At 33.0% G+C, this 72089-nt stretch overlaps 7 protein-coding genes across 8 annotated transcripts in view; 5 read left to right on the plus strand and 2 right to left on the minus strand.

Annotated features, from left to right (window-relative positions):
• The first annotated feature begins 1034 nt into the window (after positions 1-1034).
• On the plus strand, positions 1035-1843 carry LOC130614260 (methyltransferase-like protein 27). Its single transcript, XM_057435677.1, has one exon. The coding sequence runs from the start codon at positions 1158-1160 to the stop codon at positions 1818-1820; it is 663 nt and encodes a 220-aa protein (XP_057291660.1). The 5' UTR covers positions 1035-1157; the 3' UTR covers positions 1821-1843.
• A 3957-nt stretch (positions 1844-5800) lies between these two features.
• Positions 5801-9505, plus strand: LOC130614209 (zinc metalloproteinase nas-4-like). The gene is made up of 6 exons (XM_057435632.1): positions 5801-5937; positions 6836-6976; positions 7324-7438; positions 8239-8344; positions 8488-8578; positions 9247-9505. Exons 1-6 carry the CDS (start codon positions 5859-5861, stop codon positions 9456-9458), a joined length of 744 nt encoding a protein of 247 aa, XP_057291615.1. The 5' UTR covers positions 5801-5858; the 3' UTR covers positions 9459-9505.
• Positions 9506-10990: 1485 nt separating this feature from the next.
• On the minus strand, positions 10991-13315 carry LOC130614459 (lactoperoxidase-like). The gene is made up of 5 exons (XM_057435887.1): positions 13175-13315; positions 12894-13064; positions 12565-12784; positions 12251-12471; positions 10991-12165 (listed from the first exon to the last, which is right to left on the minus strand). The coding sequence occupies exons 1-5, from the start codon at positions 13233-13235 to the stop codon at positions 11072-11074; spliced, it is 1767 nt and encodes a 588-aa protein (XP_057291870.1). The 5' UTR covers positions 13236-13315; the 3' UTR covers positions 10991-11071.
• Positions 13316-19988: 6673 nt separating this feature from the next.
• Positions 19989-24701, plus strand: LOC130614303 (lactoperoxidase-like). Its single transcript, XM_057435729.1, has 2 exons — positions 19989-21666; positions 21887-24701. Exon 2 carries the CDS (start codon positions 22165-22167, stop codon positions 23284-23286), a length of 1122 nt encoding a protein of 373 aa, XP_057291712.1. The 5' UTR covers positions 19989-21666; positions 21887-22164; the 3' UTR covers positions 23287-24701.
• Positions 24702-31265: 6564 nt separating this feature from the next.
• LOC130614556 (uncharacterized) lies at positions 31266-32530 on the minus strand. The gene is made up of 2 exons (XM_057435980.1): positions 31812-32530; positions 31266-31659 (listed from the first exon to the last, which is right to left on the minus strand). Exons 1-2 carry the CDS (start codon positions 32339-32341, stop codon positions 31266-31268), a joined length of 924 nt encoding a protein of 307 aa, XP_057291963.1. The 5' UTR covers positions 32342-32530.
• A 7543-nt stretch (positions 32531-40073) lies between these two features.
• Positions 40074-43268, plus strand: LOC130613540 (thyroid peroxidase-like). Its single transcript, XM_057434870.1, has 8 exons — positions 40074-40080; positions 40190-40212; positions 40409-40434; positions 40524-40612; positions 40720-40890; positions 41013-41232; positions 41869-42089; positions 42175-43268. The coding sequence occupies exons 1-8, from the start codon at positions 40074-40076 to the stop codon at positions 43266-43268; spliced, it is 1851 nt and encodes a 616-aa protein (XP_057290853.1).
• Positions 43269-59476: 16208 nt separating this feature from the next.
• The window catches only part of LOC130614072 (bone morphogenetic protein 1-like), a 14679-nt gene continuing 2066 nt past the window's right edge, over positions 59477-72089 (plus strand). The window contains exons 1-13 of one of the 2 annotated variants that reach the window (XM_057435469.1): positions 59477-61174; positions 61931-61998; positions 63317-63464; positions 66118-66255; positions 66674-66788; positions 67320-67551; positions 67907-68129; positions 68647-69048; positions 69286-69642; positions 69986-70120; positions 70480-70599; positions 71115-71237; positions 71928-72089. The exon at positions 71928-72089 is cut by the window's right edge and continues 146 nt beyond it. In XM_057435469.1, the coding sequence (XP_057291452.1) occupies positions 63344-63464; positions 66118-66255; positions 66674-66788; positions 67320-67551; positions 67907-68129; positions 68647-69048; positions 69286-69642; positions 69986-70120; positions 70480-70599; positions 71115-71237; positions 71928-72089 (2128 nt within the window). In that variant the 5' untranslated portion in view covers positions 59477-61174; positions 61931-61998; positions 63317-63343. Of the gene's footprint in view, positions 61999-63316; positions 63465-66117; positions 66256-66673; positions 66789-67319; positions 67552-67906; positions 68130-68646; positions 69049-69285; positions 69643-69985; positions 70121-70479; positions 70600-71114; positions 71238-71927 lie in introns of both variants that reach the window. The other variant, XM_057435470.1, reaches the window with a different exon arrangement.

The raw sequence follows: 72089 nt of genomic DNA on the forward strand, positions 1-72089 counted from the left end.
AGACTCCCCTTATTTTTCAAAGAGAAGTTCTGAGGTAATCGGGAGTTAAAATAAACTAGTTTTTGAAAACTCCCTTTTAAAATATTTTAATGTCATTGCAGTGATTCTAATATATTCGAATATTTTGTTTTGTTTTGATTCACATGAGTGGTTCGGTAATTGTGAGCAAAGTAGTCACACATGTTTTCCTGTTGAAAATGGCTACCAAACAACATGCGCCACTTAGTGAAACTTAAATTTTATTTAGAAACCACAATAAACAGATGGATTCTCAGGTTAGTTTGTCTTTTTTGCCCATTTCATGACAACTCTTGTTTTAAGTTCTGATTTATTATTAAAAAAGGTGAAGATGTGAGTTGCTATTTTGAAGGGGGTATTTTTATAGTTTTGTATTAATGATTTGAAACCTTATAAAAAGTGGAATGAACTATCCATAGCTAATCATTCTTTAAGTTTTACTGCAATAATGTACAGACAACATTATTATTTGATCATACTAGTCGTTAGCCCGTGAAAAAATTCACGGGTTCGCCCGTCCTTTTTATACCGCATTGCGTGCGTCTCGCTACCTGCGCAGATAGCTACTATTTTGCGTGACAGACAGACGGACGGACGGACTTACGGACGGACGGACGGACGGATGGACGGACGGACGGACGGACGGACGGACGGACGGACGGACGGACGGACGGACGGACGGACGGACGGACGGACGGACGGACGGACGGACGCACGGACGGACAGACAGACGTATACGGGTATTATAATACAGATTACATTAGGAGTTAATAAAAACTAAAAAAATTATTTTTATCTACTCTTTCATTTCTTTTTGGCCCATCAAAAGAGTTAGTGACCAGCCTGGTTTGAATTTTGGTCTTCTCATGAAAAAAGCGTGTTCTCAAACACACACGTTTTTATTGCAAACAATTTACGATGCGATTAAAAAATTAATGCAATGGAAGAAATAGAACACGAAACGTTGTTTTAGCTTCATTCTGTTGCAAAGATAGTTTCCATGACAACTCTATGTCAATAACTTGCTCAGAAATAATGATAAATGTTTTTAAATGACGCTATATAAACACCTTAACTAAACAATTTGATACTGCAACGCGAATTTGTTGATATATTGAAGTTGTCAGAAGCAGTAGTTAATGAGAATAAAAAAAATGGATGACTTGGCCTCAATGTCGCATAATTTTGATGCAGACTTAGAAAAATACCGTGCGGCTGATAACATGGAAGAATTTTACGATAAATGGGCAAACGAATATGACAACATACTTCTGCCAAGTCGCCTAATGGCGATAAACGATTTCGCTGCACAATTACTGGAAAGCAAAGTAAAAGACAAGGAAGTCAAAATACTTGATGTTGCATGTGGTACGGGGTTAACTGGTGTTGCGTTGCAAAATGTGGGTTACAAGACTATCGATGGTATAGATTTATCGAACGAAATGCTTGGAAAAGCGAAGAAAAAAAATATTTATCGCAACCTAACACAGGGATGTATAAATGAGAAGGATACGTTGCCGCATGATAATGATTCCTATGACATTGTCACTTGTATGGGAGCAATTTCGAAGAATTCGATTGCCATTGAGCATGCACTGCGTGATTTTATTCGGGTTACAAAGCCAGGGGGATACTGCGCTTATACAGTGAATGATATTCACAACGAGAGAAGTTGTTTCGAATCACACGGGAGAGTTATAACCGCACTGAAATGCGAATTGGTATTAATGGAGCAAAGGTTTTACTACTTAAAGGACAACAAGGAAACCAATTGTTATTTTTGTTTGATTAAAGTTTTGTAAAAAGAAAACAATGTGTCAGGTTATGTGTTCATTTTCTTTTCGCAAATAATCCGCTAAAACCATGTCCATTCGAAATATCCGCGAGTTAATCGTTACTTTTTTTATGTGGCGAATATATTGCTAATATGTCGACTTCGAAATAATGTGATTTTTTTTTTGCGAAAAGACTTAAGAGAAAATATATTTCGAATGTTAAGACCTCATCTATTTATTTCCTATAGTACCAAAAAACTGTATGTAGCAGATGATCGGGTAAGCTAGTGCTCTTTTTTGAAAAAGATATAAGAGGGTCATTTATTTAGCACACAAGATGACATTTTCAATACTTTTTCGTAAGTTCAGAGGCAAGAACCGAATTCAAGATGTAGATCATGCACTAAAATAACTAAAAATATCCGTAATACATAAAAATTTTCTGCTATATAAAAATAGCTCCACCCCCTCCTCTTCATCTAAATTTTCGTAGCAGTTCGTAAAAAAAGTGATCATAAATGGCCCCAAAGGACTAATTCCATGGCACTTCTGCTCCTAAAAATTTCAAAACCTGCGCATTGGTTATTAAAAATTTTCCTTTCGAAATGTTTTCTTTCTGTGTCTTTTCGAGAGTAATTGGATTTAAGTCATTTCCTTCTCGAAATTAAAAAAGCCGAAATACCTTTATCCAATTTGAATCCAATTTGAATAATACGAAAATAAATCTTAAAAGATGGCGATCCTCTGCTGCGACGTGTCTACTACAAAAATTAAAAATATTATAATTTGAAAATAGAATTAACCTTTTTCTACGTTTCGATTGGATCATATTTAAACCAAATTCGTTCCGGGTGTGTGTGTGTGTGGGTGTGTGTGGGGCTGGGGGGGGAGGGGGGGGAGGGGGAGAGAGGAGGAATCTTTTGCTAACCTCTTAGATTTGATACTTAAACGTGCAACTTATAATAAAATTGTCTACTTTGCTTTTATTTGTTAAAACGTAACATTGAAACCGCGCTTTTGAAGAAATTAAACTAGGCTGCACAAACATGAAGCTAAAACGTTATTTGATTCAATTATGGAGGTTAACTGGAAGCAAATAACATGGCCTCTTTATATAGTTTCATACGTTTTGTTACAAGAAACCAAGCAGGAGACCAACCAGTAATTTTTTTTAATACCGAGGTCAGTTTACTAGAAAAAATTTCTTAAAAGTTTCTTAATTTATATACAAGAAAAAATGAAATAATGCTATCGCCTTTTATTTTAATAAAGACGATGTCTGGAAATCGTTAATTTTTAGTAGTGCTCCGATTTGTTAATGTTCGCTCAATTTCCTGGTGATAATACCTGAATGCTACTCAAGGGAGAGGCATGTGTGGAAAAATTTGTTTAATTAAAGTTTTTTCATTTTTACAACTACTAGTAGATAAAAATAATTTTATTGGAAGGCCACAAGTCAGCTTCTTATGCATTTGAATAATATGGCAAAGTTAGTCCACAGCACATAAGTAAGTCCACAGTACTACAAACAATATTGGACACGTGGCATATATAGAAGTTCTTGCATGCCTACTTCATCTAGCAATATTTATCGCTAATAATAATTTATTTCTTCTGTTGATTTCTTCTTTGAAAAAATTGACAACTTTTAATATTAATAGAAAACTGCTTTTGTTTCTTGGAGTAAAAGCTTAAAACATTCCCTTGACCTTTTTACGACGGATTCCAGAAATAATGCGCGTCAAATTTAGCAACGTGAAATATTTTTTGATCCAAAAAAATATCGCTTCAAACTTAGGAAAAGAGCTGTAAGAATTAATAAGTGAAATAACAGATCTACTTCAATGATAAAAACAAATTTTGTAACACCATTTTAGCATTGCAGATGGCTTTTAAGGGAAAAGTTTTAGCAAATAAAATATCAGTTTTGGAATAAATAAATATTGTATTTGTGGGTATACAGTAAAATCTGGCTAAAGCGGACCCCGTATAATGTTTCTTTTTATTTGAATTTAGTTTATAAAAACGTAGAGGTTGAGATTTTTGAGTAAGAAAGAATTGTAAGGACAAAATAATTAAAATCTTACAATTCTTAAGAAACAATTATTCCCGAACAGTTTACTGTTTTTTTTGCTAATACACATGTATTTACAAGAACAGCACTTCAACAATGTCTATTTCTTCCAGTTCTAAAAGTATTCATCACTATGTATGACTATATATTTTCAAAATTATTTGAAAGATTAATTATCAAAACATTTTAGGTTAAGGAAGTATAAGAGAAGTAACACATCCAGTATTAGCTGACATATTGACGCTCTTAAGCTCCCACATATAACAGACACTAAAGCTTGATATACACTTAGAAATACAACGTATTATTTTGGTTTAAATAATGGGTTTAAAAAAACCTTTTAATTCTTAACAAGCGTACTACGAAAAAAAAAATGAAAATCACACTCGAATCGGGTTGATTTATCAAGGAGGATTTCTCTTTAAGCCTTCTCGGATTAATCTATTGCGGATGTCATTTTAAAGTGTGAATTTACCCCACCTTCTACAACTGATCTCAGGTACGTCCGGAATTGGGCCATATAAAACAATTTCTGTAAGAAGTTCGGCTGTCTCTTGAGACTATGTTTATTATGTTTAAATTCAAAGTATATACAACGGGATGGGTTTAAAAAAGTCCACTTCCAGTTGTTTTGCACCAAGATATTAAAAAAATGTTGGTATATAATCACTTTATTGTCACGGTGATTCGTCCATCAGAACCTGTGGTCAAAGAAAAAAATAGGGTTAACTTTTTTTTCAAATATTTTTACAGTTCTAGACTTATATTTTAGCATGTAATTGGTTTTGCAAACTAATTTCACACATTTAAAATGTTTGCAACTATAATTATTCCAAAGTTTATATTTCGAATAAATATTTTTCGCAATATACCTATCCAGGAAAAATTCGTCGGGAAAATTTTTTTGGAAGTGACAAAAATTTTCTGTGACGAAATTTACGTCTATAAGGTATTTTTGGGGATCTTTTTTCTTCCAAATTTCATCTCTTAGAGACGAAACATATATTTCGAGAAAGATTTCGCTATATACCCTAAAACCCCAAGCAGGTTTCAATCCAAATCAAATTGGGAAAACCTTAATATAGCGGACACCTAGATAGCAGTCACTTTTTTGAAGTCTTAGCGGTAACCGCTAAAGAAATTTTTCAATATATTCGAGAAAAGCGTGCAATGAATTTTGCTTTTGGTATAATTTTTTGCGTCGCTAAAATTTGTTTATTTCTAAAGACGCAGTATTTAATTTTAGCGCATAGAAAGTCTAAACAGTATTACAGTGAGTATTCAAGAGGTTACTTTTCCTAAGCCTGTTAAAAAACTCTCGCTGATTTTTTGAATGTTCTACACATTTCGTGTTTCGCTATTCAGGTATTTTTAACACAGAATGACTTTCATTATTTTATCGGTTTAGCATTTCTAAAAAAATGCAAGCAGCATCAGCAAAACATTAAAAAATTAAATTTTAAGAACCTGCGTCTCTATAGTTGACAATAAAGGGGACGCTGAACAGACTGAATAATTGTTAAGTTAATTGTTAACAAAATTAAAATTAAATTTAAAGTTGAATTATAAAAATTCTGTGAAAACAACAACATAAACAAAGCAAATGGTGAAATATTCTTCAGTCATTTTAACTTTCTGTTGCAACCATGCATGTATTTTTGGTTGTAATTAGCTAACTGGCTTTGTACAGATGGTTGAAAAACGACAGAATTGAATTAGCGTGTTTGTTTTTTATTAAATTTTAACTTTCTGTTGCAACCATGCTTGTATTTTTGGTTGTAATTAGCTAACTGGCTTTGTGCAGATGGTTGAAAACGACAGATTTGAAGTAGCGTGTTTGTTTTTTATTAAATTTTTTACAAAAATTAATAAAAAATAGAGCAAGAAGAAAAGCAACGTCTACTGTTCTTTAAATATTTACATAGAGAACAATTTATATATGATGAAAGCCAACAAAATTTTATCACACTTTCTTCTGTATCAGTTCCAAGATGAAGTCAATCGGTGCTGTATTACTTTTGCTTGCATCATGCATTTCAATTCATTGTGCTTGGGTCGATGAGATGGAGAGTAAGAAACCTTTTTTTTCAGATATATATATTATGTAAATCAGAAGAAAAAGCAGTTGATTGAATAAAACGTTTAATAGCTATGTTATTATTATATGACAGTGTTTATAATAGCCCGGTTAGACAGGCTATACACATGACGTTTCTTCAGTCCGGACTGAAAAATAGGTGCAGGAAAAGTGTGTACTTTCCAATTAAGTTTTTATATATATTTATTTATTGTTCCGAAAGCATAAATTAGTTGTCATCAAAAACTTAATTATTATAAGCGAAAAAATAAAATAAATTTGTTAATAGTGTACAGAAAACATGTGCTTTAATCATTCACACACACAAAAAAAATCAGCCTGCTTTACCGGAATTTGGTTGGAAAAGGGACATTCGGGTTTAGCTGGGCTGGATGGCTTCCCATATGACAGGTTGCCGATTTTTCCTAAGAATCTGCTAAGAAAGCCGAAATCACAAGCCGCCTGATTTCAGTCTGGTCAACCGAACCAGCTGGACTAACCAGGCTCATATAAACAGGGCATAAGACTTGTTTATTCAGTTGATACGACAAGTTTAAAGTGCCCGTTGGTAGCATAATCTTTAGCAATTTTAATGGTTGTTAAAGATGTAAACAATTACTTTTAAAGAAATCTTAAAAATTTGTTTTGAAAATTAGACTTACTTGAGAAAACATTAAGCTAATTGGTTTCTCCTCTTGCATAGATATTGCACTTTTTCAGCAAATTTAATTTTTTCAACAGTCGCAAGCAACTTCAAAAGCAAGATGTTGTTAATGTGACCTTTAAAATATTGAATTCCTCAATCCAGTATTACCGGAAGTGTATTTCAAAAAATAAACTACATTATCGGATTGTGCAAACAGTAAAGTTAAACTTTCATTATTTCTTTAGACCCGGGCATGTTTGAAGGAGATATCCAATTGGATCCGGACGAGAAAGAAGGAATTTTAAAAACTGGCAATGCGTTTGCAAGTATTAAAGGTGGAAGATGGCCAGGTGGAAGAATTACATATCAAATAGACAGTTCAATTGGTAGGGATGAAATAAGATTTGTCAATAAGATAAAACACTGAACATATGGGCTCATATTGACAAGTATGTAAGGCTATTTTCTCTTTAACAAAAATGTTTGGAAGAAAAGAACTAATTATATTCGGTTCATAATAATTTTTGCGCAACAATTAATGAGATTGTTTTTTAAAATTTAACTGGAAAAATCCTGCACCTCTAGTAAGTATGTTTATCCAATGGTCAGGTATTTCTTACTTAAAAAGCACATACAGATCAAACAAAACTTTTTTGTTAGTCGTTCGGACTTTTCTGTATGAAGTATGATTTTAGTGACAGTTGTTGTACATTGTAATTACAATTTCGTTTAGGTTCTCGGGGGGTGTCAGCTATCAATAACGCTATTGCAAATTATCATCGCTATACATGTTTGAAATTTACCAAAGTATCACGAGGAGCGGGTATTGAATTCTACAGAGGATCTGGGTAGGTTGGCATTCTTCTTCTTCTTCTTCTTCTTCTTCTTCTTCTTCTTCTTCTTCTTCTTCTTCTTCTTCTTCTTCTTCTTCTTCTTCTTCTTCTTCTTCTTCTTCTTCTTCTTCTTCTTCTTCTTCTTCTTCTTCTTCTTCTTCTTCTTCTTCTTCTTCTTCTCCTTCTTCTTCTTCTTTCTTCTTCTTCTCCTTCTTCTTCTTCTTCTTCTTCTTCTTCTTCTTCTTCTTCTTCTTCTTCTTCTTCTTCTTCTTCTCTTCTTCTTCTTCTTCTTCTTCTTCTTCCTTCTTCTTCTTCTTCTTCTTCTTCTTCTTCTTCTTCTTCTTCTTCTTCTTCTTCTTCTTCTTCTTCTTCTTCTTCTTCTTCTTCTTCTTCTTCTTCTTCTTCTTCTTCTTCTTCTTCTTCTTCTTCTTCTTCTTCTTCTTCTTTCTTCTTCTTCTTCTTCTTCTATTCTTCTTCTTCTTCTTCTTCTTCTTCTTCTTCTTCTTCTTCTTCTTCTTCTTCTTCTTCTTCTTCTTCTTCTTCTTCTTCTTCTTCTTCTTCTTCTTCTTCTTCTTCTTCTTCTTCCTTCTTCTTCTTCTTCTTCTTCTTCTTCTTCTTCTTCTTCTTCTTCTTCTTCTTCTTCTTCTTCTTCTCTTCTTTCTTCTCTTCTTCTTCTTCTTCTTCTTCTTCTTCTTCTTCTTCTTCTTCTTCTTCTTCTTCTTCTTCTCTCTTCTTCTTCTTCTTCTTCTTCTTTCTTCTTCTTCTTCTTCTTCTTCTTCTTCTTCTTCTTCTTTATATTATTATTTGCTTTGTAGTTGTTCCTCACCAGTGGGGTACAGATCTGGCAGACAAAATAGAATCTCACTTGCGAGTGGATGTTGGTATAAAGGTACTGTCATGCATGAGATTGGACACAGCATGGTAAGAGCTAAGTTTTACGTCATCGTACATAAAATTGACGGAAAAAGATACGACATTTTCAAGAATAACCTTAGGTTCATGGAAAAAACATTGTCCTTTTTTTAAATATTGTATCTGAATGTACCATATGCGATTATACTAAGCGGGAACATTTCTTCCTAGGAATTTACCATGAGCAAAGCAGACCAGACAGAGACAACTATGTGCAAATCATATGGAGCAACATTCCACAAAGTAAAATTTTATTTTTTTCTATCCTTTTTCTCATGAAATTTCCGGATTCTTTGTTAATATAATGATTTGAATAACACTCTCCTTCTACCAGACACACTCCCTTTGAATAAGCACTTCCCCTTTTTGCATGATTTTTTTTTCAACAGAAGCCACCACTTTAATAAATGCTCCCTTCCCATTCAAAGATACTTTTATTCAAAACATGATGGAAATGTTGAATTTCACTGATAAGCACCTTGATGAGAACTCATTTTAAAAGAAGATACGACTGATGCTGCACAAGTTTTTAATAATATATTGATAAAAAAATGTGCATTTCATTACCAACAAAAGAGAAAAAATATTGACAAAATCCTTAAACTATAAAAAATCGAAAAATTCAAATAAAACAACAGTGCTTCTTCGAAGCTTTACGGTTACCCAATTCAAAACATAGCCATCGTCCTATATGCTTGTTAGAATTAATAGGAGCGTGCATATACATTTGCGATCCAACTACTCACTAAATGTATTAACTAGTATGCACCACGATAGATGATATTCAACGATTGGAAATATTTTAGGCAGACATCGTATTTTACTTCTGTCTATATCGTAGCAGTCCCGTTTAATATTTTTAAAAGCAATTTTACTCTTTGACATACATTTCTTTTATTTTCGCTTTTTAGATCGACAGTTCAACTTCAGGAAGCAATCCTACAACATCATTGATCGTAATATTAGAACTCCATATGATTACGGATCAATGATGCACTACGGCGCAAAGGCTTTTGGCAATGGTAAAACCACCATTAGAACCCTAAATTCTGCAAGCATTGGACAAAGAAATGGATTCAGTCAAATTGATATCAAGCAAATTAACCTAATGTATTGTTCTTAGATTGGATAAAGCTAACAGAAATGGGACTAAATATCTATCTATGTTTACACTCTTGTAATGTTTTTTTTCTCACATTAAGCCAACAACTCTTTATTTGTCCCATAACTTCCGTGTTCTAATTATATGTTTGCATCACTGGTCAGGCAAAAAGGAAACAAAATCTAACCTAAATTAGGTGGTTTAACAAGACACAAACGCGCATTTTTAACGGCCTTTCGTAGAAAAATATTTTTCACTTAAGGATGTTAGTATCCAACGGCTTCAATTATGTTTCATAAAAAACTCAAGAAAATCCATATGTGTTGATGTTTCTTTTCTGTTTCGGTTTTGTTTGCAAAGTAGCAAGTAAACATGCCTGGATTATACTGTCGAGGTCAGCTGGTTGTTTTAAAAAACATGTACATTTACTTTTAATTAGGAGAACCACAACAGGGTTTTTTTTAGTGCGTGTCTTACACGAAAGACGAAGCTTTTGGCGGGAAAGATTTTATAAGCAAATAAGACAAAAAAACCCAGCTTTAATCATCTTAGAATTCACATTGACACTCAAATATAACTGAAAACGACAGAAGCGTACCTTAAAAAAATTCCATATGAATAATTATGCACAAGCACCTTGCTTTTAAATCAAGTTTTTTTGTTAAAAGAAACTCTAAAATAGCTAGCTCTGCATAAAAGGATAAACTGTTATGAATACAATTGACTCTTCTTGTGAATTACAAAACTCAGTTGAGCATAAATAAATTGATTTGTAGCCCTGTTAATTAAAGAAAACACTCCCGAAAAGAATGTTGAAAATCCAAAAATCAGATTATTCACGTGTTCAAAATTTGAAGAAGAATTCTTCTTGATTAAAATAAGTTGGATTATGAGTTTAAAGGTCTTAGAATAAACAACGAGAGAGCCAGTTTCAAGTAATGGCCAGTATCTAAAACTCTAAGAAGTATGGGACCTAAAATTATTGCATGCAGGATGATACCAAATTAATATAGAAAATAAAAATCAACAGGAATAGTCTCATAAATCTACAGAAATTAACCTGCTCCTGTTAACAGCTACTTCCTCGGCTCATAGACAGACAGAAATACGGGTATTATAATATAGACTAGTTGGTAACCCATGGAAAAATCCACGGGGTCGCCCGTCCTTTTATATATTGCATTTTGTGTACGTCTTTTTTCCATTAATTTAGTGAATAGGACACTTTACAAGACAAAAAATAACAAAAGAAATAAGTATAAAATCTAAAAATTAAAAGTTTGGTAGGTACGAAAACTCAAAATAAAACCTCAAAAACATGTTATGCGACAACAATTCAAATTTATAATACCCAGTACAGGTTCCATACTTAACCATTTCTAAAAAAAATTGAATCAACGTAGATTTCACACTGTTTTCTATGTAACTTCAGAAGCATTACAATGTGAGTTGGTTTAAGTTTTATTTTGGACTACTGAATTTTTCCCGAATGTTTAAGAATATCAGAACGGAAAAAACGTTAAGGGGACGGGAAAACATAAAAACAAAGAATGTGGGACAAAGAGAGTTTTTCTTAATAATCCAGCACCTTGGTGTTCACAAATAACTTATTAAATAGCACAGAAAAAGATCGCCTAATTTAACCAATTGTTGAAATCAAGCCCAGGTATGCTATCGCATGATTTTCGAATTGTTGTTGATGTAGCAGCTTGTAGAGCGTTTTCTTGAATTGACACAATTCCATTCAATGTGTTGCACAAAACTTTTGATAGTGTCATCTTCCTTATTTCGGCTTTTTGAGCAGTTGTAAAGACACCTTCCCGTTCGTAGAAAAATCGATCACCATCTCTCAATCGTTCGAACTGAATTCTTTGAATACACTGAAATGTTGGACCCAGCATTTTTCCATTGGTGCGTCTCTCTGCCATACCAGCTGCAAATATATCAATATCGTTTGGATTGCGGTACACGTTTTTAAGATTTGTAATTGTGCGATTCGGCATTATTCCTACCAAATCGTCAAAGGTGTTGACAGCTGGCAGATTACATATATTTCTCCAAGCTCCGTAAGTTGGCAATCCATGGTCTCTTCCTCTCTGAATATTTAGTGCAGTCAGATCTTCACGTCTAGTTTCCCCAACAGGAACAAATAATCGTCGAATAATACCAAAAGCAAAGGTTGCATCAACCCTTTGTGATTGATTTGCTAGTAACCCAAATGCTGTTGGCTCTATTCCACGTTCACGAATTGATCGCGTATCAGAGAATGATGCTTGAAGAGAGATGTCATCAAATGCCTTTTCATAGGCATTGTTAAGTTGAGCCCATGCGTTCGGGATCAAACTGTGACCAAATCTAAATGCTGCAGTTGAAAAGACGTTTAATATACTAGGATCAACTGATGTATTGTATCCTTGATAAGGACTCAAATCAACAATATTAGGCAGAAACTCATCGTAAACCATTCGTTGCCAAATAGCGATATTAATTTTTCTAGCCGTTTCAAACAGTAACTTTTCATCCCATACTCTTGCAAGCTTTTTCAATTCCTTTGCCAGATAGTTGTGATTTCTGACAAAGATGGTATGCATGGTATGTAAAGCAATATTTTCATCTCCTCTTTCATCACCAACCAATGCACAGCCGCCAGGGTTGTTACATTCAGGGTCTGTTGCTGGGATTTTTACTGGAAGCAAATTGTCTGATGTTACTCTCATTAAACCAGTTCCTAAAATTGATATAAATACTTGTCTCATTGACAAAGACTATTAAACGTATTTATAACTAATGCACTACAGGCAATTCTGACTTACCATCCAACTGTCGCAAACTGTTATGAATGTCTAAATCGTTACTGTAAACTTGTCCAAGATCAAGGTAAGAGGAAAGGACATTAATTTGTTGTCTTGTTGTTTGTGGTTGACCAGAGGGTTGACAGACAGGAAATGAACGAGGAAATGATGTGCAAAGTTTTCCGGTATTTGATCTCAGGATTGGAAAACATGGATATGTAAAAGCCTCAATGGATCCACATCTGAATCAAAACAAAACCATATAGTTTAGTCTAAGGTTTACTTATAAGCATATTGAACTGAAATTTCATATATGATTTAAAATGGACTCTTACCCTGCCGAAACATCGCAAGATGGATGCGTAGTTAGTCCGATATCGTGATCAAGTAACTGTCCGAATGCCATAAACATTGCCGATAAACCTCTCCTTGCTCTTTGTATGTTGACATTTTGGACACGAAATACTGCATCTGAGACTTGTCTGGCAGTGGGTACTATTGGAATCGTTTGAGGAAAACCTCGCGGTGTGTCGATACCGTCAACGTAATCTGCAGCTAAATAAACAAATGTGCTGATCTTTTAAAAGTTTTGTAATTCAAAATGTTGGCATTTAAACTTTTCATATCTAAGACTTATTGTTGTTATCATGTGAATATTGCTTACCCACTAGTCTTGCTAATGGTGTGTTGGCAGCTCCTAGTGTTACATCCTCAAGGTTATTACAGGTACCATCAACTGTTCGAAATCCTTTTAGCAATCTGAAGAAATCACACTTTGGCTCCGCAACAACAGAAATACAGTTCGCCAGTGTATCACCAGGGTTGAATGGAGTTTCTAAAAAATAAAATTCAAATAAAAAGTAAGAGAAAAAAAATGCGCAGGGTGCGAACAGTCATTCTCAAATGTAAATATTTGAAATAAGGTGATAAATATGAAGAACTAACGTTGACCAAATACAGTGTAGCAAATGAGCAACATCAGCGCTGGTGAAAGTAAAGATGTCATCTTCGTATTTTTAGTTTCTTCACTAAACCTATTAATTTGTAATTATTCCTTTGTTAGTGCTTTCAGTTTGTTCTTCTTGTTAGAAGTCTGAAAGCTGTGTGAAGAAAACTAGTTCTGCTAGCAGTATTTATACTTTTACCCTTACGACAACAATTAAAGTGTGTTCCGTTCTTGCTGACGTATGGCACAATGAATCTGGTGATTGAAATGCGTTGTCATTGTTTTTAATGATAAAAATAAATCCCATCCTACGGGAAGCGTTTGGTTTCTAAAACTTGGCATGGGCGACAGATTTTAGAAACTTGCAACGCAAATGTAATTCATTAAAACAATTAATTATTGTAAAAAAAATGTTACTCAGTAAAAAAGGCTTGTTTAAATAGTCGCAATTACATATATCTCGAATTGCATGTTTTTTAAAATTTTAGAATTTTGATGTGTTGGCATTATAATCATATTCAGCATCATGGAATTGGTGTGTATAAATTAATCCAATATGTGAAAGTGCTGCTTTGGTGGTGCTAATGTTACGGTCAAAGTATTTAATCTTCTTTTTCAAGCAGATGTCAATTAGTATAAAATTACAAAAAAGGGTTTTCATAGGTTGTTTGTTTGCCGTATGAATCCAAAAATGTTATATTTTATCAAGTTTTATGTAAGGACTTTGAAAAATCACATTCATTTTGTTCAACAAAGTTGAGAAATAGCAGCAGTACATCAGAGAAAACAAATTCGGGAAAGGTGTATCACGTGCTTATTCATAGGCAAGTGAAAATTCAATATCAGTTTGTTGCCTTACAGAATAAGATGAAATAGTCCTGTTTTTAATTTAAAGTAAATCGAAAGGCAAGTTTAGACAAAGTAGTGGTGTTAATTGTAAATTGTCGTGTAAATAAATTAAAAAAAGTCTATGTCAAGTTAAAATAGCCACAGCAAAAGAAAAAAGAACACATCAAAGGATTCTCCAAGGCGGGGAAATATTTAACACTTACTTAAAAATTTGAGCATGCGTATGTTTACAAGCGTTATGCTTATATTATATTTATTATTTTATTATTTAAAACATGTACATATGCTTTACGAAAGACGTCATTAAGATTTTGGAGAAGTCAAAATCTAAGTCGTTTGTTGATGCAACGTGCTTTTGGAAAAAATCGCCGTTTTTCAGTATCGTGAGAATATATGTTAGTCAATATATGCGCTGTGAATAAGACGGAATGTTTTGTTTTTTAACCAAATCTGACATATTAAACAAAAATAATGTGTCAGAATTACCAGAATTAGACCAAGAAATACCGCAAGAAAATGTTTTTCTCATCTATATTGTCTTGCGGTTAAAGTTAAAACGATTTATTTTAGCTCACCAAACAAAAAATGCTGATCAACCTGTCTGTACATTGAATTTTCTTATAAGTCGTTAGACCGTGGAAAAATCCACGGGTTCGCCCGTCCTTTTTATACCGCATTGCGTGCGTCTCGCTACTTGCGCAGCTAAGCTACCATTTTGCGTGATAGACAGACAGACGTATACGGGTATTATAATATAGATAACACAGAGAGTTTACCTTCATTGTGGCAATTAAGAGTTGAGTATCTTTGCAAAAGGTTTTAAAAGATATTAACTTTAAAATAGCAGTAATTATTATTTACACAAACCGCATCTTTTAAATTAGTCATATATTATCTATCTATACCCCCACCACATCTCAAAAGAAAACAAACAAAAAACAACAGCAATAAATTTACAATTTTGTGGAAGCAGATTATATTGAAACTCTAGCAGTATGTACAGAAAAATCTGCGATAGATGTTTCTACATGACGATACAATTAAAAAAGTTGAGTAGAAGTCGATATGATTTAAAATACACGAGTATGATATTTTCTAGCCATAAAAAATCTTGTTTAAGGGGAAATATGTTGTATAAAACTAGCCAGGTGGCAATGAAAAACGACTTCCCCCTTTTTTTGTTACAACTCTATTTATAACTACCTATGCGCGACCATAAGAACGGACACAGACGCTGAAGGAAAACTGCACTAATTTTAATAAGTTGTTGTGTGTTTTTATGCTTCAGGAAATGGAACTAATTTCAACTCAGAATGGATTAATATCGTTCCCACCAAGAGGCGAAACTTTTTTATGTTGATAAGGACAACTGCGTAGACGTACTTCCTTGATTAATTACATTGCGATGAAAATGAATTTTATTCCTACGCGTAGATGCAAACAGACAAAACCCATTATTCCTACGCACTTAATTTATATTTTAATTGTTTCACAGGAACAAAAGTTAAATGGAATAAACGCTGACATAGCGTTGTGTCTTTAAAGTATAACCTTTGTCAAGAATATCAAAACGCATTGTTTTGTGTTTGTTATTCACATGGGTTTAATTAGTATTACTAATTTTTTGTTTGGACTCATTTTTGTGGTTCGTTACCAATGTGTTATTCATTTCAATAGCCATCAACTCGTAATAAAAAGTCTAACTTAAAAACATGCTCCATAATATTAGCCGTATTTCATGTGTTCAAAATGGCGGCGCGCAGCTTTATTCCGAGTCCCCTGCAGAATAAATAATTTACTGACGGAGGTGAACCCGTTGATTTTTTAATGGGTTAACGGTTAGGTTCTTTTAAAAGTCATCTTCCTTCAAAGAGCTGCAAAAACGTTGGTCGTAAAAGAATAAAATATTTTCGTGGGGGATGGAAGAGTTATACTGTGTGTGTATTTTTTAATGTAAAGGAGAAGCACGATCTTAAAATCTAAGGCCTAATCGACATTGGAAAATTGAGAATTGGCCCAACTTGTTCTTTACTACATGCAGATCGTAAAAATTGTGCTAAGAAAACTATTATTTTCAGTTAGCCAGACGTGCATTGACTTAAAAAACGCAAAGCTGTATATTTACGCCGTCATGAATCAATCTGTGACGTAAAACTTGAGATTTCCAAGCTATTTTTAATTCATATGCCATGCAATTATCTTAAGATCCAAGCTGCTGTCGTCCTTGGTTGTACGTAGTATGTTGATAAAGAAGAGAAGTACACGTCCAGTTTAAAAACATAAATCAACAATTATTAAAAATTGTTGAAATAAGGAAAAATGCAAACGTGCCTTCCGTATATTCTCTAAACATGTGAAGTATAAAAACAATTTAAAATGGACATGAACATTTTGTAAACTTATGGTTTCCTAATTACTTTCCGAATAATGCATTCCACAAACACATTCTGAGTAATCACAATTTAGGTAGGAAAGAACTTTTTTTCGAAACTTCCTCGTTACAAAGATAAGATTTCTATCAAGCAGAACTTTCATAGTTACTAAACGCCGTAAACCGAAAGTTTTAATTGCTCTTAAACAAAAATCACATTGTTTTGCGGTGGATTACTTAAATACCTATCGATAAGAACGATCAAAACATATTTAAATTCGGTGATTTTGTTTATTGTCACCGATGAAACCCAATAACGTGTCTTAGAATCGTAGTAAAAGTTGAAACGCTCTTATAGAAAATGTAGGCCAAAGAGAGTTATTTAGAAAATGTAGGCCAAAGAGAGTTATTAAGAAAATGTAGGCCAAAGAGAGTTATTTAGATGCTGAAAAACGTATAAGAAATTGAAGTGCTTAAGATGCGTGGCTGCTTAACCTTGACTGTGATTCTCTTGAAATATTCTAATGCATATTGGTGAACAAAGTCTGATTGTCTTTTACTTTCTAAAGTGTTTTTTGATTCATAAGATAATGAGTAAAAAAGGAAAATTTATTTTTGTTGTGATCACGTTAACTCTAGTTATAGACTTTAATTGGATGTATGCGTCAACAGGATTTGCGACCAATTTAATTTAGTCAAAACTAATTAAGTGGCACCCTATGAAACCCTCTACATTCGGTGTTAATTATTTTTTGAAAAACACACTTATATAATTATAGTATGAGCGAAAGTGAAACTTTGAAAACAATAACATTTTAGTTGTACAAAGTTTACGAAATGTTGCTATCTCCTTTTTGTAAAAGTATCTATCAAAAATCCTGATGGTCTGAATTAATTGACATGAAACTAGTAGCTATCGTTAGCTTAATTATATACCCTTTCTTGAATTCAAAAGATGTGGTAAAATTACCATTCCCCTCCTTAAAATGAGACCTAAAATATCCCCTAAAATAGGGTTTAGGTTGGTGATGTAATAAACTGTCAATGGTGAAGGCAAAGCTTCACGAAACGAAAGACCATCCTTAACATTTCTGGGGGCAATAGAGAGAACTGTATGTTTTGTCACAAATATGTTAAATAAGTTTTTATATTCTTATATATAATCGTATTAAAAAATTCACTTTTGCATGTTGTAGACTATTCGTTTGTCATGGGAATAACAAAGCCGAAGTGGACGTATTTTTTAAATTGCAATTATTTTTAAATTAGACATTGATTGCTAAAATGACAAGTCAACATTTTCAACGTGACATTACCGCAAACGGTTTATTCTTTTTATTTTATAACAATATACCCTATAAGAATATTTAAGATGATATTAGACGAAAAGTTAACAATACCCTAAGAAATACCCTATTAATTAATAAAATTCCCTTTTCAGGTTTCATTTGAAATATTTTCTAGTTTTATTTTTGTCATTTGAATTAGGCTGCTTAAACGACAGCAACTTAGGACGAACTTCTACATCAGTTTGCATTCTCAGATTTTCAGCCTTAAGCTAAGAATATCCGGATGATTTTTGACTAAAGGTTAATTGTTGAAACGAAAAAACCCTTCTTACAAAAAGAGTGTTCATTAAATTTCATCATGATGATTTTAATCACAGCAGAATAGTTGTAAATTATATTCTGGTAAACCTTTATCGACTTCTAATCAATTTTAATAACATATAAGTAGAATAAAGTAGATTGACAAGGGATTAAAAAAATCGAGTTAAAGTTTAACAAAAAAACCCGACAATTAGAAAAAACAAAAAAATTGTTATGAAAAATGGAAACTGTGGTAAACTTCTAAAAACGTATATAGAGCGCTTGTTGTCTCACTTCAGGCATCAGTCAACATAACTTCTAAAATGTTTGTTAAATTCAGCGTCAAATAAGTCCCAATAGAGGTCCTTTCGCAAGATTTTGGAATCATTGTTTTTTTTATAGTTTTACTTATGTTTTTTGTTTATGTCTTTTGTTGCTAATGTCTAATTTAAAAATAAGTGCAATATAAAAAATACGACAAGTGAATAATCTACAACATGCAAAAGTGACTTTTGTGGAGTATGATTGCAACAGGAGGAATATGGAAATTTAATTAACATCTTTGTAAAATAACGTTCAGTTCCAGGCTCAATTTTCTCTCTACTTAACCACAAGATGCTGGGAATGGTTTTTCGTTTCGTGAAGCTTTGCCTCTACCAATGGCAGGTCATTACGTCACCAACCTAAACCCTACTTTAGGGGTTATTTTAGGTCTTCTGATTTATAAGCTTCTTTGGGTTATATTGTTGATCTACCAAGATTTTTATTTAAAAATTTGAAAAGATAATTTAAAATTTCAGTGACCTTTAAAAAATACCCTAATTTCGACACTTGTTAATCAATGCTTCTTTAAACTTGCTAATATTACTAAGGATATTAACCAGATTTGACAAGGCATTATTGACAATGTTATAAAAACAATTTTCACAAAAGCCGTTTCAGGAGTTTGTTTCCTCTTTTTTTAATTTCATAAGAAATATTTTTTCAGGAAAGACTGTGTTAAGTTCAACTTAAGATGATCAATAGGATATCTCCTTTGTACTTTAATTGCCTTTCACCTAATCATTTGTGCACGTTTGCAGGAGCACATCGGGGGTTGCGAAAGTATTATTATTGAAACATTCAAACTGATGTTATAACGTTTAACTTAATGATCGAATTAAGTACACTATTTTTTATTTAAGCTAATTGGAAAACTTAAAAGATATAAAAGTTTAAAATTAAATAGCAATTCGAGGTACAATGGGTTCTTAACTTTGTTACGTAAATTCAAATCACTTTTAGACTATTTTAGATATGTAGGTATATTGTATCACAAAATTGCAAATAATCTTTTCGTACTTTTACAGCATTAGTAAAATTTTTATATCGAGTTTGCCCCGCATTTTTTCACACCTAATTTCCATTTTTAAAGATGTTTTAGCGTGGAATTAAAAATCTTTCTTTGGCAAGGCGATTGTACTTTCTTGGCTTAGATTTATGGCTCAAGTACACATTTCTTACTCGCCAGGTACTGAAATTGATTTTTAGTGTAGTGGTAGAAAAAATAGAAAAAAGAACTAAAATAATATAGGTTCTCTTTAATACATTCGAACCAGTAGATACACGCACAGTACAAATAAGTTATGAGCATGTTTTTTTTATCAATGTAGATGCTTTCTGTGACAACAGGACAGCGGAGCATGGCTAGTTATTATTATTTTTATATTATTACATTATATTCAGGCTCGTTCTTGATACTTAGCAGGTAGCTAAGAATCAAGCTTTTTTTGTTCTAATTATACGCTGCAAAAATCTTTCCTGTAATCTTTTATGATGCTGTTATGAGTAGCCTTTAATAAACACAGACCCCAATAATAATGGTAAAAATTTTGAGTTTGTTGAGCAAAACCTAGCTAGTTTCTATAATAAAAGCCTGTAATCTATTCAAAGTGGTTATCATTTTATGGATGCACAAAACAGCGATGTCTGGGACGGGCACGACGGGCGAAAAAATGAGGACCGGAATGTACATGAAGGGTGCAAATATAGATTTCTCAACAGATCAAGGACTAGTGTTTCTAAATTTTTGTTTAGGAAGGTCATCCTTCTCAAATTGTGTTTATTGCTCTCTTAGAAAACAAAACACGTAAGCAGAAATTTTAATTCGGTGTGGGATAACAACTTTATTTAGATTCAACTTAGTCAGAACATAATTAAGCATAAGGAAGTGCGTCTTATTTAGTTTGTTTCAAAACGAATGTAAAAATATGATTACGGTTTTGTTACATAATTGGAATTTGTACGGATTGTTACCTTTGTTATGCTACCCGTGCAGTTTTGGTGTCTGCAAGAGATTCGTTTCGTATATAGTCATTGTTTTTCACTTTATGCCACTTAATTTTTAAGCATTTTAACTTACTTTTTTTCTTGTGTTTGACTATCCTGCTCTGTGGTCGAGTATAGGAAGTCACAAAAAGTCATGATTTACAATTTTTTTCCGGCCGCCATAACAAGAACAAATTATGTTACATTATTTACAACATATTTTTGCATCTTGCAATATTACATTACAAAAACAGTTTCATGCGTTTAAAATTTTTTAAATAGAAATGGCTGACATTGTATCCCTTTATATAAACATTGCGTCAAAATAAAAAAGCTCTGTTTCTTTAAAACATTGAAAAATTGTGAAACGAAACAAAAATCATAGTAGTACTCGATGACAGTAATTTAGGACACTTCATTGACAGAGTTCGGTATACAACCGTCTGGCTTGGAAAGAAATTAGCGATGCTTCCTGTATCATAAAATGTATGATTTCCGCGGGCAGTATATATCCTGGAGTTTATTTTTGCTATTTAAAACAATGACAACGCATTTTAATCATCGAGTTCATGTTTCTCCAACGTCATCAAATTCACGAAAGCGGAATCAGGTAAAATTGCTTTGGTAAAGACAAAAAGTATAAATACTGCTAGCAGATACTAGTTTTCTTCACACAGCTTTCAGGCTTCTAACAAGAAGAACAAATTGAAAGCACTAACAAAGGAATACTGTACGAAATTAATAGGTTTAGTGAACAAACTAAGAAGACGAAGATGACATCTTTACTGCTGTTGCTCATTTGCCATGCTGTATTTTGTCAAGGTAAGTTCGTGTTTTTTCTTTACGTTAACTATTTTAAAGGTTTTAGAGGTTAGAGTTGTAAATATTAGAATTTTTTTTCAGAAACTCCATTTAATCCTGGGGATACATTTGCAAACTGTATTTCCGTGGTTCCAGAACCGACATGTGACTTCTTCAGATTGTTGAAAGGATTCCGAACAGTTGATGGTACCTGTAATAACCTTGAGAAGGTAACACTAGGAGCTGCCAACACACCATTAGCTCGATTAGCAGGTAAGTAGACCAAGACCATAGTTATAATGCACAAAAATACACGACTTTTTATATCAAAGCAACGTAACTTTTGTTTCTTTAGCTGCAAACTATGCCGATGGACTTGATACACCTCGTGGATTTCCTCAAACTACTCCAGTTGTACCAACAGCTCGTGAAGTTCTGATGCAGTGTTTCGAGTACAACGTCGCAACATACAAAGAGCAAGGAGAGGTTTATCAGCAATGTTTATGGCATTTGGACAGTTACTTGATCACGATATCGGACTAACTACGCATCCATCTTGTGATGTCTCAGCAGGGTAAGCTTCACGTGTATTCTCTATTATAATACCCGTATACGTCTGTCCGTCTCTCACGCCAAATAGTACCGAAAGTAGCGAGACACACGTTATGCGGTTAAAAAAGAACGAGCAAACCCGTAAATTTTTCATGGGCCACCGACTAGTTAGAACTAAAACTTGAACTCGATCTACACAAGTATAAATTATTTTAGTAAAAAAAGGGTGTATTCTGATTTAGATGTGGATCTATTGAGGCCTTTACGTATCCATGCTTTCCTATACTGAGGACAAAAACTGGCAGTGCATGCACGTCGTTTCCACGGTCGATTCCAGTGTGTCAACCCTCAGGTTCACCACGAACAACAAGACAACAAATTAATGTCCTCTCCTCTTACCTTGATCTCGGACAAGTTTACAGTAACGATTTGGAAATTCACAACAGTTTACGACAGTTGGATGGTAAGTTAGAATTTTCTCTTGTGTAATAATTGCAAATAAGTTAAATGGTCTTCTTCAATGACACAAGTATTTACGTCAATTTTAGGAACCGGTTTGATGAGAGTAACACCAGACAATTTGCTCCCAGTTAAAATTCCAGCAACAGACCCTGAATGTAACAACCCTGGCGGCTGTGCATTGGTTGGTGACGAAAGAGGAGATGAAAATATTGCTTTACACACGATGCATACCATCTTTGTCAGAAGTCACAACTATCTGGCCAAAAAGTTAAAGAAGATTGCAAGAGTATGGAATGAAAAGTTACTGTTTGAAACAGCTAGAAAAATAAATATCGCTATTTGGCAACGAATGGTTTACGAAGAATTTCTGCCGAATATTGTCGATCTGAGTCCTTATCAAGGGTACAATGCATCAGTTGATCCTAGTATATTAAACGTCTTTTCAACTGCAGCATTTAGGTTTGGTCACAGTTTGATCCCGAACGCATGGGCTCAACTTAACAATGCCTATGAAAAGGCATTTGATGACATCTCACTTCAAGCATCATTCTCTGATACTCGACCAATTCGCGAACGTGGAATAGAGTCGACAGCATTTGGGTTACTAGCAAATCAATCACAAAGGGTTGATGCAACCTTTGCTTTTGGTATTATTCGACGATTATTTGTTCCTGTTGGAGAAACTAGACGTGAAGATTTGACTGCACTAAATATTCAGAGAGGACGAGACCATGGATTGCCAACTTACGGGACTTGGAGAAGTGTATGTAATCTACCAGCTGTCAACACCTTTGACGATTTGGTAGGAATTATGCCGAATCGAACAATCAACAATCTGAAAGAAGTTTACAGTAGTCCAAACGATATAGATATATTTGCAGCTGGTATGGCAGAGAGACGTACCAATGGAAAAATGCTGGGTCCAACATTTCAGTGTATTCAAAGAATTCAGTTCGAACGATTGAGAGATGGTGATCGATTTTTCTACGAACGGGAAGGCGTCTTTACAACTGCTCAAAAAGCTGAAATAAAGAAGATGACACTATCAAAAGTTTTGTGCAACACATTAAATGGAATTGTATCAATTCAAGAAAATGCTCTACAAGCTGCTACATCAACAACTATTCGAAAATCATGCGATAGCATACCTGGGTTAGATTTCCAGAAATGGCTTTATTAAACGAATCAAGTTTTTATTCAGTAATAAGTAATTTAGTTAACATTCCAATGAAAGGTGTATGATTATTTTGCCGTAATAATAACTTATTTTGTTAATTTTTATTTTGATATTATTTTGATGGTTTAATCTGGTATTCTTCCACCTTGAAGATTCAAACAGTTTATTTGTTTTCCTATTCAGTAAGTAGCTACAGGTTCAAAGCTTCGAGTTCAAAATGACTTTGAGTGGTGGGATATCCTTTGGGTTTTTTTTTAGGCAATATTCGCATTTGGACTCTTATTATATACCAACCGTTTTGATTGTGAAAGATCTTCTAAGAATTCAGTTTAGCAGTTGAGAGTGAAACTGTGTACAAACTAATCGTGGATAAAAATAAGATGCCTAGTTGTGCGTTTGTCTTCTTAGAAAATTAAGGCCTTCCATGTAAGGACTGTATTTAGTAGTAATATGTATTTAAAATCTTTCACGAAATGCTGGTCTAAAGGCCCTTCGGAGCCTTTGGAGTCGTTACTGAGGGCATGAAAAGAGGCCAACGGAAACATAACCTTTTTTCGGCCTTCCAGAGTCGGATACAGCCGCACAAAGATGGAAGTTTTTCCACACCATAAAATGGAAAAACAAATATATATAGGCCATTCGATAAGAGTTAAATGTAAAAGAGAAAATGGTTAATTATTGAAGTGTAGCTGAACACGGAGGATTGGCGTACTCTGTAACAATAATAATCTTATTTGCTGTGTTTGGAATGGTTTCTGGCAGTTTTATTTCGTAACCCCCAGCAAATTAATTTATTATGCCGAAGAGACCCGTGGAATGTTTTGTTAGTTAACGACTAGTTTTGGAAATAGGGCATTGCTCCATTGCAATCCTGTATGAAATTGTTATTTTTGTCGATAGTATATTTTGTGTCAGTTGGAGATAAAGTAGAAGAAGAAAAAAGAATAAATATCAAAAAAAGAAAAAGAAGTCAGTTTTTATTTCAAATAAAGTTATCTCAAACATTTGAGACTAACAATTTACACGTTTCAACCAGAAAAAAGGTTATTATTATCTATAAAATTTATAATATTTTTTTCCTTTTCTATATTTTTAATCACACTCTGTCAAGAGAGTATTTTGAAAGCCGATTAGATGAGCCGTATTGCGACAAGCTGAGCTATTAAAATTCAGTCTGAACTTATGTCGTTTATATTCTATACAGACCACGTTAAACCGTACTGAGCTGTGGCTAAGTTAGAACTGAGTAACTGGTGCTAACACCCTGATTACCTGTAGTGCCGCTAAGATAACATTATTGATTCACTGTTGAGCAAATATGAAATCAATGCTTAAGTATCTATATGATTTACTTTCATTCACATATGAGTCAAAACTTCATATCAATGCAGGAACTAATCTTGCACGGTAATTTTAATCTTTAGTTCTGTCTGCCAGTAGGTAATTAATCAGCTTTATTTCGGACCTTTTGCATAGTAATTATGTTACTTCATGCTAACAGTGTAAAACAATACTGCTTTATTGCTTCCGTAATGCTTTGTATGTCTTTTACTGTTTGCTTTGCATTGATTGTGAGTTGCAGCAAACGTCCAGCAAAAAAGGGAAGTCAACAATTTATTATGAAATGTTGCAAAATAGGGCAAAAACGGGTTAGCCTCATAACTTCGCTTGTACAGGTTGTAAGTCATAAAGATTGGTATAAAAGTGTTGAAATTATTTAGCTATAAAATAAGCTTTTGAAAATGAGCGTGGTATACCATCTGCTTGAAATTATTTCAAGTGTGTATTTTTCAATTATTTTTATCATTCCCATGAAACAATATGGTGGAAAGTATGCATTGTTGAGGCAATGTTTGTACCACATGTCTTGTATAACTTTTATTTCCTTGTATCTTTTAAATCACAAACTGATAACTGAGAGGAAAAGTTCATTTGTGCCTAGATTGCCATAACTTTAATTATAAACTTAATTGGATACATACGTCTACAGGATGTGATATCACTTTATTGCAAAAGCACTTAACAGAGTGACGTGAAAAACACTCGAATTAGTTGTAATTACCTACTGGGAGACAGAACTAAAGTAATTACCGTGCAAGAATAGTTCCTGCATCGATATGATGCTTTGAATCATATGTGAACGAAAGTAAAACATTTGTGAAAAAAAGCTCGATAGAAAACAACATTAACATTATTTGCAACATTAACATTATTTGATCATGTCCGGGTTGCACAAGTTTTAAAAAATGTTAGATAAATTTTTTGCGATTAACAAGTACCATAATTACTTTGCATTCTGCTAGGTCTGCTAAAACAGTCTGGCGTAAACTTATCTTAATCCACCACAGTTGTAAAGTCAAGTGTAATTATCAACTATTTTGAAGTTACAACCAATCGTTTTTTTACCTATTTTCTTAAAAAGTCGGCCAGGACACCATCTAAAACTGAATTCACTGAAAGCCGACTTTTTCTAAACGGACTATATAACAATATGTAAACCTGAAAATCTTTGTTAATTAGCTAAATTTTACACGATTCATCAATCTATTTTGGTCTTTCTAAGAGTTGATAGCTGATGGTCCATGTAAAGTTCGCTAACATTAAGTAGCTTTAGAAGAACCCGAAATAATTCTTTGATTTTAATTATTTACTGCATTACACGAAAAGAAATAACCAAAACGTGCGTTACTGATTTATTTAAAAAACATTTTCATATGAAATTTAATACCAGGTAGTATCCAAAAGGTGTGCACAGAGTTATTTTCTTTACAGTTTTTTTCAGACGAATGTTTGTAAATTAGACGATTTCATAAGACATTTTGTACAGTAGGTTTAAAAATGACAATAACTGTTCTCAATAATGTGATTGTCCGTCAATTAAGTTAGTTTGTTTTCACGTAGCCATAGGATAGTTATTCAGCGATTTTGTGGCAGAATTTCCTGTTTAACCGGATGTAAGACGTTAATAATTAATTTCAAACTTCCACAGCAAATGACGTCGGCTTAACTTCATACAAGATTATTCTTGTCAGATAAATTGATAAAGTACAACGAAAGGAATACACAAACTCATAAAGATATGCAAATCAAAAATCTGTTGTAATTACCTGAGTAAAAGGATGCTGAATTCCTCTATTCGCAAAATATATTTACAGGTAGCAAATGCATGTAATGTTTCAACTAGTCAGTCTTCTTTGTTATTTATTCTAAGGTTTTTTTAGCCGGTAGATTTCTTTTATTTACTCCCATCGTCAACTTTTCCAAGGGACTTGCCTTTACTTTAATTTTCAAGTATTGTGAATCTTTTTGATCAATTTCACGTGTACTTTTAGTTTCAATTTTTGATTTCAAAGTGTGATCAAACAGGGATTCTTTATTGCTATTAGCTAGATGAACACTTGAGATGACCTGAATAAATTGTCATCTGATCACTTCGACAACAGGTTGTAAATAAATGTCTATACAACGCAGTCTTCCTAATGACATACTTATATACAGTAACAGTAATTGTAATATACTGCACGTGGTTGTGTTAAAACGCGAATGTTGTTAGCATTAAAAGATATTGAGCTAATTGTTAACTAATTGGACCGTGGAAGAATCGATGGGTCCTCAGATGGTGAAACCCTTACGTATTTTTTGCATCGCTATTTTGCATGAAGGAACTCTTTTTAAGTGAAGTGTGCTAAGAAGTGACAATTGAAGAGGGATCTCCCGTTAATTCAAATAATATGTTAAGATTACTTCTTCATGGTTTGTTTTACAGTATTTTTTTTTCTTTTTAGAACAAAACGATCTTCTAACACTTAAAGAATCGAACATTACAATGCCAATATTGTAACGTTCGATTCTTCCAGTAAGGCGGTCCGAAAAAAATTATATTTTGCAGAGTCTTTTAAAGAGACCCTAAAATACTACATTTCATCTAACAACACTTTGCTTCAAATTGCTATAATAAATACATGATTATTTTGTCAAAAGCACGCTAAAAATATTGCAATAAAATTGAAATTATAAAATAAATGTTTATCTTGAGTACAATACCACATCAATTGTTTGGTAAAGAAAGAGTATGCTTTAATACTTCTTACATCTCTTACAATAATACGGAGCTTCCGTGTCTGCGTGTGACTTCTGAAAAGTGGATTATATCCTTCACCATTTTCTTTGATAAAGTCCATAAAATATTACCTATAAATTTGTTCCGTAATTTACCAAACTTTGATGTTAAAATAATATTGACGCCAAAGAAAACCATATTAAGATTACTAAAGCCATTACAATGCCTTTAAAACATTGAGGCCAAATAATTTGGAAACGAAGTGATGACGTCATTGATTCTTCACCGTGTGGGTAACTAGGAGTCACCTGGGACCAATTTGTGTAAGTTTTTCAAGCCAGCGTCCTCGAATCCGTTTCGGGATCTATGCGAGATATATAAAATTGTAAAGAAAATCTTTTGTACTTTTGGGAAGGACTTTGCTGACGTCAGCAAAATTTTTAAACCCTATCTCATTAACCGGTCATCAAAACCACACGATCATATACATTTTCTTGATCAGTGTTTTAAGCTCTAGCTGCACAATAAAGGCAACGTGAAAACAAGGTTCTAAATTATTTTTTTTTGTGGATAGGTTGCTGACGTCATCAAAACATCTGAATCAACCTACTTTCCATTGTTCTTGTTTTCATTTTTCCACGGGCCTTATCGACTAGTTTAACATAAACACATGCTTTTTTCAAATTAAATAACTTTTAATCTTGCGCAAAAATGAAAAATTCCTAAATAACGTTTCTCATTTACTAATCTTTAGCAGAAAATATCTCAACAAAGCGGGTCAGCCTTAACTAGGGCCTGCTTAATCTGATTAACCCTTTAAACACAAAACTGGTGAAATATTGAACTGAATGGAATTTATTCGGAATTAGTGATTTAATTGAGTAAAATATAACAGCATTAAAACTCTTGTATATACCAGTTTCTAATTTATATATATGTAGTTTGTAATTCTAGTCATATTTCTTTTGGTAGTAAAAGCTAAATTTTATAATTTTCTAATAACAATCAACTTCTACGGTTTTCTTTATTAATTTTGCAAATAGTTAGTTAGTTAGTAAGTAAATAGTTAGGTAATTTTGCAAATAGTTAATTAGTATTTAATCACGTAACTCTTAAAGTCACATGCTAGGAAAACACTATTATACACTATATTATTAGATCGTAATCAATTTGACAATTTTTTGTTATTATAAGACACGTTTTAACTAGTTTAATTTTTACAAGATTAGTTAGTGAGTCCTATTATTACAGTTAATTAGTTAATCCTACTATTTAAGACCTTTTTGCCTTTTCTCTTTAATAATAGCCGTCGTCTGTCTGTTTGTGTGTCCGCAAAAGCCGTGCCCGTAACGGAAACACGAAATTTTTAAAATGCGCATCGATACCAAATGCGATATATTTCTGTCCACTTTGTTGCAACGGGTTAATTTAAAGGACGGGCGACCCGTGGATTTTTCCACGGGATAACGACTAGTCTATAATAATAGCTGTAGTCCGTGTGTCTCTTTGTAACGGTGCTTACTACGCACAGAATCTTAAAGCTACAAATAACAACCGCGATATAGTTTTATCGACTTTGCTGTGACGAGCAAATTCTTTCCCGTAGATAATCCACAGGTTACCCGCTAGTTTTGTTAATAATGTTGCAGTGTATTATAAGCCAGATAACCTCTTTTGAAGAAATGGCGATTGAAGATAACCAATATCGTTTTGTAACATTTTTAATAAATGTTAATCCAATATAAAAATTCCTACATTGCCAATCTCGTCCCCAGAGCTTCTTTTTCCCTTTCTGATATGCGAGCTGGCGCGAAAGAAGTAGCTCTGGGACTGGCTGGTTAAAGTTTGAATTTCATTGGCTCTTCAATTACGCGAGTTTTAAGACGAGTTGCTTCAAGGCGAGAACGTAACGGCCGTGAGTTAATTTAAAATGGCGGAAGATGATGTGCGGAATTTGTTATGTTGCTGTTTGTTAATGGTTGAAGTTTGAAGATTTTTATTACATAAAGAATAAAATTTAAAAAAATATTATTTTGGTAATGCTTACGACCATGTTGAAAAGATACCTGTAAAAAGATATAATGCAAGGTACTTTTAAATAGGTTTTTCTCACCTTTTGTTTAGCTAAATTTTTTTCACACTTTTTTTCTATGCTTTTTTACACCTGTTTATACCCTACAGCTGGCTTTAAATCTGACAAAAAGTTAATCATGATCTTATGTGTTCTTAAAAGGAAAGGTTATAGCTAGTAAGAAAAACTCAGGTAGTGAAAAAACTAGAGCTAGACTAGCTATATATTCTCATCATGTAACCATGCATCAACAGTTTTGGTGTTGCAGATGAATGATACTGCAAAAGAAGGGGATGGTGATTGTAACCTTGTTAATCAAAAGCTGTTGCTATCAATCTTCAAATCACTGAGTTTTTACAGCAAGTATGCACTCGAAATGTTTGTATCAATAGCTCAAGTGGAAAGCTTATTAACACCAAGGCTTGCTGAACAACAAAAGTGGAGTTATTTTGTAAATTGGAGAGGCGGTCCTGGTCAAAATATTGAAGAAGATTTAGCACAGGAAATAACAAATAAAATCAGTAAAAATATTGTACATCATATGGGACCAAACAAAACCTTTAGTTCTATTAGTAAAATATGCAAAGCAACAAGTGGGATTAAAGAAATAACTGAAAATTACGATAAAGAACTGGAGAAACATGCAAAATCTGTTCAACATGCAACTGCTAATAGTAAAAATGATGAGATCGAAATAATTGAAGAATTGCTGAGAGTAAAACCCTTCGATTCGATACCTGATAGATTTCATGCAAGCTTTTGCAATATAAAGAGTAATCCACTACGCTATTTAAATGTGAGTGACTTTCATAAATGGCTTGATAATCATAAAAATGAAATAGGTATTTATCAGTAAAATATTCTTACACACAATGTGTTATATATATATACATTATTAGAATGTGAATACGCATAAAAACATAAACTTTTTATTGCAAGCTGGACTTTAAAAAATATTGCTGATATAGGATGTCTAAAATATCTTTACAGATAAATGTTGTTTGACCCCATCAAAAATCTTATTTGATTATAAATTTGTTGCATAATCAAACTAGCTATCTAGAGTATATATATACACAATCTGCTTCACAAAAATTCTAATGGTCCAACCTTACCAATAAAAAATGTTTTCAACAAAATAAAAGAAGAAATAAAAACTATATATATTATTTATATACTTATAGATTCAAATATTTTCTGATGACATCAAAAATTTTTGTCGAATACCTTTCATCCCAAACATCAAATTTATGCAATAAATCACGTTCACAAGTTATTAAATGAAAATTGTTGGAAATTTTTCCAATAACATCATGTGTCAAATTAAACTCAAATGTTAATAAATGAGAGTCTTCTTCCTTTTCAACATTAATCATTTCTAGCTCTAAACGTATTGATTCTCTATCAATATCTGACATTTGTATATGATGAACAGGAAAAAAATCTTCAGTTGTCGTAGGATTACAGTTTTCACAACAATTGTCTTGTGTTTCGCATTTAAAACTGAAGTATTTGAGCAATGATTTTCTGAGACAATCAGTCTCTTGACAATATTTTTTAATTGATTCATCCATTTTTAAATTATTTTTACTGATGTCAGAGTTGTTGTAGTACAATATGGCATTTGATTGTGCACCATTTCTCCCTGCACGTCCAATTTCTTGTATGTAACTTTCCAGTTTTGATGGGGGAGAAATATGAATAATGTTAGTAACCTGAGGTACATTAACACCCATACCAAAAGCAGTGGTTGCAAATACTACCCTTATTCGAGAGTTTAAGGATTTCAATTCTTCCAAAATATCTTCTTTCATACACGAAGTGGTTGATGCATGAAATTGAGCATACAATTTAAGCTCTTGGAGTTATCTCGTTTTCACAGAAGGGATTTTCAATAACCATGTCAAAAAGTTTATATGCATATCCACAATATTTTAAACCCATATATATAATTGTGATAGGGTAATCTTGTCTTGTTTCGTTTAATTCTGTTGCTATTGGTAATAGAATTTGTTCATAACTTTTTACACCATAGTTGTTTGGAAGTCGTTTTTTTACACTTAGAAACACATTTCTACGATTTGGTGAGGCTTTTACAATTTTGCAGTTCTGTAGAGATAAGTCTTTTATAATTTTGGAAATCATTTTATCTCCCGCAGTTGCGGTTAATGCAAGCATAGGGCGATCTTGAAAGATGGTGTTTAAGACAACCAAATCTTGAAAGCTTTTTCTAAATTCCAGTCCCCTGAAACGATATAAAAACATAATATATATATATACCTAAATATGTAAATTATAGTATATACATAGTAACAAAAAGAGTATATATATACATTTATATTTTTAGCTGATAGTTTTTGTACATTTTGTAGCTAGCTATATATAAAATTTACTTACCACAATTCCACACAATGTGCCTCGTCTACTACACATGCAACAACATTATCCTGATAAATTTTTGATTTTAGTAAATTTCTTCCTGTGTGTGACAAAAATGCTTCTGGATGTCCAAATAAAAAATCAATATCTCCATTTTTTATTTCATGTGAAACTTTGAAATTTGGTTCGACAGGATCTTCCGTATTCAAATGTGCAAAAAGATCTTCTGTACATTCTTCCCTTTCATAAGTAAGTGTAGCAACTTCTACACCTCTTTGGCTCAAAATTTTTTGTTGATCCTCAATGATAGCGTTGAGAGGGCTAACAACAATCACTATGTTTCTTTTCTTCTGTAAAGGCATTACAAAAGGAAGTAACTGGTACAAAATGGATTTCCCATATCCAGTAGGCAAAACCGCAAGAGTATCGTTTCCATTAATTAGTTGTTCAAAGCAAATGATTTGTTTGGGCTTTAACACAAAATTTGGGTCAAAACCTTTCTCTAGAGCAAGTCGAAGTTTGGAAAAAAGTTGTATTATATTTTCCATCTTGTTAGCCAGCTAACTAAATTTTTACTCGCCATATGCTTGTTTTTATGCTCAGTTACCTTCCTATATTCCTTCCGTAAAATCTGGACAAGCAAGACAAACGGCTCTTTCAAAAATACCCACTATAGGTGGGTATTTTGACCGGCCAGTCCCAGAGCTACTTCTTTCGCGCCAGCCACATATCAGAAGGAGAAAAAGAAGCCCTGGGAACGAGATTGCTACATTGCATCATAAAGAAGGATGACACGCACTTTCCACAGACACTTAAATTTAATGGACAAAATAAGTAGACATATTAGAAAAGAATGCAATAACGTTGTTTTTATTTGGAGACGATCTACAAAAAATTGTAAGGTCATAAAAAGGTTCTAACAACTAATAAAAGATTATTAGACTAATTAAAATGTTTTAATTAGCAATTAAAAAACGAAATAGGCATTTGTTTTGCGTTGTGGAACAGAGTAGGTGCACCTCCTTGTCCTTAACCAGTAAACTAAGGGGCTGATTATATAGGAAATATTTCCTCGGTTAGCGGGGAAATATTTCAGCATGGTATAATTTTTACTTTCTGTTCATATGGCATGGGCGAGAAAACTTTTCCCCGGGTGAGAAATTACCATGTGATAAGTTTCCATTGTTTTTGTGATAAGAATCTATTGTTTATTTTTGAAAATTATGCCGAATCAACATAAATTTATCTTGCGTATCGATGAAACTTCTGTTCATATGGAAAAAGCATTACCAAGATCTCAATCATGCGCACCCGAGATCTCGGTAGGTGGGTAAATATTTTTTCTCATATGAACGCAATTAAATTTTGTTAAGAGTTTGTTAACAACCCGAGATCCCGGCTTGATATCATTATGAAACATTTACCCGGTTCCCGAGGAAATATTTCCCATATGAACAGCCCCTATGATGATTTAAGAGCAAATTTAAATCCCGTCCACGCTAAAATGAAGTCTGCTTACAGAAGGGTTTATTTGAGAATCACAGAGCATCTAATTAGCCGGATAGAAACTAACGGATTAAAAGTAATATAAAGAAAATAATTAAGGGATAAATATATAAAAGAGTGCAGGTTGTACTTTCTCACAGCGAGCATCCAAAACAAAACACACGATGTTTTATAGTATTTCACTTCTGATTAAAACTACTTACCAAGATAGCTTCTTCAGTTCCCTAAAACATCCAGCATATTTCTGGCTACTTTATTATATGTTTTGAAAAATCGTCAAACTAAATTATGGACCATCTTTTACGGTGGTCTTAAGGAAAATCATAGGCTAATCCACTTGTACGTGCGGTTAAAGAATAGATGATAGTCTTAAATGTATTATTTAATGCACGGCACAGAGTACAATGTGGTATATATTTTTTAAGTTCTGATGTTCTTGTCTATAAAAACAAAAATATCAAAATGAGAAAAGCATATGTGTACGATGCATTTGTTGCGAAAATACACAACACATGGTTTCGAAATGAAACGAAATAAAAAATAAGTCAAAAATTTTGCTGTAAATTTCAATTAAAGTTAGAAATATCATAAATGCTGGACAAGCGTCCACCCTTATTTGTGACTGAATAAGCGATGGACTGTTAGTTAATTATATCACTAGAGCCAAAGGAGGCATCATTGAATATTTTGGAATTTAGAAATAACGACTTTCTTCTTAATACAGAATATCACCTTTTACTCAAAAACATCTTTGTTCTTAAAATCATCGAAATGTTTATATCTATCATTTCATTCAAGCATTCCGTTATTATTTCTTTGACGTAGAGGAAATTATACACTAAACTACTCAGGGACATGTCATTTATTACTTTTTTTTATGAATGCCTCTCTTGATTTTCCACCGCTCTCGAATAGGCGCACGCACAAAAAGTCAAAATTTTAGATTAAGCGTCCATTGCGATTAATCCAGGTTGTATTTTTGATGAAATTGGCAAAAATCGATTAAAAGTAAAAAGACAAAGAAAAAAACAATAAAAATTAATTTATCGCGACAATTGCATGATATAATAAGTTAGGGGCTGATTATAAGTACGGACGAGCGGGCTGTCGCTTACCGGACTGACGTTTTTGTGATTTTATGGAGGAAATAACCACAACTCAGTACGTGGGCTAGGTCGCTGATTTATAAAATGGCGGATAAAGCGACGAAAAAGAAATTAATCCAAGTATAATAAAACCAAATTTAACAACGACATTTTACTTGCACCATTTTCCGTTTTATAATTATCTAAAGGAACATTTGTAGTAAAATATTAAGCAGCATAATTTTATTATTGTATTTATTTTATAGACAATATATTTCGAAAATTAAATTTTGACTATCAGATCTAAAAACAAGATTAAAAAACTTTAAAACCGTTGTAGAGAACTATGTCCCAAACATCATACACATAAACGTATCATAACTACACTAAAAGAAACTGTAAAAAATTGAGAAAATAGCAAAAAATGACAAAGTAAAAACTCCCGAAGGGGCAGGAAAAGGAACCTACTAATTTTTTATTGTTAGTGTACGGCTTCTATACTCATCCTTTGTGTTCAGATTCGGCTTAATAGCCTCAATTAACAACGCTTCTAAGGTCATTAGATTATACACAGACTTGTTTGAACAAACATTTGGCAATTTTAAAAATTCCCATAATGTTTTTACCAAAAAGAATAAATTTTCTCACTTTTTTGTATTGCCGTGGTTTCTGTGGATTAAAATCCAAAGGGCTGTATTTTAACATCGATTAAACTTTAGCCATGGTATTTGCCCACTTGAACTTAAGATACTTTACTGAAGGCACACTTCTTTCTCTTCCAGTTGTCACCATTATTTTTTTATTTTTAATTTCAAAAGCAATTAGTACACATCCGTTAATTCGAATACGCTGGGGACTGATATTGCTCGAATTATCGAAATGTTCGAGTTACCGGAGTTCGAATTGAGCAACACAAAATATAAAGGGGACGCAAACTGGCCAACCTGTTGGCCAACATTTTGACCAACATCGACTGACCAACATGTTAGCCGGTTTGCGTTAGGCGTCAACGTGCTCAAGAAGAAAAAAAATCTCAAAAAATGTTGGCCAACATTTATTAAATATTTAATAAATGTTGGCCAACATTTCCGCCGAAATTTGCATGTTAGTAGCATGTTTGTCGGTTTGCGCTGGGTAACCAACATGTTGAACAACATTTCGACCAAAATTTTAGCTTTGGAATGTTTTAATTCGATTTTTTTAAAATTCGAACTACAAATCGAATTTTCTTATTGATTTGAATGTTTATGTATATTTTATATTTGGCGGGCATGTCGCTTTTGTCATAAGAAAATCGCTTTATTATTTTGCACATAGCGAAGAAGCAATGAGAGACCTATGACACTTTTCATAACTTAGAAAATACAAAAGTATTACTCAGCTCTTCTAATAAAAAAGGTTTAACGTTGGACTTTTTAGACGCTAAACATTATAATTTACATAATTTGTTTATTGCAATTATACGTGGGAATGTGAAAGAAAACTCTCATTCGTAATTGACCATATTATTTTAAAAATACGAAGGTCCAAAAAACGTCCTTGCAAAGCTCGAATATCGTACGATCTGTGGCGCAACCGTTGTGAAAAGCTGAATAAACAGATCAAGAGAATATCAAAACATTGCAGTGCGTGTCGAGACTATAGTACGGTAATTGCACACGCCCTTTAGTTTATGCTAACATTCAAATAATAATCAAAATACAATTAGATTTTTCCATGCAAATGATGGTGACTGCAAAGATTTATAAAAAAAATTTATAAAAATTATTTCCGCTAAGCAACTTTCCATTCAGACCTATTATTTAGGACACTAGTCGAAAAGGGACGATTTTAAACAAATGTAAATACATTCTGTTGTACTTAAACTCTAAACATATATTCATTTTGAAAACACGTAAATACGCTTTGTTTTTTTGTGATAGTTCCTCATCATCCAAATTTATAATTAAATGTTCTAAAGAACCTAACATGAATTTTTTAAGATGTTAGAAAGGACTAAAATATTCAAGATTTTTAACCGTGTTTGAATAAAAGAGAAAAGGGGAAAGTAAAAACCGTTTGAAGTACGGAGATGTTCCAATTATAAAGGTTCGAAAAATAGTAAGTCGAAATGTTGAGAGCCTACTGTATAAAAATTGAAATCAGGATTTACTTTATATTATTTGCCAAGGACAAACTTTTCAGTTCCTATTTGCACTGTAAGTCATTAAGTGGAGTCAAGGTCCAATTGAGCTTCGTGCCAGTACAACATCCGTTCAACTAGACAGCCTATTTACCTTAATATCTCCATTTTCATGCTGTCTGCTAAGAATGGTATGATTTGGCTGGGGATTGAAACGCGACTTTTTACACTAGAAGTAGGCGCTTTACCACAAGGTTAGGACCAAGACACGCTAAAACCCAAACTATGGATAACGTGTAGTATATTTTACAATAAATTTTAATTTTCGCGAATCGCGAAAACGAAGTTTCACAGAAAACTTAATGATATTTTGTTGCCTTAATTTATGAGGTTTTCCAAAACAATTAAATTGAAAATTGATGTATGAATTTTACATAGTGGAGGTAAGTCAGATAAGAAAAAGTTAGCGCTAACAATTTTTCAAAACAGGAAAAAGGTAATCCAAATGCAGCTTGTAAAATAATTTTCGCGAAATTGACCAAAATGTGGATTTCGTAAAAATTAATTGCTTTACGGTGTAATAATGAAACAGCAAATTTAAGCCATTTTAAAAAATAATATTGTGATGAAAATACCATTACTTTCAAAAAGTAAGACGCGTATATCAATGTACCACATGGGGAGCCCCTAAACTCTGATTTTAAGATTCGAGAAAGCCTATTTAGCTTAACAGTTGATAGATGGCCACTTTTATGGTTCGGGACACCGTTCAGCATTTCCACTTTTGTTATCAATGTCAATAAAATGTTATTCATATAACAAATTGGTCATATGCAAACCAAAAAAACAAACGCTAAGAAACATCTTATTGCCACTTTGATACTACCATAATCAAAAATGGATTAACAAAAAATTACTGTAACGATGGTTTGAAACTAAAGTAGCGATTTTCAGCCTTGGGACATAATAATTATTGAAAAGGCAGCATTCTACATTCACCAAAATAAAATGTCTCCATTGTTTTCCTGATGCCAAGAAACATTTTTGTGTCAAGTTTACCTTTCCTTTCTGCTATTTATTATCAGAAATACATTTCTCTCATCTTTAAGTTTTATGTCTACTTTACTTAGCACAAGTAAAACGTATTTGATTGATTTGCTGCTTAGTTTCAATAAAAACAATGAATTTATAATAATTATATGTCGAGTTAGGAAGATTTATAAATTGATCACATACACATATGATCACATATTTGAGCGGTTTTTTGAAAAACTTACAACAAAACCGCCATACATTACGTAAAAATATAGTTTATTGCTCTGAGAGGGTAGGGGAAAGAAACTTCCTGATTTTTTCGACATTTTAAAAAAATAAATATAGTTTAACGTTTTCTATAATTTCCTACACTTGACGATTAAACACGCAGACACGAACCTAAAAATGTTTTAATCAAAAGTTTGAAGACAAAAAGAAAATGGTTTGTGTATGAGGAATAAAATATGACGAGGCGTTGAATATTGTTAACATTGCTGGATGCACTATTGTTCCTAGCAAGATCACAAATACAAACAAACTATAAAAATCTTAATATAAACAGACGTACTTCCTTCTACTTCACTACAGCTTGACGCAGCTTCATTTACCTGCAATAATTATCCCACCCACATTATCTGTTAATAGACAAATAGACAACCATCTAATTAGCCGTTACATAACAGATAGAAAGCAATTTTAAAAAGTGATTGTCATGCTTATTTTATATAAGAAACTTGCTTATAAAACATTGAAAGCTCCCAAATTTTAGGAGATGACTCACAAAAGGAAGAATAACATTTCTTCTCGAAACGTCAAAATCGAACTATTTAGTATTTATATTTATTAATCTTTGAAATCACAAATACGCAGACAAACGCTCCTTGTACCATCGATATATAAGTAATACCGGCTCTTAAGCGTGGAAGTTTGAAGGATCTGCATCAGTCGTGTATTGTTGCTGCTCAAAAAATGCATTTCCCGGTTTCCGAAACATTGCAAAAGTATGTAAGCAAAATCGCGTGCAAAAAAGGAAGAAACGAACACATAGAGTTCTATGTGACTAGTATCGTTCTACTGCTGATAGCAAAAAAGAAAAGGCTGTCGCAATTTATGCTTTACTTAAAATTTGTTTGCTTAATTTAAGTTTAGCGCACACTTTTCGATCTCGAGCTTAAGAGTTTTTTAAGGAAGTATCACGTTTGCCACAAAGAGCAGCTGTATGTCACTTTTTTGTTAGATATACGAACAACAATTTCAGTTATTAAAGAAGATGACATTTGCAGACTCTGTATTTAATTTTTAATAGATGACCAAACTTTTAATTATGAAATGATTAAAAAACCTAGACCACTAGACACTTTGTTGGTTCCTTATATACAAAATAAAAACGTAAGTGTCTATATATATCGCGGTTTGTAGCATCACTGAGCATTTAGTATTTTTTTATTCCTACAAAAGCACACGGTTTTTTTAAGTTATTTCATCAAAATGCAAATTAACATAAAAAACAGGGGTTGGTAATTTATTTTACTGCCTTTGCTTCTCGATTGCTATCTTACATCTAGAAACTCCATTCGTAAGTGTATCCATCTTAAAACACTTTTCCGTTTCCTTTTCTTAATTGAAAATGGAAACAATATTGCGTCTTGTGATGATATCAACATCATTTCCCTCCCAGCTATATTTCCCTCGTTAGCCAACCACAGAAACTATCTTCTTTTTTAAAGAATCGAATAACATATTTCAAAGCATAGATTTCCATGTGGATATAGACATTCTGTTTTTTCGTAGTGAATTTATGAAATGTTACACCAAAGTTTTAGATCACAGAAACTGACATTTTTGTTTGTTTACTGTCAACAGAGTTAAATTGCCTAATTAGCTTTATCTGCGTATGTCTAAGTTAAAAATTAATCTCCTTGAGTGCTGCAAAAAAATGTCAGAATGTAAAAGATAAATTTTAATTTTAATGGTCATAAAATGTCAGCCTACCAAGGTTGATTTTATTTGGAAAAGCCTATCAAAAGTATTATCATGATATGTTTGAAATACCCAGGACAAAAAATGTTAAAACTCTCCACTTTATTGATAGTGCTTGATAATTTCCCTTTACAGTATTAAACTTGAGCTGCTAATCAATGTAACGATTGTAATCAATTGCGCTGAAACATGTAAACATAAAAAGAAGAAGAGAACAGAATGTCCGATAGGATTAATAGAGATAAAATAATTGATATGTGGGACAAAGATGATTGCCAGGAATAAAATTGTCAAGGAAGAATGATGTGCTGTTTATTAATCCTCAACATTTACAGGAGTACCTTGTGTAACAAAAACCGTTCCATTTCTCCACGCTATATCTTGTACTGTAACTCCTATATTCCTTTTAATAAGCGTGACCATTTGAACTAAATCCTTGCAGATAGCCGGAAGTAACTTTTGCATATTCCCTCCGCTGCTAAACCCAATTCAAAGTTTAATGTCTATTTTTTGACACAACGGTTATGAAAGCAACAACTCATGCTTATGGAAATGGGAAGTAAAAGATAACGAACAGTATAACATTGTGTAGCGACAACACTAATGCAAAATAGAGGGGATATGTTTTATATGAACATATCGTGTGTGTCATAAATCTTTTTTCATAGGAGCAGGGATAAGAGAGAATAAAGTGAGTAACATAAAGCAATAAAGAAATTTAACGAAACTAATCTTATCAGCAATCCTTCGATTTCCGCGGGCAGAGCACATCCTGAAACTTATTTTTGCTAAGAAAAACAATGACAAAGCACTTTATTTATTGGTCTCATGTTAATTTACGTAAATAAACAGACACAAACGGAATCAGGTATAATTGTTGTCGTAAGGGTAAAAGTATAAATACTGCTAGCAGGTACTAGTTTTCTTCACACAGCTTTCAGACTTCTAACAAGAAGAACAAATTGAAAGCACTAACAAAGGAATACTGTACGAAATTAATAGGTTTAGTGAAGAAACTAAAAAGACGAAGATGAAATCTTTACTTTCACCAGCACTGCTGTTGCTCATTTGCCATGCTGTATTTGGTCAACGTAAGTTCTTGATCTATATCACCTTATTCCGAATATTTTCATTTGAGGATAACTATTTACACCTTGTGCATTTTTTTCTCACTTTTTATCTCAAATTAATATTTTAGAAACTCCATTCAATCCTGGTGATACACTGGCGAACTGCATTTCTGTTGTTGCGAAACCAAAATGTGATTTCTTCAGATTGTTAAAAGGATTTCGAACAGTTGATGGTACCTGTAATAACCTTCAGAAGGTAACACTAGGAGCTGCCAATACACCATTAGCAAGACTAGTGCGTAAGTAGCAATTGAATAAGAATTTTCTTTTGTGATGGCTTGCAATGACGCTATCTTAGAACGTGACATTAAATCAAGACCAACTATTTTTTGTAAAAAGTGATATTAAATTTGTTTTTTAGCTGCAAACTATGCTGATGGACTTGATACACCTCGCGGATTTCCTCAAACTACTCCAGTTGTACCAACAGCTCGTGAAGTCTCTGATGCAGTGTTTCGAGTACAACGTCGCAACATAGAAAGAGCAAGGAGAGGTTTATCGGCAATGTTTATGGCATTTGGACAGTTGCTTGATCACGATATTGGACTAACTACGCATCCATCTTGCGATGTTTCGGCTGGGTAAGTTTCACATAAATTAAGATATAAGATTTAAAGACTATTCAAAATAAAAAGAATTGTCTTAATAACGGGCTATAATTCAACGCCGCGTTCTTCTGTAACAATTTTAAGACGAAACTGTTCTGAGGATTGACATAAGTTATAAAACTACTCTCATTGGTTATTTCTTTGCTTACCTGTGTGCTGGTGAGTAGATATATTTCAAGTCATATTTAGAGTCGCAAAAAAAAAAAAAAAAAAAAAAAAAATTAAAATGCGTAAAAATTGCTGATAGTACAATAATTTAAAAAACAACAACCCGAAATAGACCGTAAAATCCATTACCTCCTTTGGGAGAATATTTATTATTTAAGATGGACAAAATAATATCAACTTTTTAATGAAATTGACAACATTGGCAATAGCCACGTGCATTTGAATTTGATTTGTTTGATGTAATTGTTTTCGACGACGATAGATCTACAGAAATTCATCTTGTCTGTTTTTGTTTTTACAACGAGAACACAGTACGCCTTCTTGTCGAATATATTATTCGAGGTATTTTTCTAGCAGAGAATTATTTTAGCATCTTCTAGCAAGTTTTTTTATTAAAATATTAGCCATCAAATAAACGCCTAACGTTGTGTTCTTATTTAGTTGTGGATCTATCGAGGCTTTTACGTATCCATGCTTTCCAATATTGAGGACAAAAACTGGAAGTGCCTGTACATCATTTCCACGTTCATTTCCTGTCTGTCAAATCTCTGGTCAACCAAGAACAACAAGACAACAAATTAATGTCCTCTCCTCTTATCTTGATCTTGGACAAGTTTACAGTAACGATTTAGAAATTCACAAAAGTTTACGGCGGTTGGACGGTAAGTCAGAATTGCCTCTAGTGAAGTCATTGTAAATAACTTAAATGGTCTTTGTCAATGATAGGAGTTTTTATATTAATTTTAGGAACTGGTTTGATGAGAGTAACATCAGACAATTTGCTTCCAGTTAAAATTCCTGCAACAGACCCTGAATGTAACAACCCTGGCGGATGTGCATTGGTTGGTGACGAAAGAGGAGATGAAAATATTGCTTTGCACACGATGCATACTATCTTTGTCAGAAATCACAACTATCTGGCCAAAAAGTTAAAGAAGATTGCAAGAGTATGGAATGAAAAGTTACTGTTTGAAACAGCTAGAAAAATAAATATCGCTATTTGGCAACGAATGGTGTACGAAGAATTTCTTCCAAATCTTGTAGATTTAAGTCCATACCAAGGATACAACAAAGCAGTTGATCCCAGTATATTAAACGTCTTTTCAACTGCAGCATTTAGGTTTGGTCACAGTTTGATCCCGAACGCATGGGCTCAACTTAACAATGCCTATGAAAAGGCATTTGATGACATCTCTCTTCAAGCATCATTCTCTAATACGCGATCAATTCGCGAACGTGGAATAGAGCCAACAGCATTTGGGTTACTAGCAAATCAATCACAAAGGGTTGATGCAACCTTTGCTTTTGGTATTATTCGACGATTATTTGTTCCTGTTGGGGAAACTAGACGTGTAGATTTGACTGCACTAAATATTCAGAGAGGAAGAGACCATGGATTGCCAACTTATGGAGCTTGGAGAAAGGTATGTAATTTAATTGCAATCAACACTTTTGAAGATTTGGTAGGAATAATGCCGAACCGAACAATTAGAAATCTAAAGGAAGTTTACCGCAACCCAAACGATATCGATATATTTGCAGCTGGTATGGCAGAGAGACGTACCAATGGAAAAATGCTCGGTCCAATATTCCAATGCATTCAAAGAATTCAGTTCGAGCGATTGCGAGATGGTGATCGATTTTTCTACGAACGAGAAGGCATCTTTACAACTGCTCAAAAAGCTGAAATAAAGAAGATGACACTATCAAAAGTTTTGTGCAACACATTGAATGGAATTGTGTCAATTCAAGAAAACGCTCTACAAGCTGTTACATCAAGAACTATTCGAAAATCATGCGAGAACTTACCTGGTCTGAATTTCAAGAAATGGCTTCATTAGACGACGAACATTGTACTCAATAGTACGCCATTTTGTTATATTTTGACTTTAATATGTATGAATATCTGATGTAAAGATATTTTATTCTGTTTAGCTTTGTTGTCTCATCTCGTTGTTGCTTTAAAAATGTGTAGTCATTACGGGATGCTTTTTTGCCATAAATCTGTGATACCTCAGTGTGATATATTCTCATTTGTAAAAACTTGGATAGCATAATAACTTAATTAGCATCTTTTTTTCCATTGATATGTAATTTTAATTATTGATCTTGTAGTGATTGATAATAATAATTAAGCATGTCTGCAATGTGTGTAATTGTAGCAAGCATTAAGGGTTGAATTCTCTTAAAACATTCGTGAATTCAAACATATTTTCTTTCCTTTTACAACACAATTTAATACAGAGCACGATGGGTACAGGATCGAATGTAGTTATAGTCAAGGAAGGATAAGTACCGTCTATATCTTACATATTATCATCAGACGTAAATATTTGAACGGTCGAGCCTGACAAGGGAATGCACAGGGATGCGTCGGTGCCCCGAAAGTGCCTGTAAATGTAACTCGCTCCAGAACTTGCGAAGAGGCCTGAGCCTGGATAATTGTTTTTACTAACCGATAAAATGCTGTGAAATCTTGGAGGCTGGAAAATTCAAAAACACAGTAAACTTAGTATAGATTTTATGATTTAATATAGTTTAGGTAAATATACTGTAAGAAGTTGTTGACTGCTAACTTTTGCCATATTTTCCGATTTTGCTGTGCATTTTGTTGTCTGCTCCTAACTTCGTACGCAACTGTCTTTCTAATGTTGCAACTAACAACTTTATGTTTTACAACAAACGAAAAATTATTGCTACGTACAAATTTTATAATTAAGCAACTTTTATGTGGTACAGTTAGTCAATGTCTTATAGCTAGCCAATGTGGTATAGCTAGCCAATGTGGTATAGCTAGCCAATGTGGTATAGCTAGCAAATGTGGTATAGCTAGCCAATGTGGTATAGCTAGCCAATGTGGTATAGCTAGCCAATGTGGTATAGCTAGCAAATGTGGTATAGCTAGCCAATGTGGTATAGCTAGCCAATGTGGTATAGCTAGCAAATGTGGTATAGCTAGCCAATGTGGTATAGCTAGCCAATGTGGTATAGCTAGCCAATGTGGTATAGCTAGCAAATGTGGTATAGCTAGCCAATGTGGTATAGCTAGCCAATGTGATAGAGCTAGCCAATGGGGTATAGCTAGCCAATGTGGTATAGCTAGCCAATAAAATTTTTTTTTGCTAATTTTACTAGACTGATCTAAACTTTAATAGCTAATAAAAGAAGGGTATCGAACTATTTTACGAGCTATTGAACTTTTATGAAATGTGCGCATGAGAGCATGAGTGAATGATTTTTTTAATTCTAAGTATATTAATTGTTTAAAAAAATAAGATATTAAAAATCGTCAAACATTTCATAACAGCATTCAATGTAGCAAATGTGGGAAATCTTAAGAAGAAATTTGGCTTCTCTATATCCTTACGACGAAAATTGTATTTTTGTTCCTTTGTTTTTTTCAACTGTTTTTTCTTTTAGAGCAGCCGTTGTCGAAGCAGCATCTAACAGTTTCAATCAACTAAGTATTGCAAAATTCAAATATTGAACTATCTGATATATTAAACCTTTCTGAAATCATCAATTTTACATTACAAAATTTTGTGTTATGGTATTTCTAGAATTTTCTACATCGATTTTGAAGACATTCATTTAACCTTTTTTTATCAGCATAAATTCAAATTGAATATTCCTGCAATGCTCTTTAAAAACATAAATTTTTGATTAAGCGAGACAACGTGTTTTTTAGCACGGCGATGGAGTTTTTTTATTTTTTTTTAGAGATGATGCTAACTGTAGCTACCCAGAAACGCAGTTAGACTTTTCAAGAAAGAAGTGGAGGTTATGCACCTAGTATATCACTAATTTTTAAATTTTATGAGCTCCTTCTTTAGCCTTACTTACACCAAAGCTAGCTAGCACAGTAGTAACAGCTTAGCTAGCATAAAACCAAAAAAAACTACCTATTAAGTTCTCAACGAATTCTCTTATGCTAGCATCATATGAAAACTCTTTGAGACAAATTTCTGAGCTTTCTAGCTGCTACACATGCTGCACAGTGAATGACATAATTCCGTCTAATTAGAAATGTCCATCATAAAGCTTTTTTTGGGTGTTACATCCATCCACAAAATATGTTGGCTCTTTTCAAATTTTAAGACAAAGTCAAGGCCTAAAAAACAACAAAACAGCAAAATCAACAAATAATCATGGCTACTTATTCTACAAATAATAATTTCTGTCACCCGCAAGATAAATGTTTATATAAACATTGACATGGTCATATTTTCCCGACAACAAAGACCATTTTTTAAGATTGCATGACAGAGGAGTTGGGGAAGGGGAGAGTCATATCTTCTGCGGGTGATTGTAGCTAGCTATATATCTTGTTTCCAAGAAATTAAGACGCATCGCTGACACCAGTGCCTAGATATTTACCTACGGGTGGGTATAACGGTGTTTGATGCCATGTTTAATTAACACATGCTTACAATTCTTGGTTGCCGGATTCTAAACAAAATGTTGACCCAAGGACTAATGCGTCCCGAAAAGACTGCTGTTTTGTTAATACAGCAACCCCTTCATGATCATGTGTCTTCAAATTAAGCCTTTTTTCGCTTTTTTACACAAGTGTGAGTTAAGTTACAGAAACGGAAATTATTTCTATGCTTTTTATATGGGGAAACATTTTCTACATCAACATCTATTATCTATTAATAATTGCTTCTGAGGAGCGATTCTTGTGCAATCCTTAACACATACTGAAAATCTTCAAACATTTTTTGGGTTCAATAAGAACAACTTTCAGATTCAAGATCTGAAAATCTCATAAATTTCTCCATTGGGAAATGATTTCCTGATATACAAATAATTTTCTGATAAGTAAGTATTTTCCATTTCTGTAACTTGACCCGAACTGTACACTGATGCCGCATACCATTCTTGTCCCGTTTAAACTTTTATCATTTTCTGTTATACATCAGGTTCTAAACAAAATGTGTCCTGCTCCATGGCATATTGCATCCAGAACACACTGCAGTACTGCTAATGCAGAAGCCCCGGGTTATATTTCATCAAATTCAACCTTTTTTGGTTTGGCAAAGATAAAACCGTTTGATCAATTAATATGGAGCATGCGGGAACTTGGTTTTATAAATTCAACCACAAGGGGTATCTAAATTATTTTCCTTTCGAACATAGGGGACTCTGTCACCCGCTCCACAACCCTTTCTATATTTATTTTAGACTGAAGATAACCAACACACCTGACTTATCTTCCGGGATAAAACTATCCCGGCTTTCTGACATCTAATGTTATGATTACACTAAATTACTGAAAATAGGTGCAATTTTACAACAGTTATGCTTTATATATCTACACAGCGGGAAGAAAATATCTGCTCACTTAACAAAAGTCCCTTCTATTACCGAGATAAGTTTTCTGGCTTCATTTTGTTAAGAAATTTTAGGTAGCAAAAGTTCTACTTACCTAGACTCTCACCTTATACGATAATACTGTACCTATGTATTTATACTGGGGGGAGGGGAAATTCCACAACTGATTTTTGCATTACTGAGGGCTTTTATCCATTTATTAATTCCCGTATTTGGTTTTTTTGTGAGCAAGAAAGGGTCGTGCTACCGGAACATGAAATGAGGTATATAAAGGACGGACAAACCCGTGGATTCATCCTATATAATTTCTATAATAATAGTCGTATTATGTGTGTCGGCTAAAGCTAAAAAACAAATATAATATATTTTTAAGGATTTTTCTGTGACGGGCAATTACCCATGGATTTTCATCTGGCTAACCAGTACTTATTTTCTCCTTGACATCTTTCATTTTATATATTATGGGAGTTTTTTATTTAACTTGAATAAAGCTAAGGTGGATTTCTATAGAAAGGCATTTTGCGCATTGGCGACTAAATAACTTGAAAGGATTTTAGCTGAGTGCGAGCATTAGACAGAAGGAAGCACTGACACGGAAATTATTGTAAGCGAAAAATCATCGGGCACAAAATTGGATTTCTAAACTTGGAGATTGGCTATGCGATTTTTTTTCACAATGTATTTCTCGTTTCCGATCGAATATATTGTGATGTACTAATTTCAGACACATTTACTTTTGCGTCCGGGCTATGCGCAAATCGATAGGTACACTTTTCTCTTACCGGTTAGGATTCTTTATTGGTCGGAACAGGTCCGTTTTGGACAATGTTTTGTATAGTAAAATTACAGTTAATTAATTTAATTCTCTCTTAATAAATTTGCATTTTTTATTACCATTTCTTTAGTTCAGTAGAGTGTTAGAGAATTTATATACATTTTCAAAAACATGCTTGCATCCATCAAAGAAAGTTATTTCCGTCATTTTGTAACGATTAGGAACTACATTTTGTCCACTTTGTTGCTTTTCTACTGTAAATAACAACTCGTCTTCTAATGCTTCATCGGACTGTAAATTCAAACAAGTAACCCCGGACAAAAGATTAGTGGGGAAGAGAGGGGAATTCAAAGAACTCAACCACAAGCAATTGATAGATTCATTTCTATCGAAGGAACAGGCACTGCACACCTGTCAAATTTTACTTGTCATTGTTCACAGCAGACTTAGATCTTCCAATCATAGATTATTTACTTAGATTCAAAACGGCCTTTTCCACCTAGGATTGTATATGATAACTGTAAGGACGTAGTTGGTAAAACATGTGCAATCTATGTATTGTTTTTGAGGGTCAGAAATAACCATTACTTTTACAGATGAAACGTTAGATGTTTGCATCACCACCAAACAGAGTAAACAAGCACAATAAATTTAAAATTATAGTTAAACATGCATAAGATGACAACCACGTGGTCGTTTTGGGCAGTTGGTCGTCTCATAAACGCTTCTGTAAGACGGCCAACCTCCGATGTGGCCATCTTAGACAGTTTTTTTTGTTTTTTTTATTTACGGAAACTTGCGCAGTTTGGGGTTATGCACGCGCTGTGATCTCAAAGTTATGCAAAATATAATACAAATATACATGCTTCTCTATGCAATCGCTTTGTGGTAGAACGGTTGGGGACGTTTGAAACTTTAAACATATTATATGATTGTCTTTTATAGGTATTATCTAACGGGGAGGATGCATAATAGTGGTCGCTGGTCGTGTTAGACGGATGGTCTTACGTAGTAAATGAATATATAACAGTTTGGAATGACCCAAACGTGGGTCACCCTGAAGTACACTCTCAAATCTCGTCTACGACAGGTTTGACTGTATACTGCGAAAGCAATTCTTTTGCGATACAATTAAATACACGAACTCAAATGTCCTTTTTTCATTTGGCTCTGAGAAATAAGTATTCATTTTGTTTCGCTTTTGTCTGCTTGTTAGATATAAAATCGTGTATTTTATATCGTATATCGTATTTATCGTTTTTAGATTAACAATCATTGTGAAATATGAAAGCGATAAGCATAGACAGAAAAGAAATCATTTATTACTCGGACTTTAACAGTATATTATTAATAGATCGAAGTCTGTGATGTGGTAGATATTCTTTTACGATGGTTTTATCATTGTCTACGTTGGTTCCAAATAAATATTTGAACCACAAAGGATTTTTACAGCGCTTTAAGTAAAAAATAAAGTCTCGTCCTATAAGACACAACCGACTTGATAAGACTCTCGAATTTCTCCTACACATTAGTGCATTTAAAAAGTGTCACTGCGCAGTGATCTAATCCATCCAAGAATAAATTTATGATAATAAACTTTAATATTTTTTTAAATAGTAGATAGAAAAAGTAGATAGCCTTTTAGAACTTAAAGCACGCGCAAAAAGTTTAAGAAAAGTCAATCAGTGTGAAGTCAAATATTTAGGCAATGAAATAAAACTAAGACAACCCCATCGTCGACCTAAATTTTCTACCAATACCGAAAACATACTTCTCAAGTACGCAAAATCCTACAGAAGACTAGAATTTGTGCATCAGAATTTTCAGCATCGAAAATTGCTGATAATTACCTTTCAGAATTTGCAGGTTATTCGATTTAAAAGAGTAAACAAACATTCAACAAAATCTCGAATCATTTAATTAAATTTATCTATAGCATATTAGTGTCTTTAAGATAAAGTTTGTCCTAGAAGACATGCCTGTTTTTGCATCTTTTGATATACTATTCATAACCTAATACAGTTGTAAGGGAAATTACTAAAAAATCGTTTTCTTGATAAGTACGAGTGATAAACTAAAAGATATTCTACAATGGGTTGAGCTGCCTGCCAAATACTCTGTAGCTACGTGACTTAAACTGAATAGACTGAAAGGTAGGCTAAAAAGATAATATCAAGGAAATGACTTAAATTAGAGTGTCTCAAATGAATCCTAAAATATAGTCGAAAGTCCATCAGCGTAACAATGTTTCATTCATTCAAAGCACTTCATAATAAGCACTTCATTACGTCAAATAGGTGACATAATCAGGATAGAAGAAAATTAAAATAGAAAGCTATAGATTCAAGCAATTAATCGAATGGTTCGTTTATTATTAGAGTCTTTGGTACCATGGTGATAACTCCCTAATGCCACGCGATTTGTGTTGTGTTCCATTATAATCGGTATAATAAGATCACATTCAGTGGATTAGTATTTAAAAGAAGCCTACAGCAACGACATCATGAAAAGTTTTATTATTATTTGACTTGACTCTCAACTAAAAGATTTATATTTTTTTGAAAAACTTCAATCTTGTGGATACATCTGTTTAATGTTATTGGTGAGTGCTAAAAATCTACATATCTAAGGTACACATACTTTTTTCGTTTTTTTGCTTTATTGGCAAAACTTTCGTTCTGAAATCACTAAATTGTAATTCTTGATTCCGTAGACATATATAATTGTTTTTTTTAGGTAATGCACCTTTATTCTTTTAAGCTTGGAGTCAGATGCTAATTTAGCAATTACAGCAACAGTAATCTAGTAAACTTGTAGTGAGTGATATTTTTGTTTCATGAGAATTTATATTGTAGACATTTAGTACCAAACCTATCACTGTTGTTAAAGACTATATACTTACAAAAGCATCTTTTGGAACATTCAGCAGGAATAGTACATTTTGGGGGCTTTTTTAGCTGTAAGTATTGCTTGAAAATATGTTTTAAGATTTATAAGCTTTTGCTTCACAGTCATCATTATATACCCTTTAGAGAGTAATGATGCAGAGACTAAAGCTCTCCGTCAAACGAGTGATGTCATTTAGACGATACATGAGTGCAATTTCCACTTACTAATAATAAATTTACTTTGACTCTTTTTTTTTGATTTTATGATTACCTATAAAGATGACATTAATGTTCAAATAATCTGTTATTGAAATTAAAATGGGTTTTTGAAAAAATTTCAAGCTATAAAGACATCATAATACGGAAAAAACTGATAAATGGAAATAAAGGTAAATGCTGAATCCTGAATGTTTTTACCAGCATCTGAACTTTTATGATAACGCAATTAAGTGATGGTAGTACATAATCATTTTTTTTTGTATCAGTACACAGTTATATTTAATGAGGAACGTTATATTTGATGCCATGATGAGATATGCAATTACTTTGCCAGCCTATCTGATCGTTGCTGGAAAATTGATTTAAACAGCGCCATTTCTTATCAAAAAGCTATCAGCGAACAATAGCCAAGCAGCAATTAGGCGGTAGCAATATTCAGTATCTATTATTTATGGTAACAATAGAAACAGCGAGAGACAACACCAATTCAATTACAAAAACAGCAACTAAACACCTGTTTCACAGTTTATTAATAATTCGATAATTTGATCCACCATTTGATGGATTAGTTGAACTGTCTTTGTCAACTTAAAGCTCCAGTGAGAATAGTGGAGGAAACGTGTGTAACCGTCCTTGCGCTCATCAATCAGGCTATAATAATAGCTAGAGGCTGTGGGTTTAGTAATTTTGTCAACTTGGTTTTTTTTCCTTAGAAGATACGTTATGCTAGAATCGCCGCAGCTTTAACTTCTCATAGTATAAATTCTGTCTGATTTATCGTTGAGAGGAATTAGCGGTCTGGTTGTTTCCTATGCACTTTCTGAACAAGAAAAATAATCGTAACAAACTGAAACGTATATAAATCGGTTACCGGCAAAATATGTAAAACATATTAAAACCTTAACACATTTCCAACTATTTTTAACTCAAAAGAATTATAGAGATAGCCTGGACACCTATTTAGAACTAAAAGGTATTACAAACGCAATAAAAAATGGTAGTTTTGTCTTTCTCGTTCTGTACGTAATTATTAAATAAGAGTGGACAAAGATCCTCTCGAAATTATAAACAACTAGTTTTATTAGCAACAACAACAACAACAACAAGTAACCAGGTGATGTGTGCCTGTGTATTGCCAAAAGCACAACAATACAGTTATTCTTAGCAGAAGTTAAGAAAATAGTAGCGGGTATTTCAGCCAATCTTGTTTAAAATAATCAGGCCTAATTAATCTGAAGGGAGCCATGAGATAAGCGTATTGTGATTGCCTTGTAGTATTAAATGATGGAAAATCCACAAAAGACAAAAAGCTCATATTAAAGATTTTTATCGATGGCAGCAGTGGTTTAGCTATCCTAACTAGCGATTTGAGCTGTGCTTTTAATTGGCAATATAATTTCCATTATTTTAAGATACGTGACGTCGGATTATGTGATTTAATTCAGTCGGGATGCATAATTTTTTTTACCGTAAATACATTCTGCAAATGTTGGTTTTGTCTGGTTAACACGATTCTCTGAGAGAAAAATGGGCTGTGAAAATCAGTTTAGTTTTCTTAATTGCTCCACATCTCTGCCTAGGAAGATAGTTTCCAGCCATAAGGATTTTGAAATATTCTTTCACGATCATATGCTTGACAGACTATATTCTTGCAGTTTCTTATGGTTTGGAGCCAGTAATGGTCATGAAAACTTTTGAAAGCATCTATTTTTTATTATTTTTGCTTCCTGTTTATTTCATCCAAATAATCAATTCTGCCACGTGTGCTAAGACGTGGCAGAAGTGTTGGGGCAAACATGGAGATGCAATAATGGAATATAGATTATTAATATCTAATTTTAACAAGGCCAAAACAGAAAGTGCTGCGTTTTAAATATTATAGTCTGGGGTATAATTAAGGCTGGACACAGTCTAAATTTTTTATGATTTTATACTTTCTTCTATACAAATAGATGCCCAATATTTGTTCCTGTTACTAAAAAAACGACGTTTTTTGTGCATTACTCTGATCTAATTAAACTTATTGTTGACATTTTGAAGAAAATTCAAGAAAAATGATGACGTCAGTATTTATTTGTTAATGTCAAATCACTTTTTCTATTATGTTTAGTTCGAACAAAATTTAATTGGCATTTAAATCCGTTTACTAAATTCTATGAGATTGAGATGGATTGTAAAAATTAGTTTAGTGTTCTTAATTGTTTCGCATCTCAGCCTAGGAATAATCTTAAAACACTCACAAAAGTAACAAGAAATTGTGATGGCCCTCATAGCTTTAATACTTAAAGTTTATAAAGGTTATTTTAGCATAAAAGCAACTTATATAGAAAAATAGGATGATATTCAGGGAAAATCGAATGTGAAAATCGAACGTTTATAAAAATATATTGAGAAAACGTCTTACATGCAAGCATCTAGTGACCATTATTTATTTGTTCATGAAATCTTCAAAAATTACAGTGTTATTGCAGAACATTTTTGTTGACCCAATTTTTTCGTTAACATGAGTAAGTAATTACACTCTTACGTGCAAGTATCTAGTGACCATTACGATATAAACCGCAATCTTATCTTTGGCATTAAGATTCTGTAAATCTTATTCTTTTCTTCTTTCATGCGTGTGGTATACCTTCTTTTATATATCAAACTAATATTGTTTAAGTTTTAATAACAAAACCTCCATTTCGCGGAAACTCTAAAACGGACAAGCCTCTACAATGGACGCACCGATTCAAATTACCCTTTAAAATTAGCCATTTTGTGACGGACCCAGCCATCAATTGATCATAAAAATCAAATGAAGATCCTTTAGAAATTTATTTATATACTACTTGTGACAAATTCAATATATCATATTTAGTTACAGGAATAAAGCAAAATTTCATTCTTTTCGAAAAAAAGATGCCATTTCCACAGCTTGAATAGGGTCAAAGTAATCTCAAGAACAAAGGTTGCAGCCCAGTGTCATCTTGTTAGGTCTATCATCATGATGAGTGCTCACAAAAGAACATCAAGGAGATCTTACAGACTCAACACAGTACATCTTCTGCAACTAAATCAACCATTTCAGTATTAAGTCTAAACTTATAGTAAACAGCGCAGCTTTTTGAAATGTTTCCTGAAAAGTTCGAGAGGAAATTGAACAAAGACTAGGACAAAGCATACACAGATTTAGCCTTTATTGTCTACGTTTTTTTATTAGCAATTTGAGGACATCCCTGGCATTTAACTTATTTAACTTTAAGTTGAAAACCATCAATCTCTCTTGCAATAGAGATAATCGCTAATGCAATAATCTAACGAAGTATACAAAATAAGACTTATTAGAATCTAATGCTATTGGAAGCTGTGAAAACCACAATGTAAAAATGGTAACAACTGAAATTACTATTTAAAGTATTCTAAGACGATAAGCAAACAAATGATTTCCATCAGAATGAAGTAGACATAGATAGCTACACAGGAAAGCGTTTTCTTTGATGTGGAAAGGATGTAGTCTAAATCAAGGTTGTTTACTTACAGGATTTTGTGGTTTCTCTCAAAATTTTAATCCATACGCGACACGTACTATAAGCGACGTGTTAATTTTACAAAAGGCAAACATCCGCAAAGATAGCTTCCGACCATAAGGATTTTATAAATTCTTTCACGATCATATGCTTGGCACACTATACTCTTTCAGCTTCTTATTTTTTTGGGTTAGGGTTAGGGTTAGGGTTAGGAATGATCACTTTCGAAAGTATCTATTTTTGATTTAGAAGTTCTTTACTTCCTGTTTATTTCATTAAACTAATCATTTCAGCAACTGGTGCTAAGGCGTGTCTTTCATTGTTAGGGAAAACATGCAGATGCACTAAGGGAATATAGATGATTGTTATCTGAAGGCCAAAACAGAAAGTACTGTATTTAAAAAAAATTGCGATTACCACAATTTCTTTTAAATATACCGAGTTATCTTACAGTCTAGGGATAATATAGGCTGGGACACAGCCTAGAAATTTTACAATCTTTTATCTTTTCCCATACGAATAGATGCCCAATATTTATTCCTGTTGCTAAAAAAGATATTGTTGTGCATTTTATGATCTAATTACACTTACCATTGACACTTTAAAGGGAGTTTAAGAAAAATGATGACGTCAATATTGATTTTTTGATGTCAAATCACTTCTTCTATTATGTTAAGTCTGTCAATACAAGCGAAACATAGGATGGTAATTTTAGTTTTGGTTTCTGTTGCAATTTTCTTTATTCCGCATATCCAAAATTGTTTTGAATTACTTCAGATTTTTAATTTCTTGTGCACTTTCAAAAACAGGAGAAGAAACAAAATCCAAGTTGAAATAGAGATTCTGCCTAAAAAACTCCAAAACTTCTTTATTTTCATTTTTACACTTATGTTTTTTTTAAAAAATTTTTACGTTTATTCACATGCAGAAAGTAGAGCAGAATGATGTTTCAAATACATGAAAAACGCTATTTTGTTGTTTTGCTTTTACTCCCCTTAAACTGAACATTTTATGACTAATCCAAGGCAACACATTGTATGCTTTGACCGTATGATATATTAAAACACAGTAAATGACAACACTAGAAAAGTATTTGTTCTTATGTCAACAGCAATTTGTCTTTGTAAATAAACAGTCTCAAATACCACTTGTCGCCAAATGATGTTGTTTGTCACAATAGAAACACTGGCTAATGTTAAGTGTGCAACATTGGTAAATACTTTTGGTATCCTGAAAATAATTTATTGCTCATGTTTCTAAATATTTTTTAACTGCATGTGTTTTTGTTCATACGTAAGTACGTGCAGAAAATGATCTCAACCAGAATGGAATTGCACGAGTATCCCTCCCCTTCCACCCCGCCAATCCATCACATATTTCAGGTATTGCACTAGTAGGGGTTACGTGCTGCAACTTCACGGTTTTTTGCACATACTTCTTAGAAACATGTTATTAAGAAAGGCCTGGCCTACAAGGTTGATATTTCTGCAGACGCTTCCAAACGTGTTTTGCAAACAACAAAGTTCTACTTGCTTAATCACAAAAAATCAATATTTCATGGATAAATATCTGGTGTAGCTTGTTAAAACCATTGTTCTTTTTATATATAAAAAAGAACATATAAAATTTACAATAAAATACACGAAGCTTTTCTTAAATAAAACTTTACATCTTCAAGATGTAAAGTTTTATTTAAGAAAAGCTTCGTGTATTTTATTGTAAATTTTATATGTTCTTTTTTTATATAATAATCCTTCTATGGCGAAGAAAACAATTGTTCTTTTTGCAACAGCATTTTAATGGCATGTTTTAACCCAAACAGCTGGAATCAGGAGAATTTATGTTTGGACAAATTGGATAATCACACAATGTCTACCATGCTCTTAGCGTGTTACGCAATTTAGTGGTTTTAACTGACCAACATTACTTGTTTAACAGATAAATTTAGATATTGATGCACACACGAGGAAAAGTTTATTTCTAATTTAAAGTATGACGCCGTACCGGAATATTGCCTTTTTGTGGGAAGTTTCGGATAAAGTAAATAGCACTAAGCATTACCCAGAATTCAATTCTATTGTAGGTATAAAGATTGCATCTGCAATTCTGCGTCAACTAATAAGCTTGAGGAGACAAGGAAGTGCAGGTCCAAAGTAGAGGTACCATATCAAGTACAGTAAAGCATACCATACCAGGTCTTTATTATTCTATACCTTCTTATTGTTTCGATATTATGCTTTTAATTTTACTTTGTACGCGTTCTTACCTTTGCGCATACATCACAAACAGGTAGGATTTAGCTAAAAAATTGTGTAATAGATTTTTTATTATTCATTCTATGTCTTAGATATCACCCATTAGAATCGGCATAAGCGTTTATTTACCACTTAACGCGGTTTAATAACCATATATTTCTACAGGTCCGCTATTACACAGACAGCAACAACCCTTTGTGGAAAGCTTTCGTAGAAAATAAAAAGTCATGTCTCGCGTGAAAATGTTACGTGCATATTTCTTAGAGTTTGTACACTGAAAAATCAAAACAGAAAAAAATTCTTTATCCAGCCTATATAAAAGAAGTAATTCTACTCCTTTCGGAAAAGTAACCAAGTAAAAATATCCGAAAGGGAAATTACTGACAGATGTCACCCAGGTGTGTCAATGGAAATCTAGTTATTGACGTTAAAGAAACCGTTGTTAGCCTTGTAGGTGGTTTATGTATGTTCTGTATACGAAATCTTAAATTTTAGGAGAAGCGCAACGAGAGTTATGTGTAAATTCCAATGATTGCTAAAAATGAAAAAACGAAATCCGGTTGTGTTAGCTAATCACAACAAAAAGCATTTCACTGTAATAACTATTGTTATCTTTTGCTCTTTACTATTTTATTGATTTGCCCATATTCCAAGTGCATGATGATATTTTTCGCATGACCTCTTTTTACATAACAGAATCCAATACCCTGCATTCCTTAAGAACGTTTGTGTAATTGTGTTAGTTTCTTGCATAATATATTTGAGTTTGAAATATTTATCTGTTCAAATTTATTCCTAGGACAGGGCCAATTCATGCGCATGCTAAATTGAAAAAAGGCACAAGAATCCATTGCAAATTATATTAAAACTCTCGCAAAACGTAAATGATGAGATATCAATGCTATAGCAGCCATAGCTGTCATTAAGCTTTAAGTTCAAGAAGAATCAGAAAATTCCTAATAGCATTGTCATGGCACAATTTACATATGAGGCAGAAAACTAGTCTGTTATAAAAATAGTATGTGTCAGTAGGTAAAGGAAAAAGTTGCATCAAGACGTATAAGAATTGTCTAAAGAGCGGTTAAAGGGTGGAAAGATAATTAAAATATGTTAAAATTTATTGAGTTGTCCTGTGACTGTATAGATACGATATGCCAGAAAAATGAACACGATAGCCTTTATACTACATAAAAAAACTGTTTCAATTGTATAGAAAGCGAAATCACGAAAACAAAAATTAGTGCTTTCGTACGATAAAAAATTTAAACTCAGCGGTTAACAAGACGCCTTGAAATAAAAGTTATTCTAGTATGCCAGTCAAGAATGTGATTAATATTCTACACACTAGCACTAAAGCTAAGTAGATTAAATCTCAAGGATGATAAACTGAAGTGTTGATAAGAATCTAATTGCAGTTAGTTACGTCAACATAATGTGGGGCGTCAATATAGTGCAGCGACGCAAGAGAGTTGTTTGATGTGTGTTGGGAGTCAGATTAATGTCGCTATCATATTTCCAGTCTGCGTATATGAGTATTTTAAAGTAAAAGTCATTATGACTACATCTTCACGTAGATTATTTATTTGCTTTTCCAATATGACTATTTTACAAAATAATGTTATGCAGGAGAAGGCTTTTATTAGTGTTTTTCTACTAAGTCACAACAGGCAAATACATTGTTTACAGATTCCGTCTTGGTAGACTTTTATTTTGCGACAAGTGCAGGGAGGCCTGCCAGAAATAGTTGTGTATTTTTTGTTGTTAATGTGGCAATAATTATGTATGTAAAGAACATCGGCTATCTGAAAGTTTGCCAGCCGTGTTAAAAGATCAGTTATTTTTTGATTGGTGATCGTTGACCTAAGAAACTTATTTTGTCAAATTGTCGCTTAAGAACGTAAAAATCAACTTCTTTGTATTTGATTGAAGTCATAATCAAACAAGTTTATCCTTTTTAAAACACAAACATATGAGTATACGTTAACTATCTATTTCAAAGCCAAGCTAAAGTAAAAGCAACTTATGGATCAATGGAATTTCAAGATTACACGCTTCAGTATTAAAATGAAACCTCTGCCTTTTTTTCGTCACATATTTGCTAAAAAGGTTAAAAAGTCACAATAAAATGTTAGGTTAATCATGAAATCGTTTCAACTGTCTTTGTGTCGGAACATGACAAGTATAGATGAAAGGCTATGTTATGATAAAGTATTACACTTATCGATGAATCACAAGAGTTTCCTAAATAACACTTCGCACATGAAAAAACGCATAGCAATTCTATATTCTAAGACCTACTTAGCACTTTTATTATTTTACACAATAGGGTAGCGGTGGCCTCTTTTCAAACAACATGTTTATAAGTGTGTGTATTAAAATATTATAGTTTTGTTTAAGTAATGGACTAACGATATATATGTGTTAATTTAGCATAAAAACACACATAAAGCCGTCTTGTTTGACAAATGTAAAAGCAATAAAGATATTTCCGTATGTTTTGTTGAATTTGTTTTGTAACATAACAATATATAACATACTAAAATTCATCAATGAATGAACATCTAGCACACTTCGTTTTACTTTCGTAAAAATATTGTACCGAAATGAGTGGTAATTAAAAATCATTATCAAGTCATACGGAATGTTCAATAGATTTTTCTTTCTTCACATAATACAAATTAAAGTAAAATGGAGCACTTAATGACGTTACTATTAATCCTATTATCACCACTGCCAGCTGTACTGGCATGTAATTGGTGTTCTTGAAATTATTTGCGGTAAAAACAGGGAGGAGCGTTTAACAAAGGATGTCGGAGTAATGAAGCTCATTATGTAGTCTTTGCAACAAACATCAAGTTGAAGAACAAGTTCTTTTAACAAGCAAAGTGTGTTACTGCTGCGCTAATCTTCGAAGACACAGGAAGTATTTTTTTATTACGACTGCTTCTTTTCTTTTCGAAATATGTCTTTTTTACACCAACGTATATAACGCTAGTTTTTTACTCATATTTGGGCAACTATGAATTATTAAATCCTAACACTTCGTATCTAAAAACATCTAAGAAAATTTTTTTTAATTTTGTATGACAAAACGTTATACTTTTTAATAGTAGATAAGCTTATGTTAACGGATCATCTAAGAAATCTATTTGGGAAAAAAAGCAAAATACAGGAAGATAAATATAAGATAATAATTCAATGATTATCGACAAAGTAAAGTTTTCTATCATCTAATTATTTTGATACAACTACAAAGTTTTAAACTGTTTAAGCCTTAATATTTCTGCTGAGCTAGCGACTAAATTCTGAACCAATAAGAGAGGTGAATTCGCATGCATAAGGAAAAAAGGACCATGTTCCTCAAAGGACAAACAATACTGCATCATACTGTTGGCAGCCTTTTAATGATTTTGTTGCCTACCAAATGCAAGTAAGACCCACATAAATATATTAATTACTTTGTTGATGTCATTACCGTCCGTCTAATAGCTACTTAGAAATACACCACTAAGAAGCAAATTACCCATCAAAAAGAAAAATGTTATTAGAGAAGTTAGCCACAGGTTATTAATTAAAGTTAAGTACGTTCTAAAAATACAAACATCATTTCCTGTTTTTTATGTTTGTTTACGTTTATGTTATGTTATGTGGGATATTGTTGACAATACACCTTTCCCGAATTTATTTTCTTTGATGTGCTCCAGCTCTTTCTCAACTTTTTTAAAGAAAAAGAATATAATTTTCGAAATCCTCACATAAAAATTGATAAATCGTGAAATTTTCATATTCATACATCAAACAAACAACCTGCTACAACAGTTTTTTTTAATTTTGTACTAATTAACCTTTGCTCGAAGACCAGGCTTATTAGTACAAGTCGAAAATTAAGAAGGCTTTGACCGTAACAATGATGCCACCAAAAGAACACTTTCCAATGTCGGATTAAGTTGAACATTTATACATTAACCAATTTACTGATGCTGAAAATGATGTTAAGGTCAAACAATAAAGTTCCAAAATTTAAAAAAAAACATGTAATTCGGGAAACGTGTATTTTAGATTATCTGGAATTTTTGCTTACTCTTTCTACTGTGTATTTCATCTTTGCTTGAATAAAATCCAATGTCAAATAAGGATTGGAGAACAGCAAAAAATTAGATGGAATGATAAGTTAGGTTGCATCATACATGGATCCTGTGAAAAACATCGTTTATTTTAATTACCTTAAAGATAATTAATCTCTTAATAATTGGATGTAATTCTGTTCTATTTAAGGTAACATTGAACACGTGAGGAAAGAAAAAATACGATCACAATATTTGGTTAGTAAGACGTCATCAAAGCAAACATAGAAATTCAATTCTTACCATACAGAGTAAAGCACTCATATATTATCTAACAGTGAAGCAGAAATGATAAGCCAGAAGAGATGCCAGCATTTTAGAGAGCACATTAGTCATAATGATAAGTATTTATTCCTTATACTATATTTAATATCAAAGATGCTACGAAGAAATATATATTCACAAAAATATATTATATTCATATTATATATAAGTTGTTTTTTTTAGATTATTACTTTTTAACCATTTGGAATCAACCGTGAGTTGCTTTGTTAGAATATCGTCAAACAAAGATAATAACGTTGTGACGTATGTTTGCAAAAAAAAGAACGTGACATCATCTGTTTAAACAACATAAAACGGGAGGCGCTAGACGTCATAGTGCAAATGTATTTATGGCGTTTCTTGATGAAGACACGCATGCGTAAGTAAGCGAAGGGAGGTACTTCAATCTTTTTTGTCAATGCACAGTTTATTTCCTTCAGGTTTCGTAAAGGATCGGCTTTTTTACTATAAGGAACGCCTGTGTTAACCCTATCGAGAGATCATGACATTTCAAAAAAAATCAAAGCCTTAATTGCTCTTAAGTTCCTGTCTATTTTCTTGTTATCTTAATTTGTTTAAAATTTTTCTAATGTAACGTTTCAACTGAAACTCTATCCATTGATATTTGTGCATGTACTAATTTTTTTATAGCTAACAACATGCAGAATGTTCAAGCCTTTGTTTTTAAATACTTTATTGTTCCAATTGCTCTTTATTGAGGTCACATACATTTTTGTTACTATTAGAGGAAGGATTGTTTAGACCACCAGCTCTCCTCCACCACCTGGTTTTTTAAAGTCCCTGAAAAGCCCGGCCAAGATAGGGTTAAATCTAGTTGCTAAAGTACTTATGTTTTTAGTGTAGCTAATCATTCTTTGTCCAGTCAACCATAAAAATAACAGTAACTTTGCTCCAAACAAATCTTATTTTAGGAACATCTTTCCGCAAAAAGGCGGAGCTTCTGTAATTGTAAACTATATGCTAAACAAAGAGATATAACACATGTGAATATAAAGGCTAAAATGGCGGAATCCTTAAACAAAACAATGACCTATTTAGTTTTGTTTATTCACACTAAGTTCAAATAATATTTGCATATAATAATATAACATAACATTATTATATCTGTTCGTAGGAATTTTAGAATCAACACACATTTTCGTTTCCTTAAGCTAACACTGTCACTTGGATTGATACTTTCAGGTAATTTAGTGGGTATTTTTATTATTTTGGAAATGGCTAACAAGAAGATAAAATATGTCATACCACAAGTCTTTTGTTTACTTTTGTTTTTGTTTTTGTTTTTTGCATGCTTGCATTTGTTTACTAACTTAGACACAATTATAAATAAAATATAAAGTTTTCGACGAGTAGAAATAGTATCTCTATGTACAGTTTCTGCTATCCCTCTCTCAAAACCGTATATGACTGATCCAACGCACAGTCAGGAACTAATCCCTTCTGTGTAAACGACAAGGGTAAAAATATTTTTCCTGCCTAACCCTTATTTGAACAAAAAACAGCACAATGCGTTATCGGTTAAGACAGACCCTAGTGTGGTCAGAAGGTGATTTAACGGTTAGAACATCGCTATTGTTTGTAATGATAATTATGTAATTCTTATACTTTATTAACTTGTGGTGAAGCAAAGAATACAGCGCAAAGTGCACGTGATTCGGATTTGGCTGAAACACAGGTCAGGTGTGCCGCTAGAACCACAATGCAATGCTTATTTGTCTGTAAAGACATCCTAGTCTCTCCTAGACAGTTGTAGAGCCGCAATCAAATTTGGGAGAAATGACGTCGTATACATTGCAAGAACTTGCACCATTATTCAAAAGTTACAACATATTAGAGGAAAACAACAAACAAGATGCGTATCCCCAGTTATCCTTTAGTATCTTTCTTCTAACGCAAAAGAGAACCTGTTTTTTATTTCTCCAAGCGTTGTTGGCGTTGATAAAATAAGAAATGCGTTAAGAATGTTTAAAACTCATGTTTAAAACCCACAAATCTCTCTCTAAAACCACATCCGCAATGTATGGACAATTACCATTGTAATAGGTGTTTTTCGTTTTGTCCTGTTTATTTATCTGTCTGTCTCGTCGAGTGAAGCCATGTTGCTTCTAGGTATGCGAAGGTAACATTTAAAAATAAAGTAAGATCTAGTTTAGGAATAATGTTAGCTGCAAATTGTGATTCATTATGGGGTATTAAGACTTTAGTGTACAAGCATTATGAAATAGGTTGGACGATGCCTCACAATTAATTAGTTAGGTAGATTGTTGTTTTCCTTAAGAGATGTATTTCCTGTTTCTTTCAACCTCTTGAAATTGCTGTAAAATTAGTACCATTTATAAGATAGTGTACTAGAAATAAAAGTAGCTACTCTGACCTTTTGATCCACGCGGTTTGAAGAAAAAAATGTTTAATTGAATTTACTTGCATTTTGTGATTTCCGTTTCATTTAGATGGTAATAATGATGTACCATTTTTAACTGAATTTTAAATTTTCGTTCAGAGTAACAAAACAAAACAGAATAACATAATGCACATAATCTTCGCACTGGTGCTGATCCATGTTGGCCATACTTATGCAAACGCGATAAAAACATCAGTAAATTCTGTAGAAGATCCATTGGAACCCAGAGGCGCATGTGGAATGTCAGGTAAATATTTTTTTTTTTTGCAAATTACGTAAAAGTTTACGTTCAAAAATCTTTTATTTCACTCCCCGAAAAATTTTTAACCTTTGCAAGGGAATTTATGAAAGAGTTTTGTATTTTCAATATCTTCCCTTCACTTGCTTTCCACAAAATATTTAATCACAAAAATAATGATTTTTAAGACTACCTTATTCTCCAATAATCGTCGGATCTGGCGCAGTCCTATGATGAACGATAGAATTGAGAACATGACAGTTAATTGCGTTTGGCAATTGCCGCACTAAGGGGACTTATCTGAGAAAAAATAGTTTCATATCCTGAGAACTGATAAATACTGATATAGCTAAGTGGAACTTTTTTTTGATATCTAAAGAAAGTTTCTTTTACCTTCCTCTTAACATTAAATAATTGGCATAGGTTAAAATATCTTTTATTACCAAATGCTTACTGGGTGCCTCCATAAAAATTGCTCAGTAAAATAGTGCTCAGATGGGGATGTCACAGAAAGTGAGCAAAAGTTGAATTACATTTAAGACCGCTAATATAGCACTACTTTTGATGGGTGCTTTAAAAGTTGTCAGACGTAGTGTCAATTTCCTGTGTTTAGTTTTACTTTTATATAAGCTACACTTGGTCGTAGGTTGAAAATATTTTCTACCGCCATTTAAAATTTTGTAGTTATATTTATTTGATTAAATTCAAGGTGTGTGTATATATAGTGAAATGGATTTTGCTTTGTTAAAAATAAACTACAAGTTGTTTTTAAATATGTCAAAAATGATGTAGAAGGAAAATTCACAGTCAAAGACGGTTAATAAAAACAATGTTTTAAAATTCCTTTTCGATTTTCAATATAAAAAGTTCCGAATATAGACACCAAGGTAAAAAAATAACAACAACAAAAGCGACATTGTAAATACACTTTGTTTGTTTGTTTTTAATCGTAAAAAAGATTTTAACCTGGCATTAAATAAATTTGAATGAACACGACACTCTTACGACGGATTCTAATGTGGTTGTGATATGGAGGTACTGAAGGTTATCTTTATTTTCCCGGCACACCCGAGTGTATAATAAGTTTTTGATCATACGTTGTCTGAGATGTCATATGACGCTTATTTGACTGTCTGTTCAATATGTGTCTCCTTCACAGCACTGGCGAGTGACGTAATCACATTGTTTACTATTTGCATGAAGTTATTACTAAGGGTTCAAAAAAAATTAATCTCTGTTTTTGGCAGACCATATCAGTCATATTGTTGCGCTGCTTAATTGCTTGAAAATAAATGTCTTTTTTCCTTTCAAGCGTCCTTATTCAATATGACTCACACCTTCATGCACGGAAGCATTGCAGTGCATACAAACTTTGTTCCTTAATTTTCTTTTTTACTTTTATTTTGGACTCGCAATGCAACAAGAAATATCCCTCTAAGTCAGGTTGATGCCTGATGCCCAGAAAGTGATCGCTATTGAGAAATAACATCTCTGTTACCGATGTTGTTATTGCAGTCGTTATTAACATTGTTTTCCTGGTTGTCATGGGGTCTGTTGTTGTTGTTGTTGTTGTTGTCGCTGCTTTTCGTCGCGTTTTTGCATTTATAGTTCTGGTTGTTTATTTAGACATTTTGCGGGTACAGACCAGAGTGCGTCATTGACGGTGTGACACAAGTTTATAATGGGCTGTTTGTGAAACTTGCACTTGAGAGAGACAATAAACACACGTGCCAAATCTTTACGTACTGCCCCCCTTAGACGACAATCTTAAAGGGGAACTTAAATTTAGGTTTTTGTGGTATCCCGCAAGATATACAATCTCTTGGTTTGTTGCCTCCGACCATAACTTATGGGTGCTAACCACATGTTTTGTCTCAAGATGTCACAATGCACTTTTTAAGGAATATGTCACAAAGGTGCCACTTTAATGCTTAAGGGGGAGTTTTGTATAATAAGAACATAAATAACGATTTAATATGCTACGAATGTCTAAGTCGTTGAAGAGTTGAAAGTCCGTAAATTACTTCTCTTCCTCCTTGCGTTTTCGTTTTGTGAGTTCTTTTGTTTATAGTGACGATGATTGTATAAAAAAGATAATTAAAAATAATTTTCTGCTGATTTTAGGATTATCGGCGAATCAGCGAAATAAAATATCACAGAGAAAGGTCTTAATTATCCTGCCTGCCAACCAAAAATTGAATTGCCCATGAAATTAATTCTGTCTGTGTATCTTAATTTATACATGTGGAGTAAGAGTGAGGCGTTTTCACAATTGTAGCACACCAAACGTCAACTTGTTTTTTTAATGTTTTTGCTACATAGAATAATAATTTCTAGTTATCCATTGTATTCACATGTAGCTAGTTGAGACTAAAACCAAAAACACCACGCGGGTAGAAGGTTGCGAAACTCCCCTGGCACGTAAAAAAGGCAGGGATGTTTTGCAAACTAAATAAAATCACGCGTATAGTGACATTCCAACTTATTACCTTGCAAGTTTTTTTGAAATGACTAAACATTGAGTTCTTTGTAAAAGCCTTTTTAAAAAGACATTTTCTTTATGCGAAATGTACTTGCCTTTTGTTTAGAATTATATCGTCTGTTACTGTATACCTCAGCAAAATTAAAAAGTATAAATAATTCAATTTCATTCTTTGTTCAGGGTATATCCTAGACGCACCTATTCCAGAAGTCATGAACAGAAAGAGAAGACGCAGGTATAGAAGGGCTGCGGAAGTAGATTCTTACAGACTATGGCCAGAAGGAAAGATACCCTACCTTATTAGCAACAAATACTCGAGTAAGTTTACTAGTAACTATACTATAAATAAAATTTGGGATAATGTCAATTTTCAACATAAAAGGAGCTGTAATAGTAAATAGAAATTTAGATCTTTGTTTACTAATACAAGTCAGTACTTGGTTTTAATAAAGTTCTGAAAAATCCGATTTTAAATAAATGCAAAAAAATTAGGCCGAATTAGGATGTTGAACTGACATGTGAATCAAAGATTCCAAGCTCTGTGGTTTTCTTTACAAATTGTTTTTATCAAATTAATAAATAATAGCTTAAAATTTCTGGATTATAGCTGTACGTAGATTGTAGTTAATAGTTATAATAGTTATTATATCGACTAGAAATTTGGTATTTTTTAGCGTACAACACGATCTTTCTTATTATCATTTATAATCTAACAAAAGCCATGTTGAAATTATAGATGCAGGTAAGAGATTGATAAAGAAAGCAATGCAACATTGGCAAAATGAGACCTGCGTATCATTTGTTAAAAGAACTACAGAAGAAGACTATATTTACATAGTAAAAGGGTCAGGGTGAGTGAGAGGAAAGAACGACAATATAAATTTTACAAAATTAACAAATTTTACAAAATCCTATGTGAATTGAATTTGAGCGAATTCTGTTCTAAATAATGCCCTCTAAACTTCTATTCTAAAACTATCTCTTTTTTGTTGCATTCTTTCTCAAGTGCCATAAAATTGGGCTAGATATATAAAGCTTAGGGTCTGTTTGAAGAAAAGACGGGACAGAAAGGCTGTCAGGATCCAACTGTTATCAATAATTGTAAAAAAAATCACTGTGTAAGATTTTAAAATGTTAAATTTTTGTCCAAGGACAGTTTCGTGTGTTCAAGACTTCAACTCAGGTGGGATGTTATTTGAATATAAAAAATCATCCCAGCCCACGGCCTGTCCTGGCGTCCGTTCCGTCCCGCATGTCATGTAAGCATCCCCTCAAAATACGGAAGGGTTAGAAACAAAAACGTCAGGCATTATGTTTTAATAAGTTTCAGCAAACCAACGCATCCTAATGCGAGAGTAGAAATCTTTTTCGTCTTTTGTTAGTTGCTGCAGTTTTGTTGGTCGTCGTAGAGGACAACAAGCTTTATCTCTTGGTTCAGGATGTTTACGATTTGGCATTATCACGCACGAGTTAGGACATGCTGTTGGCTTTTGGCACGAGCAGAATCGACCAGATCGGTCCATTTATGTCGATGTTATATATGATAATGTTGAGAGACAGAGGGAGTTAAACTTTGCTCTAAAATCAAGAAAAGAAATTACTACTTTTGATCAGGTAATGTTTAGACTCTTCGATAGAAAACTTTATGAAAGTAAATTTGGAGGTCGCTCTAACTAACATTTTGTTATTTGCTATGGGTCTACCTTTCCCGTTCTTGATGACTTAATCTTGAGAATGTAAATAAAATGAGGAATGCCGTAAAAACTAAGACCGATAAGAATAACGGCCGAGAAATAATCAAGACCGAAGTATAAATACCATTTAGATTAACTTTTTTGAAGGCAAATTTTATTATCATTTACAGTCCGACCTCCACAAATTTGTGCTAATTTAACACTTTTTTTTAATTGTGTGATTTATAACAGACTAGAAGTATGCTGGCATTAATCTGAGTCTTGCTCTCCTTTAGATATACGATTACAAATCCATTATGCATTACGGTTCTAATTTTTTCAACAAAAATGGTGGCGATACTATACGCCAAAAACCAGGCAGTACTTTTACCATGCAAAACTATGGAAATGTCAATAATAACGAAATTGGAAAGTCGTACTACAAACTAAAGGGACCTGTACTCAGTCGACAGGACATCATAGAAACTAATCTACTGTACAAATGCAGTAAACTTTCTGGTAAGTCAGCTTGATGGTGATCTGTAATAGTAAAAACAAAGTTGTCACATAACTGCAAATTTTGAAGAACGTCCTTAAAAAGTAGTAATTAAATATTTCTATACAATTTGATCGAGTTAAAGTTTACTTGCCAACAGCTGGCATAGAATCTTAGGTTTTTTAATTAAATCCAAACTCTTAAGGTGTGATAATTGTTGCTAACATCGCCATATTTTTTTCTCTCGATATTTCGGCAGTTCGTGGCACGTGACATGGATTATATTTGTCAGAAAGTGGCTTTTTGGGAAGTGTGACTAGCTCATTCTAAACGATTTTTACTTTCCCAACGCATATACAGAGTTTGCATTTTGCAACCTTTCGCCTGCGGAGTATTAGCGAGTTGACGGTTTCTTCCAACTTTGAAAACTATCGAACACTTGCCGTTGAGTCAGATGTTTCATTATTGATTGTAGTTTCCATAATGCAAAACACTATAGCAACAACAATGTTAATTATTACAATGCTGTTACTTCTTTAGAATGTGGTGGCACATTATTTGCTAATAGTGGTTCGTTTACATCTCCAAATTTTCCACATGAATATCCTCAAAATACAGAAAAGGATTGCATTTGGATAATCACACGAACTAAAGGAGCAAAAGAGGGGAAACACTATACATCATTATCGTTGATCTTTAATAAATTTAACGTTGGAAGTCCAGTAGATGAACAAACAGGTTTATGTGAAGACGATTATGTCGAAATTAGAGAGGGGAAAGGTTTCCTTTCTCCTTATATAGTTCGATATTGCGGAAACATATCTCCAGCTCCAGTTACTGCATTGTCCGGCAGCCTATATGTTAGATTTCATGTGTCTGGGAAGAATGCAAACGAAGCCAAGTCAAGTTTAACTGGATTTGCCGCCAGTTTTAAAACAGATGGTAGGTTTTTGTTTTCTTATTCTTAGTTTGGTTTTGACAAATTTCTACTAAAAATTTTTTTCAGAAACGTTCCTTAAGTATTACCAGTTCTTATGTTATATTCTATCCAGGGGAAGTTTTAAAACATCTCTTGAATCATTTGGTTTGTGTTAATTGTATAATAAGGCTAAAGTAATAATTAATTTTCCGTAAAATTCCATATTTTTGAATGTCGGATTTAATTGGTTATGCTTTTAGTGTGCTCGCATCGTATTACAAAATTCAAGACAAAAATCCAAACGCCACAATTTCCTATTGGTTACCAGCCCGAGAAAGATTGCTTATGGGTAATTGAGGCCCATCGAGGTTATAAAATCAAAGTAGATTTTCTTTTCTTCTCTTTACGTGAGTTGGACGAGCAAGAAGGTTGTCTCGATTATATCGAAATTCATGAGGGTGACGGAAGCACTGAAAAGTTTTTGGGAAGGTATTGCGGCAGTAATAATCCAGGAACAGTCATATCAAATGTAAGAAGGATGAAAATTCATTTTCATGCGTCCAAAGAAAGAGACCTTGGCTGGTATATGGGTTTTCAAGCAGAAGTAGATGTGATAGGTAAAGCTACTTTATATAAATATATAAATATGCGTTACGGTTGCATGTTTTATTATGTACAAATATATCCACGTCTTCTAACTAACTAGGATATAGAAATCCCGCTCAAACGAAATTATACCATACAGGCACATAAGGAACCATACAGGCACATAAGGAACCATGCATTGAATGTGAGCAGTCAATTTCTCTGGCTGCTTTCTCCAAAATGTTATAAAAATTAAATCTATCAATATTTACGTATTTTTCTCTCAAACTTTAACTCTTTCTATAACTCTATAGCTTATATACTCTATAAACTCTATAAGGTCAATAAACATGAAAACGTTATAAAATTGTTTAGATATCGACGAATGCAAACTTGAAAATCACGGTTGCAGCCAAGCATGTAAAAACTTGCCAGGTGGATACCAATGTGATTGCCATTCTGGATATAGGAGGGTGTATCAACAAAGTTCTAGAGCTGTTTCTTGCTTAGGTAGGTAAATAGTGTCAATGAAAGACCCCTTCCCTCCTATGTATGTAGAGTTTTCCGTGTATGGTACAATGTGTCTGATGAAACCTACGTCATGTGCCAGGGAAATGTAACCTTTAGAAAGGATAACGAATGCTTTAAAATCTATAATATACTACTAACTATTCATTAATAGAGAGTATTTATTTGTTTGCAGGAAAATTCCATATTGGGTATAGTTCATATAAATTTCTTGCAAAGCTACACTTGTGATTGGTTTAAAGTTATCATGTGATATTTCCAGATCGGCAATATAAAAACGTGTAATACACAGCCTTTGAATAATTCCTGTACATCACGTGATTATTTCCTATTTCATTTAGATAAAGATGAATGTAGTTATAATAATGGTGGATGTTCTCATAACTGTGTCAACACTGATGGTAGTTACACGTGCACTTGTCCAGAAGGTCACATGCTAACAGCAAATAATACATGCATTGGTATGTGTTCTATAGCATCTCTCAAATCTAAAACAGTAAAAAACAACAGCGCACCTATTTTTGAAACGTTTCTTTGAGAAGAATTTATTTTAAAAGAGAAGAAAATTTAGGTTTGCGTATAGAACTTAAAAATTGTGTGGAATACGAAATGGAAAACTGCAAGTATTTTTGAAATTACGACACGAAAGAACTCGAAATATTAACCACACATAGCTTTTGTTTTGTATATATCCAATGTCTGAATTAAATTTTATTTACAAAAGAATTACAAACGAGTCGGGATTAAGGTAAAGCGCGGAAAAAAAGATTACAAATATCAGTGCTCGTTAAAAGATGCGGAGTTTGAGTTTGCGAATACAAGGCAAATTCGCAGTCATTAGTCCCACATTATTTTCTTCCGCATTCATTTCTTCCCCTAAGATAACCTGCAACAGTCTACTTATTGTATATTCTTTTATAGTAAACCAAAGTCAGTCTGAAACAATTAAATAAGGGGCATCCTTGTTTTATTTTAGATGTAAATGAATGCGCCTTTCAAAGAAAACCTTGTTCTCACATTTGCGAGAATACTAATGGTGGATATTTATGCTCGTGCAGACCTGGATATATTTTAAAAAGCGATGAGAGGACATGCCTGAGTAAGTAAATGTACCTTTGGATAATATTGTAGCATAAAATCTGAAAAAAGGAAAAATAGAGGAGGAATCTTTTTGTGTTTTACTAATGCACCTAAAAATTGTTTATTTTGAATAATCGACTTCAACGCACGTCTTCCTCAATGTGTCCCAAATCTCTCTGAAGTCACAGTAAATCAAATATTCTCAACGTTGAAGAGCAATGCTTCCCATGTAACAATTTAATGATAATATGCAAACAAAAGAAGAACGTGAAGATTTATGTTCGTTTCAAAAAAACTATGTTTTAATTTAGGATCAATTTCCGGAGAAGTTCTCGTTTTTTTAGGAAAACAATAACTTTTGCCTGACCAATCAAGAAAGCTATTTCAGCTAATCAGAGAATAAATATAAGATTTTTTCCCTGTATAATTAAAAAATAAGTAAAAATTGCACGTGTTTCTCGACAGAAAATAACAATATAGCATATATTTCGTGTAGATTGGCCAATCAAAATGTATAATAATATAGTATAAAATATCATATATAAAAATATTAAGATATTTTAATCTTAAATTTTATTTTCTCAGTATTTATTTCATTTAATGATTCAATACTTTTTAATTACTTCACCATTTGTAGGAATGGTAGAAATTCTTTTCTCACAATTGTTTTCTCCAACTTTTCTCAATAAACCATGAAATTTTCATTTAGAGCTACCAAACTGCGAAGGAAAATTCATTTCACCAGTTGGTGTCATTACCTCCCCTCTTATATCGCCCTCATACAAACACCAGCTACAATGTCTATGGCACATCACAGTTCCGGAACATCTCCAACTATCTCTCAATATTGATCTTCCCTGGCTTGGCAATT

Source organism: Hydractinia symbiolongicarpus, chromosome 11 (genome assembly GCF_029227915.1).
Source record: "Hydractinia symbiolongicarpus strain clone_291-10 chromosome 11, HSymV2.1, whole genome shotgun sequence".
NCBI lineage: Eukaryota > Metazoa > Cnidaria > Hydrozoa > Anthoathecata > Hydractiniidae > Hydractinia > Hydractinia symbiolongicarpus.

Excerpts from the sequence above, each read along its gene's own strand:
- LOC130613540 (XM_057434870.1), top strand. Across the intron at positions 40,613-40,719 it reads CCATGCTGTATTTGGTCAAC|AAACTCCATTCAATCCTGGT; the intron begins GTAAGTTCTTGA and ends TTAATATTTTAG. Across the intron at positions 42,090-42,174 it reads AAGTTTACGGCGGTTGGACG|GAACTGGTTTGATGAGAGTA; the intron begins GTAAGTCAGAAT and ends TATTAATTTTAG.
- LOC130614260 (XM_057435677.1), top strand. The coding sequence starts at position 1,158 with ATGAGAATAAAAAAAATGGATGACTTGGCCTCAATGTCGCATAATTTT.
- LOC130614209 (XM_057435632.1), top strand. The coding sequence starts at position 5,859 with ATGAAGTCAATCGGTGCTGTATTACTTTTGCTTGCATCATGCATTTCA. Across the intron at positions 5,938-6,835 it reads TTGGGTCGATGAGATGGAGA|ACCCGGGCATGTTTGAAGGA; the intron begins GTAAGAAACCTT and ends TTATTTCTTTAG. Across the intron at positions 8,345-8,487 it reads ATGAGATTGGACACAGCATG|CGGGAACATTTCTTCCTAGG; the intron begins GTAAGAGCTAAG and ends GATTATACTAAG.
- LOC130614459 (XM_057435887.1), bottom strand. The coding sequence starts at position 13,235 with ATGACATCTTTACTTTCACCAGCGCTGATGTTGCTCATTTGCTACACT. Across the intron at positions 12,472-12,564 it reads TCTTGCGATGTTTCGGCAGG|ATGTGGATCCATTGAGGCTT; the intron begins GTAAGAGTCCAT and ends GTTTTGATTCAG. Across the intron at positions 12,166-12,250 it reads CAGTTTGCGACAGTTGGATG|GAACTGGTTTAATGAGAGTA; the intron begins GTAAGTCAGAAT and ends TATCAATTTTAG.
- LOC130614303 (XM_057435729.1), top strand. The coding sequence starts at position 22,165 with ATGACACAAGTATTTACGTCAATTTTAGGAACCGGTTTGATGAGAGTA.
- LOC130614556 (XM_057435980.1), bottom strand. The coding sequence starts at position 32,341 with ATGGAAAATATAATACAACTTTTTTCCAAACTTCGACTTGCTCTAGAG. Across the intron at positions 31,660-31,811 it reads GCACATTGTGTGGAATTGTG|GGGACTGGAATTTAGAAAAA; the intron begins GTAAGTAAATTT and ends ATATCGTTTCAG.